The sequence below is a fragment of the Paramisgurnus dabryanus genome, chromosome 16 (assembly GCF_030506205.2).
Source record: "Paramisgurnus dabryanus chromosome 16, PD_genome_1.1, whole genome shotgun sequence".
Lineage (NCBI taxonomy): Eukaryota > Metazoa > Chordata > Actinopteri > Cypriniformes > Cobitidae > Paramisgurnus > Paramisgurnus dabryanus.
Window position 1 is genome coordinate 31950442 of NC_133352.1, and position 72089 is coordinate 32022530.

At 36.6% G+C, this 72089-nt stretch overlaps 1 protein-coding gene across 2 annotated transcripts; it reads left to right on the plus strand.

Annotated features, from left to right (window-relative positions):
* The first annotated feature begins 2790 nt into the window (after positions 1–2790).
* kctd8 (potassium channel tetramerization domain containing 8) lies at positions 2791–35995 on the plus strand. Of its 2 annotated transcripts, XR_012335174.1 has the most exons (3): positions 2791–4035; positions 30815–35312; positions 35362–35995. XR_012335174.1 is itself a non-coding variant. In XM_065275224.2 (2 exons), exons 1-2 carry the CDS (start codon positions 3201–3203, stop codon positions 31339–31341), a joined length of 1362 nt encoding a protein of 453 aa, XP_065131296.1. In that variant the 5' UTR covers positions 2791–3200; the 3' UTR covers positions 31342–35995. The 2 variants fall into 2 exon arrangements, 1 of the variants encoding a protein (XP_065131296.1); XM_065275224.2 differs by having other exon boundaries at positions 30815–35995.
* The last annotated feature ends 36094 nt before the right edge of the window (positions 35996–72089 follow it).

The window sequence follows — 72089 nt, forward strand, 5'->3', positions numbered from 1 at the left end:
GCTAGGCGACATTGTTCGCGAGAACACAGAACACACTTGTGAGAATTGACATGTCTCCGATCTTCCTGTTGGCACCTGACCTCCACCATTGTTTTGCTGCAATGACTTCTGGTGTGTAAAGCGATTTCAGTGTGCAAGTTTGCAATCGATGCATCCTCAATATCAAGAACACATCCAGGTATTTTCATGCGTCCTCTGTACTTGCGTTCTTGAGAATTGGAATTGAACTTTGACGGTTAATGATGACGTAGAGCGAGAACACGAGGACGCAAAGGTTGCTGAAGAACGCATATTGAGAAACAGTCTTAGAAAGACAATGTTCCACTTTGATGACCTTTTCACTTACCATCCTGTCCGCAGTAGCAGAAACGACTTCGAAAAAGGTGTTTTAAGTGCAATTTGAGCTTAAAGAGTAACTAAACCCTTAACAAACTTTTTTTGGTTAATGATCTGTAAGATTGATGCTTTATTAGTGCTGTTCATTGATTTTAGTAAGTTTTTTGACATTTGGATATAAAGTGTTTCAATACTATAATATATGGTGTAAAAACATCTGAGTGCTGCCCTCTTCAGGTTGAACGGTGGCTACTGCAGTTGAATTTTCCTATTGGATGTTGGGTCCAAAAAAGAACTCGTGACGTAAGCAGGTTCAAGCTCACCACGTCCTTGTTACGATCTCACCACACACTTGGTACGAGCTTAGTTCGTCCCCTCTATCTCCGTTGGGATCTGCCCACTTTTCTTGCATTTTTCAAATATTGCCAGTGGGTGGAGTCAGGCTCTGAACAGGGGTTTAGTTACGCTTTAAAGATGCTGTCTGTAGATTTTAGCGATATCTAGTGGTACGATTGCAAATTGCAATGGCTCAGTCCACAGCTCACCACTTCCTTTTGAAACGCATAAAGAAGCTACGGTAGCCGCTAGTGTTGTCACGATACTGGAATTTCTAAATTAGGTCCTATACCTGAAAAAATTATAGCGGTAATTCGATAACATTTTCCAATACCAACAATTTCCTGGAAATCCCTTAGTACTATTACCACCTTTTGTTCATCAGCTGCTATATTTTTATCCTTTTGATAAATTTGCTATAAAATATAGTAAAATAAAATATAGCGCATATTAGTACAGACAGCAGAGACATTTGGAAAATTAGTCTTTTTTGCAATTGCAATTTTTGTCATAAGATGTACATCATGACAACAAAAAATGTTGTCTGCTCTCTTTCCAGTATGTCTTAGGATGTTTTACCAAAACATGTATTTTCCTTTAGAGCATTTTAAAAGACAATGTCCCACTTTGATGACCTTTTCACTTCCATCCTGTGCTCAGTAGCAGAAACGACTTCGAAAAAGGTGTTTTAGTGGAATTTGAACTTAAAGATGCTGTGTGTAGATTTTAGCGATATTTAGCGATAAGATTGCGAATTGCAACCAATGGCTGCTGCGTTCAGACCAGCCCCACAGAGGCGTCAAGCGCGAGTGATTTCAATGTTAAGTCAATGTGAAGATGCGTTGACCCGCGTCTGGAGGTCTCGCGGCGCGAATGAGGCATCTAGTTCACGTGAATGCCGCGAATTGAGCATTGCTTCGGGAAACACTTTGAACTTTGGCGGAAAAACACGCCGCGTTAACCAATCAGGAGCTTGCTGTAGTAGCGAGTAAACTCAAAATTTTCAAATGGCAAACTGGACGCGAATTTGACGCCTCAAACGCGCTGGTTTGAAACCACAGTTAGTCCACAGCTTTAAAACACATAAAGAAACTACAGTAGCCGCTAGTGTTGTCGCGATACTGGGATTTCTAACTTCGGTACTATACGTGGGAAAAATGCGGTAATTCGGTACCTTTTTCCGGGTAACAACATTTTCCTGGAAAACCCTCAGTAGTATTACCACCTTTTATTCTTCATCTGGAGATATTTAATCCTTTTGATAAATCTGCTGTAAAATATAGTAAAATTAAATATAGCGCATATTAGTACAGACAGCAGAGACATTTGGAAAACATTTTTTTTGCAATTGCAATTTTGGTCATAAGATGTACATTATGACAAAGAAAGTAGTTGTTTGCTCTTCATCCAGTATGTCTTTTGTATGCTTTACTAAAACATGTATTTCCATTAGAGCATTTTGATAATTTAGAAAGACAGTATCCCACGTTGATTACCTTTTCTTGTTAATCCATAAATCAAAAATATTTTAAATGTTCAAAAATTTAAGAAAATGTTTTTGTTCTGAATGATTTGGAGCTTATGGCATGGCCTCTAGGTGGAGCTAGACTCTACTGGATTATTAATGTAGAGTCTCTCTCTCTCTCTCTCTCTCTCTCTCTCTCTCTCTCTCTCTCTCTCTCTCTCTCTCTCTCTCTCTCTCTCTCTCTCTCTCTCGCTCTCTCGCTCTCTCTCTCTCTCTATCCGCTCTGCCCTCTCCCTCCGATGTAATGGTTTGGCAGAGATAATGTGAGAATTCAAGCTAATCTGTGTTTATTCCCATGAGACAATTACATTTGTGTGGCTGTTCATTTTGCGGTATGCCACAACGTGCAGACAGAGTCCAAGTCAATTACACCAGATAGTCATTTAGAGAGACGTTTATTATGCACAACAACCTGCATGGACAAAACAGCAAACAAGTAAAAAGTGTATTAGGTGTCTCATCTTATGCATTTATAAACATCCTTGTCAACATTGCATTGCATATTACAGCCCAGTCATCCTTACACTGAGTTAAGCTTATGTAAATGAGCAGATCCTGTAATGAGGGCGCAACTGTCTTTTTAAGAGGCAGTGACATGTAGCGACACCTCCACCCCTTTTTCATTCGGCAGATGATGTCACTGTGGCTTTCCTTAGACCTTGGACAAATGATGTGAGCCTCTGTGTGGAGTTCCTCCTCTTTACCTCTCTCTCTCTCTCCCTCGCTCTCCCTCTGTGTCTCCATTCTCCATATCATACTCCACTGCTCTCTTCGTGAACAGAGGGGCTGCCGGTGAGGAAACTTGACTCTGTCCCCTCTTTCCTTTCTTTTTTTCTCTCTATGCCTCTTTTGTCCTCCAGCAGCGATGTAGTCCTCTCTCTAACTTTAACATCTCTTTGGCAATGAAGCCTTGACGGACATCTGTCACTCCACCTTTCTGGACATCTGTGGATTCTTTCCTTTCTTCTTTTTCAAAGTCGCCTCGTATCTGTGTGCCTGGACCATGGCCATGAAGGATATCGTGCTCCCCATCAGTGAGGTGTCCAGTCCGTACCCAGAGGTCGTAGAACTCAACGTCGGTGGCCAGGTGTACGTCACCAAGCGGTCCACGTTGGTCAGCGTACCTGACACCACCCTCCACACCATGTTCACCCGTTACGCCCCGCAGGAACTTCCTCACGATAGCCGAGGGCGCTTCTTCATCGACCGCGACGGCTTCTTGTTTCGATACGTCCTGGACTTCCTAAGGGACCGGCAGCTGGTGCTTCCCGAACACTTTCCGGAGCGAGAGCGTCTGCAGCGCGAAGCCGAACACTTTCAGTTGGGAGAACTGCTGAGGCTCCTGGGGCCACGCGTGGCCAAGCAGGGATCTCTAAATGATGAGGGCTGTCAAAGTGACATCGAGGAAAGTTCTCAAAGTAGCGAGCTGGTGACTCGAACCGGAAACATCACAACGCACCATGCGACTTTCTCCTCCGGCCTCGACAAGAGGTCAGGGTTCATTACGATCGGTTACCGTGGATCGTACACGATGGTGAGGGATAACCAAGCCGACGCTAAGTTTCGACGTGTGGCGAGGATCATGGTGTGCGGGCGTATTGCTCTGGCCAAGGAGGTGTTTGGGGACACACTGAACGAGAGTCGGGATCCAGACCGTCCGCCGGAAAAATACACCTCACGCTTCTACCTGAAGTTTACCTACCTGGAGCAAGCGTTCGACAGGTTGAGCGAAGCCGGGTTCCAGATGGTGGCCTGCAACTCCACCGGATCTGCTGCTTTTGTTAACCAGTACAGAGATGACAAGATCTGGAGCAGCTACACAGAGTACATCTTCTTCAGTAAGTGACGATGGCCGTCGCACTCGTATCTGCTCTGTTTTCTTATTTTCTTTTAAACCTATTCCAGTGGTTTCCAACATTTACATATAAACAGTGTTATAGGTTTCAAATGTAGTATGCAGTTCATTTTATAAATTAGAGGTTGTTTGCAGCATGAATTTGAGGTTTATACTGCACAGAAATACAGAAACAAAGACATGTGAATAATTTTGAATGACAAAATTATGTGTGCATGGTTGAGCATTTTACATTTTAATGCCAACTGAACTTAAATGGGAAGCTGGGGTTTTTTTTTAGGAGTAAATTTACTGATAGGACAACAAAAGCAGTCGTAGGTCACATGGGTATATTTGTAGCCAAAGCTGAAAATACATTGTATGTGTCAAAATTGGCGATTTTTTATGCCAAAAATCATTAGGATATTAAGTAAAGATATTTTGAACATTTTCTACTGTAAATTTATCATAAATGTATTTATCATTAGTTAATTTATCATTAGTATCAATGTTTACTAAGGACTTTATTTGGACAACTTTAAGGCGATTTTCTCTCTTTTTTTTTTGCACCCTCAGATTTTCAAATATATCTGCCAAATATTGTCCAATCCTAACAAACAATACATCAATGTAAGGCTTATTTATTCAGCTTTCAGAAAAGTAAATTACAAAAATAAAAAATTTTGTGGTCCAGTGTCATATGAATATCATGAATTATTTTGTAGTGTGACTTCGTACAATCAAACAGTTTAATGATTTAGGGCTGGGCAAAAAAAAAAATAGATTTTTCGATTAATCGTTTTTTTTTTTTTACATGGTCGATTCAAAATTGATTCTCAAAGGCCATGAATCGATTTTTTTTTTCAAATGAAATAACCTGATCCTGTTTGATTAAGGAAAGGATTTTTTTCCGCATACATTTTTTATCTTTCATCAAAATTGTATTGCATTTAACATAATTTGTTGCATTTGAAAATTAAAGATAAATTAAATTTTAAAATAAATTTTAATATACAGGTTTGTGGCTCTTAATTTCTTTTTATTAATTACCAACTTGTAAACTTATGTTCACTGTTCTTTTTTATAAATATAGTATTTGTATTAAATCTATATTCATTGAGTCAAATCGAGAATCGAGCATAAAAATCGATCCGAGAATCTGAATACAAAGGAGAATCGATTTGATAGCTTGTGAATCGAATTTCGAATCGATCTGGAACATGTGAATCGATACCCAGCCCTAATGATTTCTAAATATAATGACAATTTTTTTTACTGTTAAGTTTTATTCAACCTGGCATGTAACCCAGGACTTTTCTTTCAGCTCACAAAAGTAATTTTTTCCATGCAGACTCCCTGCGTTTTTATTGCGGTTTAGTTGATAGCATCTGCAATTGAAATCAAGTATGCATGGCGACCCCCTGCCTGGGAAACTCGAATCTATTCTGCTTTCCATCTTTCACTTTCCATCTTTCAGTTCCTTAGTGATTCATTCGCACAACCGCAACGTCCCAGTAGTGTATTCACTCTTTTTTAAACCCGATCACCTTTATGTGTGCAAGACTTGGATGCTGTAATTGACTGCAGTACATGTAAATGTGTGTCATAACTAGGACAGTGTTGTGCCCCAGGCCTGACATACTCAATTGAGAAAGGATAGTACATAGTACAATCCCACTCACAATCCCGGCCAATCCAATAGATCAAAGCTTCCTCATTAGCCAATGAAAATAAATTTGCTATCAGTTGATTCTTATTTATCATTCCTAATTAGTACTGACAAGCGGTAATCCACTGCTCGATGGCACTAAAACTCCTCCGCTGACAGCACTGGCTGTAGGTTCAATTGTCACCCATGATGCATTGCAGTTTGCTGTCTCCTATGGTATTGTTGTCTTTATAAAACCGCAAGCTAATTTGATTGACTTGTGATAGTTTTTAAAATGTAAAGATTTGTGCCTCTCACAGTGTTTTTAAAAATTTCACAGCTTAAGTGGGGTTTTGTATGTGCACTCGTGTGTTTAAGCTGAGATAAGACGTAGCTTTGCGCACAGGTAGTGAAGTGTGGAAACATGTTGATAAGAAGTAGCTGAAAGAAAAGCTAGCATACTCAGGGTAATAAAGCTTCAGAAGCTAATCCAACCACTGCATGTTGCAGATAGTGTGTGTTTGTGTGTATATGTGTGCACGTGTCTGTCTGTGTGTGTGTGTGTGTGTGTGTCTACCGTAGCTTAATTGGTAGAGCAGTGCAAATGGTTTGATCCCCATGAACATACATTAGGGCTGCTCGATTATGGGCAAAATCATAATCGTGATTATTTTGGTAAAAATCATAATTTAAATTATTTTATAATTACTCTGTGACTTTAAAACCGTTCATTTATTTAAACTTTTTATTAAGTAAGTGTTACTTACATAAGGCTACACGTGTCAAAGCAGTGGTGCCTTCGAAGTGCCTTATAAATTGTGTGCTGCTGGACAGATCAATTGCACAATATTTGTTTTACCCCGATGATCCTGTTTTTGTAATTGTTTAAATTAAACGATATATGCGCTTTTATAAAATATTCTCATACAAATAATCTCATATATAATCATATAAAAAAGTAATTTTTTGCATAATATATGAGTTTGTAATGTGTGTAAGTATTATTTATATTTAAACACACACACACACACACACATATAGGGCTCTATTTTAACGATCTGAAACGCAAGTGCGAAGCGCAACGCGCAAGTGAGTTTGTGGGCGGATCTTGGGCGCTGTTGCTATTTTCCCGGCGTGAGAAATAACTCTTGCGCCGGGCGCAAATCAATAAGGGGTTGGTCTGAAGTAGGTTCATTATTCATAGGTGTGGTTTGGGCGTAACGTCAAATAAACCAATCAGAACGCTAGCCAACATTCCCTTTAAACGCAAGGGCGCAAGTTTCATGGCGGGTTGCTATTATTATGACGGATTTACCAGGCGCACGCCAGGAGCGGTTCACAGCCGAGGAGACCGACGTCCTTGTACGGGGGAATCCCACGCTTGCCAGCATAAATCGGGCACGCCGTGTAACGGGAGGTGGATCTGCTTCAGGACTTGACGCCAGCAGAGGACATCGCTGCGTCCACCCTCACCGCTGAAAGGGTTTGGGGGCTTTGAAATCGGACCCAAGAAACGCAAGCAAGGTCCAACCCCAAAGTACTCTTACAAATCAAGTTCATATACATTAAGGTTTCTTATGAAAACATTTTAATTATTATTTACATAAAATAAACGTAATACAGCCACACAACAAAGTTATGAAAATATTTTAATCGTTATTTGCATGAGAATAAATAAAAACTATCACCACAATGCTCACCACTATGATTCCCCTTATCTCGTGTATTAATATTTTTAAGTGTAACAATTTATGATTTGCAAAAATAACTGTTGCATCTGTGTAGATTAGATAAGCAAAGTGTATGCGCGTTGTGCACGCTATACATTATGGTCAAGCATGCGCCCTTAAAATAGCATAATGAACCACGCGCAACGCGCCACTGACTTTAGACTAGTTTTTTTTGGTTAGTAGTGCAATTGTTTTTTGAAACTGCAAAATAGCATAAGAGATGGTTTGCGCCGCAACACGCCTCCTTTTTGCGCTGAACCGCCCAGGGAGCGCAAGTTCATTCCCTAGTTTGCTGACGTGCATCTGTGGAGGGAAAAACCCCGCTGTGCGTCGGCGCAAAATACGAATGATACATGCGTCACTGGCAAAGTCAATTGCGCTGGGTGCAAGATAGGGCCCATAATGTATATATACATTTAAGATTTTTTTTATTTAAATATCGCTTTTTTATTTAGAATATATAAAAAAAATATATATATATATTGTATATACACACACATGTAAATGTTTCTTAAATACATACACGAATGTGTGTGTATTTATATATACACTCTAAAAAATATTGGGTTTTTAACCCAGGGCTGCATGGGTAACTATTGGACAGAACACATTTCTGGGTTAAAATGACCAAAATAATGGGTTGTTTTTACCCAACTGCTGCTGGGTTATTGTCAATCAACCATTTTGAAACAACCCAGCAGTTGGTTTAAAACAAAAGACTATATTTATGCTATATTTTAGCTGCTATGGAAACTCGAAGGTCCGATATGGAAATAAACTGACATGTTTGTTTTATTTTCCTGAACGGGCACATGCCTGTGACGAGTGCAATCGTAAACAGACTTTTTGTGTTTTTACCCTTTAGACGTGAATGCAACGGTAGATAGTTTTTAAGATTTCCACTCTGGAGGATGGATTCACTTTTTTGTGTTTTTAAGCCCCAAAAATGCTGTCGCCGTGTAAACGAAAGGCACATCAAATAAAATATTTTTAAGTTTTCACCCACATTCATTCTCATGTAAACAGGATCTTACTGTATGTACAGTAAATGAAGGCGTGGGAGCCCACATTTTCTCCCTGATTGGGTGTTTTGGATTATTATATGCGCAAGAGGCAAGCTATGGAGCAATTGTCTCTTTTACACTTATCTGTTCTGCTGTGCACGCGTGTGCATGCTCTGTTCTGATTGAGTTCAGCTGAAGGCGGGAGGCGCTTGCTGTTTTTTTTTTTTGTTTCCCATGTAAAGAGCAGCTCACGTGGTGTCTCGTGGCTGTAGCTAGCGAGGTTGACTCGCAGCACTCAACACGTGTTTTTTCCAGCTTGGCAAGCTGACTGGACATGACATGGGGGCGTGGCACTATCAAGGATTACATTTTTTAATTCAAAGTTCGAGGTTGTGATTGTGACTTAATTTCGAAATCGTGACACCCTTAGTGTAAATGTAGTTTAAGATACATCCTCTGAAAACAAGTCCAATACAATTAATAGGTATTCGGTATGTGTTAAAAAACAAATTGAAAGCTTTTTAAAGGGGCCATGTCACAAGACTTTTTTAAGATGTAAAATAAATCTTTGGTGTCCCCAGAGTACACATGTGAAGTTTTAGCTCAAAATATCATATAGATAACTTTTTATAACATGTTAAAATTGCCACTTTGTAGGTGCGAACAAAAATTTGTGTTTCCTTTAAAATGCAAATGAGCTGATGAAATTCAAACATTGATCGCAATGATGGTGGTTTGTTGCAATTGAAACTCAATTGTGCTGTGAATTATTTTCTCTCTCTCTTTCTCTCTGCACTAAATGGCTGTGCCATGGTTGGATAGTGCAGATTAAGGGGAGGTATTATTATAATAAGATCTCCTTATGACATCATAAGGAGAGCCAAATTTCAATTACCTACTTTTTCACATGCTAAGTTACTGGGTTGATCTTTTTCACATTTTCTAGGTTGATAGAAGCACTGGGAACCCAAGTATAGCACTTAAACATGGAAAAGTCAGATTTTCATGCCATGGCCCCTTTAAGATTTTTTTGCAGTTCTCTCTCTCTCTCTCTTCATGAATCCTCCATTTTATGGGTGAAGTACAATAAATCATCCTGTAGCAGGGCTGTTGACAGGTTTGTCATTCAGTTTCATGTGTGTCTGCCCTGCAGATGAATCCACGCTGTTTCCTCATCTAATTTGAGTAAAGCTATAGACACGCCTTAACACGCCAGAAGGGTTTACAGTAAAATATTAGCTTGTTAACAATAGAAGCCCCCCACAACCACCCTAAAGGGGCATCAAACTCATTGATTTGAAGTGATAAAGAGACTGGAAGTCGATCCTGTTAATGAGAGCTTGAACGACAGTGTCCGCTGGCGATGTAATGATGGCGCGTTTTAAAGTCCCCCTGTGGTGAAAATCAAGTTTTATTGGGTGTTTTTAATATGCTTTGTGCAAATTCATAATTCAACACCATTGCTGAGTATTTTCTCCATAAAATTTGAGTTTTCCCAAAGACAGACTCCTCTTAAATTTAATCTCAAATTGCTGGGTTGTTTCAACTCATGAACATTTTCGACCAAATATTCAGTTCACATTTTTACCCAACCCAACCTTTTTAAACTATTTTACCCAACCATAGGTTGAAACAACCCATTATGTGTTTAAACAACAATTGAAAGACATTTAAATTTAAATGGTTTGATGTTGAAGATCTTTATGGTTTAATATAGGTCACATTAGCAGAGGTCTGAATCTAAGCATGCATCCATGTTTGTGTGTTAGTGTTGTGAACGTGTTTACCTTGAATACACTTGTGTTGTTTTAACTGCAGTTTTATGTGAATGCATCTGAAGGTTCTGGACAAGTCAAACCTCTGATTGCCAGGCCACGATGGCCTTCACACCCCCAGAAGACTCGAATAAATCTGTCACACCTGACGTCGATCTTTCCTTGTCCTCCAAACGTCTGGTTGACGGATGTATCAGTCAGTCATGAACTCTGCCGAGCACTGCTGCTCTCGAGCAATACAAATAGGATGATGGGAAAATAGCTTTGCCTCGTTACCTTTTCCTCTTTGATGGATCTTTTTTAGGTAAATGGTGAAAAACGGTGTAATTTATATTGTGTTTAAAATGCTGAGCTACTTGTTAAAGTTAACCCAGCTTACACAGGGGCTTGGTTATACGGATATAACTCAAAATACATGATGAGGTCATTAGATCAATGTCAGTGTTACTGTGGTAAATGCAGGAGACAGCAGATCAAGGACAGATTTATGGATCTGCCCCGCATGAATATTTATATAAATCGATTCACATATTCAGCAGATATTAACAAGAGTTGTAAGCAGTTGATAGACACATATACGGTGAAACTGGAGATGGGGGAGTTTCATTACAGTCTGTCTCTCAACTGCACTCCTATAATGGTCTGATCTGAAAACAGTACACACACAAATTTTTTGTATAACGCTTTTACTGTGTAGACTAATAACCTGTTTTGTACGATTCCTCGCTTTTAATTTGTCTTGCATGAAAGCGTCTCTTACAGACATGTCATTTTGAGATCAGGAAAGCCAAGCGTATCTCCATTATAGTTGATCATTTGTCACCGTCAGAGCTCAGGGTGGTTGTGGTGTGTAAACACTGATGATATTCTGTCATTGTGTTTGAACGGTTTTGTCACGTAAACAAACGGCCGCTGAGAATGAGAGATTACAGTCACTAAATTACATGAGAGGGAATTCATACTGTGAAAATAACTGAGGACAACAAACCCAAAGCCCCATAGCAAAGAGATTAATAGCTTTGTAAATTCATAATCAGAATCATATTATTCACATATAGTGCTGTTCTTATTGTTTGCTCGGTTTTTGCACTATTTTTGGCTGAAACAAACTTACAGTAAAGTTTTTAATACTTGGCTTTAAAAAGAAAGGCTGTCTCTTAGTTGTGCATAGGAACTTGAATCGTGAAGGATTTGGTAATAAGGCTTCATTAAGTTAACTATATAACTGACATTTATATAATGTTGTATTTGCTGATACTATTTGCACCTCAGTATTTCTATAGATAAACAGGACGCAAAAATTAATGATTATATTTATATTCATTAATGGAAGAATAAAGCCATCCCTACACCGTCCTCTACCTAACCCTTTTAAACATTTAATTTATTTTTATTGAATTCAAAACACAGACATTGCATCAAAAGCCAGTCCCACAAGCCATACGCTCTACAACCTGCACCTCTTGAGCCCTTGATTTCCACACATCGATTATAAACTTTACTAGTACTATCTGGGGTAGCGTTCAGTCGCTGCTGTTTCATACTGAATGACTTTACTGAAGAATCGCGACAACTTTTTCCCAGTCCGCAAACTACGTCTCACAACCAAACTCACGCGAGAAGTGACGAGAAGGAAACAACGTGAGTTCTCTCGTGAGACTGGGATTATAAAAAATAGCTTACCATACAAATTGCATGTGCGCTCATTTGCAGCAGAAAGAAGAAATAAAGATTATGAAGGAGGAAATGGTTGGGGAGACTCCTCCCCGAACTTCCAGTTGTTCTCTATGGTGCTCTCTCATTGGCTGTAGGTCATCGCCAACGGTGTTGGGGAAAGTTACTTTTAAAAGTAATGCATTACAATATTAAGTTACTCCCAAAAAAAGTAACTAATTGCGTTACTTATTTACTTTTCATGGAAAGTAATGCTTACTTTACTTTTTAGTTACTTTTGCGTTACTTTTTTGAAAAAGTTACTCAAATATTAATGTGTACATTTAAAAAGTAATGCGATACTTTACTCGTTACTTCAGAAAAGTAATATTATTACGTAATGCACGTTACTTGTAATGCATTACCCCCAGCTCTGATCACCGCTTTTATTTTCAGTCAAAACACATTTCACACGGCATGATTTTGAATCGCCAACCGGTCCAGATATTTAGCATGCCAGATATCTCAAGGGTGTCGGCGACTCGTTGGCAATTCTCTCAAATCACGTCTTTGATAATTCACACTGTGTGTTTGTCACTCGCATGTACGAGCATCGATTTGCCTGTGATTTCGGGCATTTGTCGGGGATTTCTCAAAACCTGTCGGCAAGTCAAAATCTGTCTGAACTCGGCATTAGTGCACTGTAAAAAAAATGCAGCATTTTTGTCAAATCAACATATATTTTTATGTTACTTTTTAACTAATAAAAACAAGTCGAAATTGTTTTACTTAATTTGTTATGTCAACTTTTTAAAGTCAAAACTTAAAATAGTAGGTTGAAAATCCAAGTTGTTTTAACTTCAAGCTGCATTTTTTACAGTGCCAATATAGATAGCATAATTACTATTTACAGACACTGCAGATTTTATAATTTTATTAATTAAATAAAACTTTACCTACTGTAAATAATATAATGACGTTAAGAAAATGCTGATATTGTCACATCTATCGCTGTTTGCACTAAGTGTTAAAATAAGATAAACTAACAGTGAACAAAACTGATTTTATTATTCTTAATGTAAATTTCTAGATTCAGTAAATTGTTGTTTATTTTTGTAGATTTCGTGCAAATGGTAACCAAAACATTTTCATCAAAAGATTAATCTGTTAACATCAAAGCACAATAATCTAACATGAACGAAGAGACAAAAAATATTAACTCATTCCCCGCCAGCTTTTTTTTTTAAAGGTGCCCGCCAGCTTAAAAAAAAAATAATTCACAAAAGTTTCACAAAATGCCTTCCAGAAAAATGTTCTTCTATAAATATATAAACATACAAATATACTAGTCAACATTTGAAGTGGATCAAAAAAGTTTATCAAAGTTGTCCTAAGACAAGAATGGGTATTAGGGATTGGTTTTATGTAAACATTTATTAAAGGTTTTGATCCACTTCGAATGTTGACTAGTGTATATCAAATGACAGAACAGACCTTCTGCTTTCAAACAAACAAACCAAACGGGGGAAAACATTTTTCATCCTATCTTCATTTGTTCTCTTTTATTTATAACCTATAAAAAATACCAAATTTTTAGCAAAAAGCTCAAATAATTGCATTTTTGTAAAGGAATTCTGTTAGAGATCAGATTCAGAACGATGATCAAAACATACACGGAGTTTAAAATAAATTAAATTCGTTTTTGCTTCAGCTTTTCATAAATTCCAACTCATCAATGGTGGGGAAAGAGTTAATATAACTAACATTAACAATGATTATTACACAGCTCTTTGAAATGCTTGATTCTGCTTGGCAAGTCGCTACATTTGCAGGTTTGTTATTCCGAGATAACAACCACCTGAAACGAATAACAAACATCTGCAAACCATTCAGACAGGTAAAGTTTAATATTACACAAATTAAATATAAATATGTCTTTAAATAACATATATGATATTATATTTAAAAACGATTGAATCAAACCGCATGTTTGTGACATTTGAACATCTTATCCTAAACCGAAAGTAAACGGGTTTTCCTTGCAGAAGGTCTGCATTCGTTAAAGGGCAAGTTCGGTATTTTACACTTAAAGCCCTGTTTTCAGATTGTTTATGATAAAATAGTTTATGCATCCTAAAATGCATTAAACTTTCGTTTACAAAGACGTGAAACTCACCGAGTGGTCAGGGGTGTTCACTGATATGCTCACACAAAAATCGCTGCAAAAGATGCTTTCCAACAGGTGTTTTACCATTCGTTGTAAACTTGTGGACCTATTTTTCCAAACGCCTCACACCCGTATATTCTTCCGCTTAGAGCTTGAATAATAGACACTCCAGCCCAGTTGGTGGCGATAATCCGCCTTTGAAAAATTGCAAGAACACAAACAACGTTCCCGGCGCGGAGTAATACCGTACCTCATGGAGTTGGACAAAAACTATGATAAAACCTGTTGAAAAGCATTTTTTGCAGCGATTTTTGGGTGAGCATACCAGTGAACACCCCTGACCACTCGGTGAGTTTCACGTCTTTGTAAACAAAAGTTTAATGCATTTTAGGAAGGATTGTTCCAGTGCACCTATGCAGCCATTACAGAGGTGGGAGGTGATACAAGAAACACCCGAAAATTCTCGGGGCAGCCGCATATTTCGAAATTTCAGCCAAAACCGTTATATTTTATCATAAACAATCTGAAAACAGGGCTTTAAGTGTAAAATACCGAACTTGTCCTTCAAAAATGAGCTAATAAAAACATTTCAAATCAATATTTAATTTTCCTTACCTTACTTATGAGGTAAATAGCTGTTTAGTTAGCGGGAATATGTATAGACAGCTGGTTATTATTGTGTAATAAACCCTTTTAGTGTCATCTGCTCCCTGATCATAAGCACCTTTCACTTTAAAACCCAAGATTTCCTCTATGTAAGTTTTTTTCAAACTGATGCTAAAATAATGAGATACTGAACTGTCAAATATTTTATCTGATTCTGAGAAAAGCCACTTAAGAAAAGAATTTCATCCATCCTCTGTGTACTTTTGAAAGCTTTTTAGATTATCCTTTGGGTTAAAAAACAGGAGGAAATATATCTGTGACAGAAGAGCAAATGATAAGCTAATGTTTCCCTGCATGTGCTGCTTACTCTATAGTCTTGTATGTTTCTAACAATTCTTTTGGTTCACTTCAGAATTGGGTTATGATATATCTGCAACATTATGCATGCTGTTTAGGGATTTGGTTTTTTTCGTACTTTGGCATGCATACAGAAAAATAAAACAATCCAGTTTGCATATTTAAATTTAAGTCCCTGCGCATCTTCTCAAGTGGATTGACATCATCTCATGCCTTATACTGTTTGCTGTAGCAGGTTGTGCTTAAATTATAGATGCTTTTATCCCAAGCGACTTGCAGTTAATATCAAGGTACACATAATTTTTCAGCATGTGTGTTTCTTTAGTTCGATCTTATGAACTTTTTTCACTGCTAATGCAATGCTACACAGGTTTGAATCTGTGTCATTTCCCACACACACACACATACAATCTCTCTCTACTGTTATTCCAATAAAAGCAAAAGCCTACTGAAGAGACAGATGAGCTTCCCCCAATTTTAATTAACAGAAGAGTGATAAGAAAGACTGTTTGGATTTCTGCCCACTGGCTTAAACGTAAAAAACTAGGCAGAAATAAATGTGTTCAATGGAAGTGTTTCGGGAATGAAAGGAACTCAGTCTTCTGTGAATCCCATGCAGGATAAAAGGATGCGCTTGGTCTTCACCTGCCGATTATCGCTAATCTGCGTCCACTCCATCACACAATCACAATTATTCCACTGTTCTGAAAACAAATTACTGCTGTAAACTTCACAGAAGAATTGTTTCTCCTATAGGAAAGGTTTAAACACAACAGTAACATTACTTATTTATCCTGCTGCTGCAGGCTGGAGTCTCTCCACGTGAAGTAAAAGCAGGTAGTGTACATGTACTGTATACAGCAGCACTATTGTATCTTTGTCATTGAATTTTTGTAGCATATGTTCATTTCAAGAGCAAGAATAAAAATCTGTGTATAGCTGGATTTCCATTACAGATTTGTGCAAAACTTTAGCGTTATTTTTCAAAATGTCAACAAGACTATTGCAAAATGATGGCGTTTCCATTAACCGATGATATACGATTGAAACATAGTTTTCCTCTCGCGATAAGTCTGTGTTGGTCAGTTTACTAACATCATGTCCACCGCACTAGGCATTATTTTAATCGAATGATACGTAAGAGTATTATCAAAACATTAATGCCAATAAAAGCCTCTTATACATAGGAGTGTCAACGTGTATCATGGAAGTAATAGTACATTATTCTAAATCTAAAGAGATGTAGGAGTGTTATCCAAACATTATTACCAAGGAAAGCCTCTTATACTTGCATGTATGACTTATTTGCATCAAGTGACTTGGAAATGTGAATAACCCGTCTTTATTGCAGTTTTGCGAAATACACTTTTTCTGAATTTCATGGAAAAACACTGCATGCAAGTGTAAACAATTTTTGTGATACATGGGAGTTTTCAATTCGCCAGCATTTTTTTGTGATTTTCAGGAAAATGTTCTTCTATAAATATATAAACATAGAATATATTTAAAATGAAAGAACAGACCCTCTGCTTTTAAACAAACAAAACCAAAAAAAGTTTAATTCTATCTTCATTTGTTCTCTTTTTATTAAGTTTCTATAAAACTACAAAATTTTGAGCAAAAAGCTGAAATAATTGCATTTTTGTAAAGGACTTTTGTTAGAGATCAGATTCACAACGATGATCCAAACATACACTAAGTTTACAATATTGTTAAATTAGCTGATGCTTCAGTTTTTTATAAATTGGGTAAGAGCGCCACCTAGTGGACAATAGCGGAATTATAGATTACTGTAAAAACTCATCAGGGAAGCGTCATTGGCAGGGAAATGTTTTCTCTTAATTGACAAGATAACTCATCAGTGGCGGAGAAAGAGTTAACTCTTTCCCCGCCATTGACGAGCTAATTTGTCAATTAAGAGAAAACGCGTCCCCGCCAATGATGAGTATTTCCGGTTTTCCGCAGTATCGCTATTATCCATCAGGTGGTGCTCTTCCGCAATTTATAATTAATAATTAGTTACATTTATATAGCGCTTTTCCAGTGCTCAAAGCGCTTTACATATGAATGGGGGAATCTCCTCAACCACCACCAATGTGCAGCATCCACCTGGATGATGCGACGGCAGCCATATTGCGCCAGAACGCCCACCACACACCAGCTTATTAGTGGAGAGGAGACCGAGTGATATAGCCAATTAGTATGAGGGATGATTAGTAGGCCAATGGGCAAGTTTTGGCCAGGATGCCGGGGCACACCCCTACTCTTTTTCGAAGGACATCCTGGGATTTTTAATGACCACAGAGAGTCAGGACCTCGGTTTAACGTCTCATCCGAAGGACGGTGCTTTTTTGACAGTATAGTGTCCCCGTCACTATACTGGGGCATTAGGACCCACACAGACCACAGGGTGAGCACCCCCTGCTGGTCTCACTAACACCTCTACCAGCAGCAACCTGTTTTCCCAGGTGGTCTCCCATCCAAGTACTAACCAGGCTCAGCCCTGCTTAGCTTCAGTGGGCAAGCTGTCTTGGGCTACAGGGTGATATGGATATGTTATATGATAAAACCCGGATATATCGCCTATGGCAAACAGCTGTATGTCTGTGTATGTTTTGAGGATCGTTCTGTATATGATCTCTACCAAAAGTCCAAAAGTTCCACTTCACAAAAATGGAATTATCTAAAATGAAACCTATCACACAAATGAACAATATAACATATATCAGCGTGATACAACTACCTTAAAGGACAAAACCATCTTTCGGAATTTTTTTTTGGAAGTGTTATTTTTTATTTAAAGCCGAGTCCCGTTTGTTTGAAAGGGCGGGGTTTATGACTTGTACTGCAGCCAGCAGGGGGCGGTCAAAGAGCCAGCGGCTTCACTTTTCAAGATGTATGAGGCACACCAGTTTACATGCACAGTCTTACACCGATTATGCTTAATAAACAGATGACATGTGGGGGCATGTAAACGTGTAAAATGTTTTCCTTTTATCGGGGAAAGCTCAAAAACGGCATAAGCACAAACTTCACTGGCATTTCGCTGGCCATGTAAATACCTTAACATGCTTTCTTGCAGTTTTGTTCATGTGCGCATGTCTCCAAGCACTTGACTAAATAAATAAAATAAAAGCTCATGTTACATTTACAGACATGAAAAGAGATTTTTTTGAACAACTATTATGTAATATAGGCGGTGATGTCACAACCTGCAAGAAACCTGACAAATCTCCTAATCACATGTAATTGTAGTTTTCTGCATAGCTGGTTTATTGATTTGCATGTAAACGCATGAAAACAGTTCTCTATAATCAGCAAATTTTTGATAGTTAACTGCTTATTCTGTGCATATAAATGCACTCTATGGCTCGAACTAGAGGTCTTCTCGGGTCCAAAGAAATGTACCCGACCCGAAATGACCCGAATCACTTCATACCCGAACCCGACGTGCATAAATAAAAAAAAATTAAAGAAAGACCCGACCCGAGACAAACCCGAGAAAATAAGACCCGAGTCCGACCCGAACTAGTGAAAAAAATTTTTTTTAACCTGACTGGAACCAAATGTAAACGGCACTGACGTGTGTGCATTCTGCAGACCCACGCGCAGCAGTCAGACAGAAAGAAACTCCGGTGGCCTTGCAACCAATTTGGCGAGCTGCTCCATTCGTTTTACTTTGTTATCTGACAACGACACCAACGTAACCGCTAAAATGTACATTTATAATTGACTGACATGTTTGTGTCAACGAAAATGAACCTTCCGACAACCACACAATGTCGCAAGCGCTCTTGGCAAACAGATGAGAGGTTTGAAAAGGACATTGACGCACACAGGCGAGAGAGTTCGGGTCTTCTCGGGTCCGTTCAGAAAAAACACATTCATTTTTAAATTACCCGAGACCCGATGCCGCTATTATTGTACCCGACCCGTGTCCGAGGCACATGTGAAACTTTTAGACCCGAACCCGATCGGGTCTCGGGTCGGACCTCGGGTTTTCGGATCTAAGTGGACCCGTGAAGACCTCTAGCTCGAACTACTGATCCACTCGATCAGCTGTGTGATGATGTGATTGATTATATATTTGTGATGTTGGAAACAAAGGCGTTTTAAACCGTGGGAATGAGACTCCAATTTTACAGAGAAAATACTCAGCAATGGTGTTGAATGATGAATATGCACATGGTTTGTCTTAAAGGAATAGTCTACTCATTTTCAATATTAAAATATGTTATTACCTTAACTAAGAAGAGTTGATACATACCTCTATCCTCTTAGTGCGTGCACGTAAGCGCTGGGGCGCGCTGCGACACTTCGATAGCATTTAGCTTAGCCCCATTCATTCAATAATATCAAACAGAGATAAAGTTAGAAGTGACCAAACACATCAACATTTTTCCTATTTAAGACGAGTAGTTATACGAGCAAGTTTGGTGATACAAAATAAAACGTAGCGCTTTTCTAAGCGGATTTAAAAGAGGAACTATATTGTATGGCGGAACAGCACTTTTGGGAGTACTTCGACTCGGCGCAGTAACACCCTCCCTCTCCCATTATGAGAGGGAGAAGGGGAGCGGATTTTTCAGGCGAGTTGAAGTACTCCCAAAAGTGCTGTTCCGCCATACAATATAGTTCCTCTTTTAAATCCGCTTAGAAAAGCGCTACGTTTTATTTTGTACCACCAAACTTGCTGGTATAACTACTCGTCTTAAATAGGAAAAATGTTGATGTGTTTGGTCACTTCTAACTTTATCTCTGTTTGATATTATTGAATGAATGGGGCTAAGCTAAATGCTATCAAAGTGTCGCAGCGCGCTCCAGTGCTTACGTGCACGCACACAGATGATAGAGGGATGTATCAACTCTTCTTAGTTAAGGTAATAACATATTTTAATATTGAAAATGAGTAGACTATTCCTTTAAAGTATAAACATAAACATATAAACAACACAAATTGATAACAAAAAATTGCATACACTCTCAGAAATAAAAGTACAAAAGTTGTCACTGGGACAGTACCCTTTCAAAAAGGTACACTTTTGTACCCAAAAAGTGAATATTAGTACTTCAAAGGTACATATTGGCAGTTACCTAAATGGTACATATTAGGACCTTTTTTAAAGGGAACTGCCCCAGCTTTGTACCTTTATTTTTGACAGTGTACTCTCTTGTTATTTTCATTAATAGATTCATGAATATAATATGTTATGTAAAGTGAAACTGTGTTGTTGTATCATTTTCATTTAACTCCAGTACGGGCCATGAGAGAGAAAAGTGTTAATTACGGGCATCTGTATCACCCAAATATCTCATCAGAAATAAACGCTTCTCTCCTCAGAGGCTCGGACGAAAACGAGAGTTTGAGTGGAGAGAGGATGGAGATTTCTATGGGTGTGATTATGGTGAAACACAATATGTTTACACCGTTTTGATGCTAATTATTTCAAGAACATGGCGTTGTCCCCCAGAGAAACTGATGCACACGGGCACATCTGCTGTTTCTCTGCACAGGTTACACAACTGTGGCTAATAATCATTTATATTTCTAAAGCAAATTCACCATTTACAAAGGCATATTGACCAACTTGGTAGTGTGTGTATTTGTGAAATGGTACATTGTAGCTTTATTTCATGAACATAAATAGCAGTAAATTTGATGTAGGGGTTCGGCTGTTTGTTTATCTAATTATGTGTTGGAACAAAATAGTAATGATACTTGCTTTAGGTAAGAAAATGATTGTTTCATATATGTATTTGGTCTTGGTTCCTGGTAGTGTCAGTTTCACAATGACAGTCCTTGTCTGGAGTGGCATCGCATCTGGGTATACAGGGTCCCAGACAGATCCATAGTTATGAAGTAATTTGCTTCATTGTTTGTTTAATTCAGCTCGCATCTTACATTAATAGATTTTAATGCACTCAGACTACGTCCCGTGCACTCGCAAAACATCAGTGCTCGAGCTCTCTATGATAAATAACCATTACGTTGCGCTGAATGCAGGGAGTGCCCATAAGAGTTGTCGTTTTATAGTGTCGCATTGAGCATTGTTAATTATTTACATGACTTTTAAGAAAACTACAATAAACAAAAGGGCTCCGCACATACAGCCCTAAGTATATTCAACCCTCCAAAGTGGCTAGTGTGAGTGGGTGTTGGCAGGTATTAATGTCAAGCACTGTTTGGTACCAATATGTACATTTCAGGTAGTATTATGCACTTTTTTAGTACCGATATGTACCTAATATGTAGGGGAGAGCGGGGCACAACCTAACGCTTTTTGGTTTTGGCTCAATCATTCCAAAACGATTTGAGTTTGAATAATTATATTTTCACACAAGCAACACACACATCTCTGCTACAAATGAACATTTGAAGTTTGTTTCTAGTACTTACCATTCTTGGACAATTACACCAAACGTGACAGAAGTGCAAACGTTACAACTTACCCCATAGGTGGGGTTCATTGTAACAGGCAGGGGGTTAGTTGTAACACTACAACTAAGTTTGCAGGCAAATATTTCAATATTATTTTTTCTATATACTTGAAGTGGATATCGTTTATATATCTGTCTATAATAGACAGTTATCCACACTGTATTCATTCATCCAGCCCTTTTCTAACAAAAGTTCAATTATGAATGGATACAAAAAAGTAGCACAATTATGACATTTTTTTATATGTGACTCAGTCTGTATAACCATACTACAGTTTCAAAATAAAATTTTGAGATGATGAGCATCAAAGTCTGATTTTAGCCATTCATTTCATTATGATTTCAATCTTTGACGTGATCTTATTCAATCAATATTAAAGATATTAACAAAAATAAATTTGACACACGATTGTTGATAAGACAGGCACATTTATTTTGTTGACAGCCAGCAATCATTCGTGTGTAGCCTATTTAAAACAACGCCAAGAATTACACTAAAGTTAGCTGTTTTCATTGTAAGTGCTGAGGGGTTAGTTGTAACACAGCTAAATATTTTCAAACCCACCAAAAAAGTTGCTAAGAGCTGCAGACATATTTCAAAACGATGCTATGTTTTAGTCAACAAGACACTGATTAATATGACATAGCATTGGATTTGGTATCTTACACACCCAACTTAGAAACCGGAAAAAAAACATATGATGAAGAAAAAATTTACTAACATGCCACCCAAACACTCGTTCATCAATAACTCTCTGGAAAAACATTATACATTTACAATTATTTGCGGGAGACCGTCTTTTGGCAGCGTGAAAAAATACCGGAAAACAAAACGCTTAACCTTGTGCAATGTAAACAATCCGTGTTACAACTAACCCCGCATTAGTTTTTGCCCCACGCATATTACTAATATGAACAGTTGTACTTTTTCAAAGGATATCGCCCCAATTACAACTAGGGCATTTTTTTGACCATTTCTTCTTACATAAAATGTAAATATGTACAGAAAGTGTATGCAAATATATTAAATATAAAAATTGTAAAGATTCAATCAACTACATTCCTACTACCTCCACGTTTTTCCATCCCTTGAGTTTTCTTCTAAAGGTCATTTGTTGTACTGTAGTTCTCATGCCCTGCTGTTTGGCCCACAGCTGATGCCCAGACTCCTGTAATCATGTGTTACTCCTGTGGGATTATGGATGGACTGAAATCCTTTTCTTTCCTCCCGCAGAAATGCTCCCTGCATGGCAATTTTATATCTGCATTGTATTGAACTTCTTCCCTTGCTCCAATAATCCATTTCTCTCCAGGCAAAGGTCAGGGTGCATTCAATTGTGGCAGCTTGGCACTGGAGATAAATTCTAAGCAGATACACACGGGATGGGTTGAATTTCATTCCTGCACTCCTGCAATCTTCACCAAGAAATTCGAAAACTTTGCGTGCCATCCTTGGAATCAAATCAAAGCATAAAATCAAAACAGACCTCACTTCTATTTTGAGTTTCTACGGCACAGTTTTTCTAAGTAAGAGCGGCATGATTCAGCATATTGATGTGTCCATTGTAAGAGCTGAATAAGTTCCTTATATTTTGCACAAAATGTATACCGTGCTTTACAAGGTATACATTTTTATCAATATACATGTATGTGTTTCCTGGGTACAAACCCATGACCTTTGCAAAACGCTAACACAATGCTCTGCTTCTATGCTTGATTTTGTATACAGAAAGTCTTCAAGCAGAACCCTGAAACCCGGTTCGTGTTGCCAAAATGAACCAATCTTTAATTCACAGAGCAGAATGAAGGATAATCCTGTGCCCGTCTGCCAACAGTGTTCTGACAGCTGGGAGGATAATTAACATTTTCAAAAGTCATTATCAAATCTCAATGTGTGTTTCAATCTCAAACATTCGAAAAACTAGCATTTGGTCTATTCATTGGGTTTTTAAATATATTTTTTTATGAAATATGAGTGTATTTTTATGTAACTTGAAGATTTAGTTTGCTACAATAGTAGGCATATAGACATGGCAACAGGCTCCCACATGTGGCATAACACATTAAACATAACACATAACACAGGCATAACACATTAAAATTGTGTTCAATTCATTTAAAATACCTCATTAAGAGCAATAAGTATATTTAATTAGTATAACACAAAATAAATATGTACTATAATTTATTGATTTCTTTTTAATCGCATTAACACAATTAGTTTGAGTTTGGGTTCTGGAAAAATAATTTCCCAGCATGCTTTGCAGGCAACTGCTTTTGGAGAGTAATTTTTTAATTAAGTGTTATTTTATGCATTTTTAGGTAAAGAGAAAGACTTAATAGTGTTTAATGTCCGTTTATCTTATTGATTTGATTTTGTGTTATATTTTTTCAATTTGTTTGGTTACCATCGTGCAGAAGAGTGGCGCTTGTGGTTAGGTTGTGGATGTGACGTTTTTCTCTCAATGAGCACTAACTGTGTTAATGCCTGTTTGGAGATCAGTCTCTTCTCACATGCTCATCCAAAGTATCATATGTTATCATTATTAGCATGCTAACATGTGCTTATGCTAATTAGTATGATATAAAAATGTTTTATATAAAATAACAGAATTGAGTTATTCAAACTACACTAAATTGAGTTATTCAGACTACACTAATTTGAGTTGAGGCATCTAATTGAGTATTGCCATTTACTTTAAATTGAGTTGGACTAGCTCGATATATTTTTATTGTGTAAAGCAGTTTTTTATGAGTTAGGGGTACACATTCATATTGGATGGAAATCCTGCCCACATTTTTATTGAGTTAATCCAATGAATCATTTTTTTTGAGTGGCAGTGACTTGAGTTAGGGGCAACAACTGTTTGTCCGACCAATGGAAGATGAGTAATCAGGATATCTGTTTGAAAACAATCATTACAGTACATTTATGCATTTGGCAGATGCATTTATCTTAAGCAACTTATGCATTTTATCAATGTGTTGCCTGGAATCGAACCCATGACCATTTGTGCTGCTTGAGCAAAGCTTTACCAGTTGAGCTACAGGAACAGATTGTAACTCAATCCTGTGAGAAATTTTGTTTTATCATTGTTAACAATTGCAATTTGTTGTAAGTGTAAATTTATAACCGGATAGCATTAACACCTGGATCTCATTGGCTGCATTAACACTGCGTATTTGAAGTGACTCAATCCAGATTTTTCCAGATCAGATTTGACCCATGGAAGTGTAAGCGGGAAAAAAATGCATAGATTCCGATATTCTCTGATTGGTTTCAGGTCTCATTTATAGGTGGAAATAAATCGTATAAATCGTCAGATACATAAATTCGCATCTGCAATGTAAGCAGACATATCGGATATTTAAGTCAAGACGTTTCATTGAAACTGCGACGCTGACAAATGATGCCAACTCAGGTGGACACAACCTGTGATCACATGACTCTTTATAGCTGGTTTGCAAACCACAAAAGAAGAAGAAGACACTTCTTAGCAGCGCAATAGAGGACAGGGGTCCGCTTGGTAAAGTAATGTTGAAGTTTTATGTCTTGTTACAGAAATAAATCTCCATAATCTTGTATAATCATTTTGTCTGTGTCCATTGCATATCGCAACATTTGACTTCCTCTGAGGTTTAAGCTGTTCAGGGTCAGTATGTCTACCTTGAATTGTTTTACCAAGTGTAAATGCTGATATCGGATAGGAGTCGCTTTTAAAAGATGATGTAAGCAGGGCTTCAAAAAAATGGACACGTAATGTCCACCAAATCTGATCCAGCTAGCAATCCTAAAACAACTTCTTTATAAATGTTTATAACATACAGTTAATATATTTTATACAAACTTGAAATTATATATATGAAAATGTATGATTTTATACTTAGAGGCAAGAACTATAAATTCAATAGAGATTTTAGCATTTTATCTTGGCTTCCTGATTTATCAGTCTGACCTCCATATGTCACCGTTCACCATCTGGTATAGAGATGTTTTATGGTGAGATTTTTTTTGCTGGTTGAGCCGGCACAGGCCACGATTTATGTGTTCTTTTGGATTCATTGAAGTTAGTTTGTTATGCATTTACTCCAAGGAAAGAAATCCATTGGTGCTTTACTGCAAATGGACGAAGCCCAGGAGTAAAAACTAATCCACAGGTGTGCATGTATTGTTTCTCTAGCATGCGTGTTTTAAAGTTTTTATTAGCCCGACGGGTGCATCTGCTAGAGGCGCTGATAGTTATTACTGTTGTAGAGATTATAAAGCAACAGGAACGAGTATATGAGAAACCGACTGTAATTCTCCATATGCTGCTTAATGACCAAATATTCATTTTATTAGCACCCATTTACAGCAGACCGTTTAACCTGGAATTGCCAAAAACGAAGGACGTTCCTGATGATTTCAAGCTTTTAAATGGCACTAATTCTTATTCAGAACGGCAGGGGGTGTAGAGAAAACATCAGTTCGGTTTAACAAGGTCACTAAGCTCTCTACAGCTGCATCTGAGATGTCTTGACCTCAGATAATGAATAAACTGCTGTGCAATTTACTGACTATCAGTTAGGGTGCAAATTGTGACTTTGTTCATTTATATGATCTATTTGGCAGACACTTTTTTCCAAGTTACCATTGAGAATCAAACCCATGATCTTTTGCACGGCTTGCGCAATACTATTTGATTGACAGGTACACTATATTGTTGTATGATAGTTAGGTTTGGAGACAGGGTGGAGGGACAGCGGTCGGATGCTAAAGGATCTGCTCAAATAATCTGTGTCCTGAAGTGAAAGAGCGCAATGTTTCCCTTTACGCCTGCGTATCCACATTTAATCACCAATTAGCAGCTCCTCTGGATCACATTAAGAGACCTGCTGAAGCGAGAAATTACAGCTGCTTCCCGTTTTTCTGCCAAACTGTATTCTTTATCAGCTAACAGAGAGATAACAAATAAGAGTTTAGATCGTTGTGTTGACATTGTTAACTTGTTCATGAAACTTTTTTTGGCATTTTAGAGAGTGTTTGCCCAAGAGTTTTGAAGTGTGCATTTTAATGAATCATTCTTAATTATATTCACACAGCATTCACTTTGTTATACTGTACAGCAATGCATTAGCATTTTTGCATGCTATGGATTTAGCATAAATGTGACCCTAGAACACAAAACCAGTCATGAGTGTAATTTTTTTTTAATAAACAAGCTTTCCATTGATGTATGGTTTGTCAGGATATAACAATATTTGGCCGAGATACAACTATTTGAAAACCTGGCATCAAAAATGTTGAGAAATCGCCTTTTAAAGTTGTCCAAATAAAGTCCTTAGCAACAGATAATATGAATGATAAATAAATTTTTGATATATTTACACTAGGAAATTAACTAATTATCTTTACTTAATATCCTAACAATTTTTGGCATAAAAAGCGGGTCTTCTATGGCATTGTGTAGCACCTTTAATCTCAGATTTGTGTAAGTCATTCAATACTGAAAAGCTTTGATAAATTAATTAATTGCCTTTTTTCTCAAAAAAATTCAAATTACTTTATATGAAGCGCTATCATGTAGGTTGAGACAATCTGTCACTTATGAAGGTCCATTTTAGTAAGGATGCTTCCTCAGGATTCACCTAAAAAATGCTGGGTTGTTTCTAGTCATAGTTACTGTTGGGTTAAAATAACCTAAAAAAGTTAATATTTGACTTTTGTGTTGATACAAGAAGGCTAGATTTTGGAGCAGTGCCATACGTTAATCTATGGCTTAAACTATTTCTTACATTTTTATTTACACACTTAAAATGCTGGGTTATTTTCAGCGCAGTGTTGGGTCAAAAAAAAAAGGACAAACCCAGTCTTTGGGATAAATTAACTAACTTTAAACGAATAAAGGATAAATCACAATCCAAAAGGTTGGGTTCATCCCTTTTAGACCGTGTTGAAAATAACCCAGCTTTTTAAAAGTGTAAACTCAAAGAAGTCTGAGTCAAAAAGACGTTAAAATTTTTATATTTGACCCAACAATGGGTTAAAACTAGGGATGTCAAAATATTAATCGCATACAAAATAAAAGTTTGTGTTTACATATTATATTTCTGTGTCTATTGTGTGTAAATATAAATACACACATGTGTGATTCTCACAAAATCCAGATTTAGAAGGTGTCCAGCATCAGATTTTTGCACATATAAGATTAAGGTCTGAATTAAGCAATATCTCTCGAATAGGAGTGTGATATAGCTCTATATCATCACGGCTGTGATGAGGCACGAGGCCGTAGGCCTCCGAGAGCGATATTGCTTTTATACAACAGTTCGACGGCACACGTTTGAAAAAAGAAAACTAGAAAAAAAACAACAGAGTTATTTTAAAAGCCTCTTTGTTTGGGAACTACTTTCTTCCGCCACGGATTTGAGGGCGGCCAGAATGACAGGTAACACATTTTCGGCTGCTTTGAATCTCATAATAACTCAATGGACGGAAAAGCTGTTTCTTTATATTACTGTTTCTTGGTCACAAAGTGTAGTTTTAAGATTAGTTCAGTTCGAGAATATATATGTATTATATTTAAATCTGCAGTCAATTAGTAAAGATAGCGCCTGTTTGAACGTTTGCTTAGTAAGATTCGGTACGTATGAGAACCAGAGCATGAGCGGACGTCAGTGTTCACTCGCCCCGCTGACCACCGCCCTCTCTGGGCTACATCTCTGACAGGGATTCCCTGGCTCTGATGTTGGCCCTGTCTGTGTTTGATGGTCAAAAATGAGATCAAATCAGCAGTATTTGGTGTCATGATCAAACTATTACTTGTTTTCTTATTCATATTTAGTGTCTTTTGTGTTGTTATTGTTTTGGCGCGAGGTAAAAGTTAATAAAACTATACTTGTATAATGTAACTATTGCTTTACCATTTAATCTTAACGCGATAAGAGCACTCGCTTGTTATTAGACTTTGTTCTTGTCAGTACTATATAAAACTGTTTTTTATAAGTGTCAGAGAGATGTTTTTGCATGCTGCTTATAAATATATCAGTGGTGATATCTCATAAGGTGTTTTAATAGTCCCGTCACAATAAAATAAATGATCAGTGTCCACATTTAAAAGCTGCGGGGCTTACCTGCAGTTCCACTGTGTTTTCGCGTTCTGAGAAGAGATATCGCTACAGAAAAAAAAAGATTGTTTACATTCCTCTTTCCAAGTGTTAATCGTCCACACGATGTGACAAGACATTACTCCCATTAAGTTTAACGTAACATCCAAGAACGCTGATCTTTGATGGAATAATCAGTTCCGATTGTGATTCACACTGATTCACGAGCTAGTGAACTAATGAGACACACGGAGAGTTTTTAAATACAGCGTGTCTGTGTGTGTCCGTGTGTGCAGTTTTTCCAGTCAGAGACGAGCCTGTTTAATAATACTAAAATGACCAGCAGGTGGCGCGGAATGATTCAAAATGGTGAACCGGTTACTGGGCCGTTATCAGTAAAATAACGCACGCCCCTTACTGTTGTATAAGTAAGGGATAATGTAGAGTCAGCCGGTAGTTATCGGGAAATAAGCCCCGACAGTGTGATCAGGACCCGACGCGAAGCGGAGGGTCTTGTATCACACTGAAGGGGCTTATTTCCCGATAACTACCGGCTGACTCTACATTATCCCGCTTATTACACGGCTACTTGTCACATAAGAAAAAAAACTGGACATGAATATGAATTTGAAACATTTTATTGGCATATTTGTTTTAAATTAACATTATTTATCCTTCCGCGAAACTTTGCACAGATGCATAAAATGATCGTAATACCTTATTAAGATCCTCTGCTTCATACTTGTCTGTCTCCATTTTTTTCTCTTTTAGCCAGTCTTTGAGAAGTTTTAATGCCCATTCTGTATTTTTGTGTGTGTTGGCTTCGTAGTCATGCTCTATTTTGTCAAGTTCAGTCTCAGTAAGCTCTCTGTGTCTTGTCGTGGTTGTCCAGTGTTTGTCACAAGATGGCGCCAAACAAACAGTAATCTTTATTGGCGCGGAGCGATCTTTCTCGTAAAAGTAGTACCGGCTATGCGTTATTATTTTGGAGCGGTTATTATTTGAAAAGAACGAACCTGCAAATGTCTCAACTGACCAATCAGAATCAAGCATTCCAGAGAGCCGTGTAATAATTTACTATAATCATTATTTTTAGGGATTTAAAAAAATATTTCCTAAAGAATTTTTTTTTTTTTTTTAGATTATCATTATCAAAAATGATCATTACCGCAACATGATATTACATTAAATATATGCATTTACAAACTCATGTTTCGGTAATGAGAACTAAAAAGTTGTCTAGGTACTATGACAAACAAAATTTCAACTTTTATCTGGAGAGAAAAAATAAGAACTGCTTACCTGGTAGCCATCTTGAGTGTCACAGTCAATTATGTCCCTTCCAACCATTTTTTTTTTTTTTTGAAAATGTTAGTTCCTTGAGGGTTTAAACAATGATTGAAAATTCTTGCGGAGGATGAGAAAATTGGTCTTGGACACATTTATATTTCTTATTATTGTCTCTACATTTACCAATGATCACCAAATACCACATGTTTCTTTACTGTAAATGTTTATAGTATAACATGCACTGAAGCTTTTTTTTTTTTGATTTTTTAAATTATAAATATTTCAATGTCAAAGAACCCAAATCCAGTCATGGACATGTTGCGGTAATGACAATCTTCCTCTTAAATGTGGAAAAAACAACAAAATTGGTTTGTATGATGTCATTTGAAATCATGTGCAAAATAGTACATGAAGAGATGTTTGTATGCTTCTTATTTTGATAGCATTTACTTTTTTAATCAAAATGTTTCATGACACCTCATAAGTCTAATTTCGCGAGAATCATCCACATATGTGTATACATTTAAGAAAAAGACTGTATTTATGTTTTATATATATATATATATATATATATATATATATATATATATATATATATATATATATATATATATATATATAAAATATATCAAAATATAAATAAATAAATACATGCAAATGTTTCTTAAATACATACATGCATGTGTAAATTTATATATACAAAATAATTACACACAGTGGACATGCATATATTATGCAAAAATGAACTTTTTAATTTGTATGCGATTAATCTTTTGACAGCCGTAGAACAACCCAGCATTTGGGGTTAAAACTACTCCACATAGCTTTGTGAAAATAGCCCAGGTTTTTTAAGTCTAAGGAATTACAGCAAACAAGATGAGAAAGAGAAGGAACTGCAGTATTGTGATTTATTGCATGACACAAACACGGTAGCCTAGCATTTCATCAGTTGAGTCTGTGGGATTTTGAGAATTGCCCTCTGGAAGTTTCTATTGTTGTATCAGCTAACTTTAGTTTTCTGTTCTCCAGGGCCTGCCTGCAAGTCAGTATCCCCTAAGCTTGAATGTGATGAGCCCAAGTGTGGGAAACTGCTAGATAAGGCCAGTGAGAGCGGAGCGTCACTTAATGAGCTCTCCACCTCCAGCTCTGAGACTCACTCTGAAGCCACTTCACCCCAGGACGGAGGACCGATCCTGGTGTCACGCGGTGAGGTGGTCGGGGAAACCAGGGCCCCTTGCGGAGCGCTGCGTTCCGTCTCCCGGCCTCCGAGCACTCTCACTCTGGGTCGACCACCCAAGAAAGGTTCCTCTGTGCAGTGGATGGAATTACCGGAAAAGAGGAGGAACAGCGAGCTGTTCCAGTCCCTTACCAGCGGTGTGGGTTCGAGGGAAGGTACGGGGTGCGGTCTGACCCGAAGGAAAACCTTGGAGAGGCCCAGTGCAGAGGAAGAAATGAAACAGTGTATCCGAGAGTTCCGAAAGATCAGGATCCCGCCGGCATTCCCGGAGCGCAAGCGACAGTGGCAGTCGGAACTGCTTCAGAAGTACGGTCTATAAAGAAACCTCAGGGGGGATGTTTTACATGTCATGTTTGTTCAATAAGTTTGGAAATGCTTAAAGGCCTTGATGCACATTGATAAACAAAACTGTAAAAAAAAATGTAAAGTGGGAATTCGGAAATCGGACTTTCACTTTGTTTGCAAAAACGGTTGACAGCACAATTCATTTACTATTCATTTCTTTGAAATCTGAATAAAAACAACTACCAAAAAAGTGAAGAAAATTGATTTGAAGACGTTGTTAAAGAGATTCATGAACTGAAAGCCATTTCATTAATGTCACTTATTGTAAATACTAACTCCAGAGATCTTGTACTGTATAAACTATTGAATTGATTCTGTTGTCTTTGGTGTCATGTGCCAAAGTGAAAGCAGAACTGAATCCTTGTGTTGTCTTGCTGGACAAACGCAATTTACTTGAACTGAAACATAACATTATTTCATCATAAGTCCTTCCAAAGTCATTAGTAGGTTTACATATATCACAGCCACCGCACTAGCCATCAGGTGGGTTCGACTTGATGTGGCACCACGCACAGTCAGACCAAGAGCAAGATCAAAGTATCCTGAAAACGATTCGCAAAATCAAAATCAAAAATGAACAATTGAACAAATATCAGCATGATAACAACTACCTTAAAGGACCAAAACCATCTATCGGAATATTTTATTGGAAGTGTAAATATTTTTTTATTAAGAGCCGAGTCCCGTTCGTTTGCATGGAGAGGGCGGGGTTTATGACTTGTACTGCAGCCAGCCACCAGGGGGCGATCAAAGAGCCACCAGCTTCACTTTTCAAGATGCATGAGGCACACCTGATATGGACTCATTGGCCCTGTCCCAAATGGCACACTCCGGACTTGTGGACCTCCTCAAAGTCCACACTTTGATGACATCATGTAGTACAGACCCTTGACGCGAGTCCAAAAGGGCGCACCGGAGTCGTATTTTGGGAAAGACTCCAGAGTCACACCGGAAATAGGAAGAGAAGTGTGAACTTCTCCCTTCCATCATCTGATTGGTCTGATTCCTCTTTCGCAAGGACTTCTGGGTTGGTAAAGTGCGGAAGCCTGCTGCAGTGAAGACCGCATCAAGGGTGCAAAGGGGGCGCTGATGAGCACACTAGTGTAAAAATGACAGATGGGACAACCTACGGACTCGTAGACTAAGCGAGCACGTGCAATTTAAGGCCATCAGACTGAAAGTCCACATGAAGTGCGCCATTTGGGACAAGGCCAATAAAGTGAGTAGGTTCAATATCACTGGTCTTAAAGGGATAGTTCGGCCAAAAATGATAATAAACCCATGATTTACTCACCCCCAAGCTGTCCGAGTTGCATATGTCCATCGTTTTTCAGACAAACACATTTTCGGATATTTTAAAAAATGTTTTAGATCTTTCAGTTGATTAAATGTAATGTTACGGGGTCCACCCATAGTCCACGACCTTCAAGTCCAAAAAAAGTGTGTCCATCCTTCACAAATTAAATCCAAAAGGCTCCAGGATGATAAAGAAAGGTCTTCTGAGGGTAATCCGCACGGTGTTGTTGTAGAAATATCCATATTTAAAACTTGATTAACGAAAATAAATACCTTTCGGTAGCGTAAAAAGTGGGTGGGTCTTGTGCCACCCACATGGTTCCTACACCCATGCTTTGATGTCATCCGCCTGTCAGTCTACGTGGTGCCACATAAAATCGAACACAAATTTCTAACGAAGAAGACACAGGCTGTTATCCAAACATTTATAGCAAGGAAAGCCCTTATACTTGGAAGCGGCCAAATATGAGGTGCTTCTGGGAGGTTTTTGCATCTTTAAAAATGATCATGTGACTTACGCACGCCATGTGACCTGTATATGTGATAAAACTGTTTCCATTGCATTTTTGCGATAAATAGTTTTTTCGCATATAAAACGTTTTTGTAAGTGTTTCCATTGGGCCTATTTTCACGCAATTTGAAGGGTAATAGAAACAGAACTAGTGTTGTGGTCGCTGGGACTCGGGTCATGTGCCAATCATATCTAAATAAAAACAAAAATTCGGTAGAAGATGAGAGAAGTATTTCCAGGATTTACTAATAAGCCATTGACAGAAGCTACACTGTAAAACCTAAAAGTTAACTCAACACAAACCATTTAAGTGAACCGGTTGCATTAGTTTTAAAACACATACATTTTAGTACTGTGAACTAAACAAATTGAGTCATATGCAGTTATGTACTTATGTTTAAGTTTACACTACTTAAATATAAGTGCATAATTGCACATGACTCAAGTTCACAGTACTTAAAGGTATAGCGGAGGATTTTCTCGAATTTTAGAAAAGAACCGCCTTCTCCACGTTTTTAAAAAATGCAATTGCACAACACTCCTGATTGACAACTAGGAGGACCAATAGTGTTGATGATCCACCCGGAAATAGAAAATCCTCCGCAATACCTTTAAATTTATGTGTTTTAAAACTTAAATGGTCTAATGCAACCGGTTTACTTAAATGGTGTGAGTTAAGTTAACTGTTAGGTTTTACAGTGATACAATACACACACTATGTTTTGTTTATGCTTGTAAAGTCACGGCTTTAAACAGGACAGTAACATAACATACAGTATGAGTTTCCCCAAAATACAATACACTGTAGTTCTGACCTGTTGAGTTTGCACAAAGTGAGGATTTTGTCCTGTACATAACTAAAGTCTTTGTGTACAGAAGAGGATTAAATTCAGAAATAATCTATCTGTATGTATACTAGAGCGAGATAAAACACTCAAAAGAGGAGTGAAAGCCTTATTTCACTGCAGTTTGTACCTGGCCTGTATGATGTAATTGAAATTCTAGTCTTACCTATATCTGTGAATTGTATATTCGGACGATATAAATATATAAAAGTGAAGTATATATTTGCTGAGATATATTTAGAATGAGCTTGCAGTGTTGATCAGATCCAATGGGGATGTGGGAATTTTATATCAGCTACAGTATGTAGATAAAGTATATAATATGACTTTTTCCTCATTACAACACTGTAGAAATTACAGTATTTTTGGCAGCTGTTTGCCAGTAACTTACTGTAGATTTAAATGCAGGCTTTTTACTGGCAACAGTTAGTTCATAGTTAAATAAACTTTAATCATTAACAAGTCTTTATCTTTACAGAATAAAACTAAAATGACAGCCTCATGCAAAGCATTCTGGGAACCAAAATCTAAAGAAAAAAACATTGATGAGGATTTCTGGTTTCCAGAATGCTGTGCATGAGGCTGTTATTTTAGTTTTATAAAGATAAAGACTTGTTAATGTTTAATGTTCATTTAACTTTGAACTGTTGCCAGTAAATAACATAAATGTAAATTTACAGTAAGTGCTAAACAGCTCATAACTACAGCAAATGTTTTACAGTGAACCCTTTGTTAGAAAGATTAAATGTTTACATTTTATATATTTGACCGGCCATCATAAAAACTTGATCTCTTGTATTTGAACGCTGTTTTCTCTGTTGTCTCGGGGTGGTACCTAAAAACTGCACGTTGCCTGGACTGCTTAGATATTATATGTGACCCTGAACCACAAAACCAGTCATATAATTGAGATTTATGCATCATCTGAAAGCTGAATAAAGCTTTCCAGTGATGTATGGTATGGATAGGATAGGAAATCTGGAATTTGAGGGTGCAAAAAAATCAAAATACTGAAAAATATTGCCTTTAAAGTTGTTTGAATAAAGTCGGTGGCTACACATATTATTAATGATAAATATATTTTTGAAATATTTACAAAAATATATAATTTACAAAATATCTAAAATGAACATAATCTTTACTTAAAGTCCTAATAATTTTTTGGCATCATTTTGACCCATACAATGTATTGTTGGCTATTGCTACAAATAAACCCGTGCTACTTATGACTGGTTTTCTGGTCCAGGGTCACATGTTATGTGCACTTCATTTTGTAAAGTGGTTTGTGTGTCTGTGTGTTTGCTTCTGTCCACAAGCAGTCATTTATGTGAATTTTATGAAGGACTTTTTTATATTACGAGGTGATTTTGGAACCTCAAAGAAATGAAACCAGAAAATGTGTTACTGCAGACCATAAGCTTGTCTTTTTCCAGGATGGGTAGGGACCTCATAGGGGTCTTACATGGGTGGCCCAGGTTGCTTTCCCTAATGTTTAATTTTTGGTGTGCTTAACATAAATTAAAGTTTAGCGTAAAACTGAGCCAAGAAAGATTTATTCCGATATAAAAATGGAAATAACCACTGGCATTGAGCCAGTACCTCAATCCACATCTCGATAAATATTCTGCGTTGTCATCTCTAGAATGATCTTTCCATCTGCCATAGGCTGAATTTCCATCGACGTTTCCATCTTAATTAAAACATGAATTTGAAAAATGAGTTGGCAGTCGTTCAGATTGATGTGTAAGGTGTTTTGCGCACATTTAAAGCACATAATTCTGTAAATGCTGGTTTGAGACGTGCCGTCTCGATCCAGGACACAGGTTTGAAAAGCACAAGGCTCAATTGACTCTGTTTGAAGTATGTTTTATGGGTTTCAATCAGACTTTGTCTATTGTTAAAGAATTTGTAAAGACGTTAATTGTTCTCTTTTAATTTTCCTCAATGTCCTCTAATAAAAGTTATGTTACGATGGACTAGTGTGTGTTTTCATTTAATAAATACATTTACTTAAACAGAAATGATCACTAAAACGTTAATGACAAAAATGTAACATATTTTAAAGAAAAGTTAAATGTAACTTTAAAGGAAACATCTGAATGAGATTTACATATGTCACTAACTTTTGTTAACATCAACAGATCTTTATTTAATTTTTTTTTTAAATCAGGCAATATCAAAGTCAGCCTTTTTGAAGGACCTCTCTTCTCAACCTACAGTATGAGCTTCACAGAGTCAGGTGAGTTTTTAATGTTTTATATATGTAATTTAAGATAATTGCACTTAATATTTCTTTTGTCACAACCAAACGATCATCAGACCTCTGTCCTTCACCTTTATTTTAATATTAACTTTAGTAAAGAATAAACAAAATGGCTACTGCATTTAAAACAAGTTCAGTGTTTAATGGTTCAAAATATAAAGTTAACATTCAGTTTGAAATCATTCTATAATCTTATTTATATTCATAATTCCATAAACAAAATGTTAGGTTTGCCAATAAGAAGATTTAACATATTTTAAAAGATCCTTAGTGCAAAAACTTTTTTGCCACTGTTGTGTTGTTGAAACCCGTTACAAAGACTGTGAACTACTATGCAATACTAAATTGTTATGCTAGGGCCACACCGAAATATTTTTTTAATCTTATCTGATTCTCATAATGTGAGAGACCATAAACATGATGAAAAAAATTGACGATTTAACACGTTTGTTCCTATAGTGTGTGGAGTGCCGCTATGTGGTCATGACCATAGACATTACATACGTAGATGCCTCATAGACTGACGCTGCTTATTGGAGCTGTTGTATCAGCACGGCCGCCATCTTGGATGGGTCTTCAATGCATTTATTTCTACTGAGGAAGGTGTTTTCCCAACTACAATAATCATAACATCCAGAATTTTTACTTGATTTTCACACAATTTGGTAAGTAACGTTTGTTACGATGAATATTGTAAATTGTAAAATAACAAAAATTATTGTTCAGTCTTACTATGAAAGCTATCCAGTGTGTTCTGGTATCAATACTGCGCTGGTTATTGTAACCGTAAACTGCACAAAACACAGGCATAGTTGCACGATCTCCGTCGACTTCAACTGACTCTGGTGCTAGGATATGGTGAGGAGACCCAACCAATATGGCGGCGACGCTGGATTGCTTTGTGAGCACGTCATGAGGCATCTACATATATAATGTCTATGATCATGACAGCATACCACGCACCATCAGATTAGCTTTACAAACAATGCAAGTCTCAACTGAGAACATAGGAAAACTCATGGAGATCTTGCAATGTTTCTCGTGGCCAAACGTGACTTTGCAGTAAACAAACATGGCGAACAATGGGCATAAAGAACGACATTAATACAATGGTATGCTTTTTTACATCTCTGATGTCCATCTCATTTTGGGCTGTGCCTGCTGCGCTATACAGTTGACCAGATTTAGACGCTCTTAATGCACCACAGGAAAATCTGATAAGATAATTGGTTCAACCACAAGGACTATCGGGACTTTACCTAGGATTGTTGTGAGGGGGAAGATCAGCCCAAATTCAGCCTAAATATCGTGTGGTGTATATCCAGTTTTAAACTGTTTTTACACACTTCTGGGTTCAAGATGGTTTGGGCGGGGCTAAAACGAGCACTGAGCATAGCTCCGCCCCTAACACAATCACGAGCATCCATTCAGGTTGTAGATGGCAGCTTTCTCGCAAGTGGGCGTGGTTTTAGCGCAGACAGTGGACACGCCCCCAGCATTTGACAGTAGAGGATCCTGCCTGTTTTTTTGTTCAAAATTTTGATAGCTTATTTATTTGGCACTTTTTAATCATTCAGATTATTCAGGTCATTAAGAAACACATTTTACTGTGGTTTCACAAACTGAGAACAAATTTAATATCTGACTTTACACGGACTTTATAGACCGTTATTGAAATGGTTGTATATTTCTTAACCAAAACGTCTGCCAGGTGAGCCAAATCTCCAAGAGCTGCTAAAATGACTAATCCAGCTTGGAGCAGCTGTCAAAGCCACCATTTGATCAGGAATGTTCCAGCAGAGCTTTCTTTCTGTCTCAGATGGCTGGTAAGTCTTCAGGAATATTATTACTGTGAGTCAGAAGATCATCGTCTTATTCTTAGGAGCTGAGACTTCATCTCCGGTAAGTCTTTGTCAGGATTTATTTGTGTGTATCAGATGTCTGAAAGAAGCTTATAATAAAGAAGTTCCTATTTTGGTGTTCATATCAGTGAAGCAAATCTAATGTGGTTTATTCATTCTGTACCATTCAAATAGATGTTCGCCTCATATGTGAAATGTAATCAGAGATTCAAGGAATCAAGGTCTTAACTTGATGTCATTTTATAGTTCGGTTTGAGTGTTACATCATTAATTCTGGTAAAAGCACAAAAAAAAATAATCTGTTGATGGGTAGATGGGAAGTTTCAAGCAGCTTCATCAGTGTCCTGCTGTACCACAGGCTACATCTTCAACTGTTTCTCAAACACAATGATTGCATCCTCTGAAGGCTCCATATCTCGGCTGCCACATCATCACGCATCATATCTCATATCTCAATCCGAAACATGTTTTGTGCCTTTCATTCGGCCATTTTTGAAAGATGCATGAACTGTATCCTCCATGCCTTCAAATTACTCACAGTCCTTTGCACACATTCAAAAAACATTGCGAGAATCAAATTGGCACTTTCGGCACCCAATTTCATTTTAAAATATAAGCCAAACATTGGTAGGAAATGAGTGGGCACAGCTCACCCAATTTCAGTATGAAATGCAAGACAAAAACATGTTTTACGCACAAAGACATTTATGTTTTCTTTGATTTTTTTTGTGCATTTATCACAATTTTAAAGGGGACATATCATAAAAAGACGTTTTCCATGTTCCACTCCCCTTGTGATGTCAGAAGGGGATAATACTGTCTCTTAATAGCTCCACGCCCCCCAGTTTGGGAACCAATCACTGCCTTAAACAAGAGGGTTTTTTTGTCTGGTTGTTTTTTTTCTATGTATCTCACGCAAGGCATGCAATTGCATGGGGCCCCACGTGCTTGGGGGCCCCCAGATGGCCACAAGCGGTTAGCTTATTTAATGTTTTTTTTTTTTATTACCATCTGGGGGCCCCCAAGCACGTGGGGCCCCATGCAATTGCGTGCCTTGCGTGATGGGTAAACACACCACTGATTGTCAGAAGGACTGTACTAGGAAACAAACACCCTTCCTAGGCCACATCCTCGCGTTTGAGAAACACCTAATGTCTACAGTTCTTAAATAATGTATTATACGTTATACTTTATTTTATGACCTATAATAATGTTAGTTTATAAGCTAACTCAAATGAATGGAATACATGGAATATTAGTATTTTTTAATTATATCTGACATTAAAGACCCCATTGCTGCAGTTTTCTGTATTCATACAGTATGTCTCCTATTTAAAGAAAGTCTATTTTTTAAATGCCTGATCTTAATTTACATCACCTGTGTGCTATGATTTACTGCTTGGTGTGGTTGCAAATAAGAAGGTTGTACATTTATATTCTAGAGAGCATTTTATTGGACGTGACTTGGATCTGGATATATTCATGAGTGCTTATAGTTATATAACCTTGATTAAAGATGAGTTTTATATTTCTGTTCAGTTTTTTAGGAAGAAAAAAGACTTCCTGCAAATTTGAACTGCATGTATTTCCACAAAATATGAATCAAATAAAAATGAAATGAATAAGTGAAAGCAAAAAATTAATGAAAATGTATATACAGTTTCCCAAATACAATTTGTTTTTATATTTAAACCTTCTGGTTGATGTGACAAAGATATAGGCTGCAACTAACGATTATTTTCATAATCGATGAATCGATTTAATATTTTTCGATTAATCGACTAATCGGATTAAAACCTCCTATTAAGTACTCAATTAGATTTGTTACTTATACTGAGGCACTTAATGATGGTATTTACATGTAGAAGTGTACTTTTAAAACTGCAAAATCCACACACTTAATAATAATAAAATCAACCTTTTTTGATTTTGATATTTTAAGCCTTAAATAAAAATGTTTGTGCAGCCTTTAAGTAGTAAAACATCTTTAAATGTCAAAATAATAATAAACAAAACATATTAAGTCTACACGGATGTGCTGGTGAATAAATTTAGCCACAGATTAATAAACTTATTTTTTAATCTTCAACTTGATGAGTAGACCTTAACATTATTCGTTATTAACAAAATAAATAAGTCATTATTGTATGAAAGTGAACTAACTAATAAAAATTGAAAAACATAATGAAATTAGAAATAAATCACTGTAAAAAATTTGCTGTAATTATGCAGCTGGTTGCCAGTAACTTACTGTAGAAGATAAAGACTTTTTAATGTGTAATGTTCATTTAACTTTGAACAAATTGTTGCCAGTAAATAACAATAATTTAAAATTAATAATTTAAAATCTACAGTAAGTAACTGGCAACCAGCTGCCAGTAATACTGTAATTTTTACAGTGTATTAATCAATTGTTATCAATTTTATCGCTAAGTTATTGCAGCCCTACAAATGTCTGTGATAACCCATGCAGCTAAAGTCAGTAAAGTTTTTGTTATTTACTGTTTTCTACATAAAATCATCCTATATTATGTAATATAATTATATCTTTAATATTTACTGCAGTAAGATCATGTCAAAGATTGAAGTTAAAATAAAATCAACGATTGAAATAAAAAACTTAATTTTTCTCCAAATCTGACACTTTAGACTGGATTTTACAGACAGAGTCACAAATCATTAATTTAAATCTTCTTTTTATATTATTTGTAAGATTCAGATGTAGTATTTTACAGTTTAGTTACATTTTTAAGCGTAATAATATGCATTGACTATTTCCCCTTGAAAGTTTACATGTCGGAAAAACAATGGAATTAAATTAAAAATAAAACAGTGATTCAAAGCTTAAAATATTCTGACATTTGACTAATAGGACTGTTTTATGGAGAAAAAGGCTTGTCCAAATCGCATTTAAATTAGAAATTTAAAAGACAAGTTAATGTGAACAGTGGAGAGATTAATCTTGGAAGGGCTGAGCTGAGTATCTCTGCTTCCATTAATACAGAGTGGGTGAATGTGATGTTCAGCATGTGAATTAAAGCTGTCACATCAGTACAACCCGTGTCGTGAAAATTACACGTATGCATTTGGCACACATAACGTAAATGCAAACATGCGCCGTGAGATGGTTGGATGTGCTCTGAAAAAAAGACAAGAAACCGTTCTCATCTCTTCTTTTCCTCACAAAAGAAAACACTTGTTATATATGCATGATGCATAAATGACAGGGAACATTTAAATATATTTGAATAGAGAACAAAAGATGGAAAATTTTGCTGCATTGTTCTCGTGATCTCCATGGCAACTTTGGAGCAAGTGGCTTTCCTCACCTGCTTTAGAAAGCCGTGGTCCAAGCGATGGGAGGGGAATCGTTCGCAAAAAGCTCGCTGCGTGTCACGCTTGGCTGTGGTATACAGAGAAAAATGACAACTGCAATTACGAGGCACTCAGAACCCCATCAATCTCAGCGCTCGACAGCAAACGTTGTACATGTAAACCATCAAACAACCTTTAGCACTATTCCCTACTGTACTTTGGTGGCCTTTTCAAAATTGTATATGGTAAGAAAGTCAACCCTGCTGAAAAAAAACAATACAACATCGAATGGCTTTCGTTACAAATACCTCTATGATCAGTTGCTTACCATTAGACCCTACTGAAGACCAGCTAAAACCAATCTAAGCTTGCTGGTTGGGTCAAGCTGGTGTAGCATGCTGGTTTTTGGATGCTTTTTAGCTGATCTTAGCTGGTCCCACCAATTTAAACCAGCTTGACCAGTGGGCGGTTGCAAAAACATCTAAGACTAGTCTTAAAAGGTAGTCATGTATTTTTTCTTCAAGACTGATCACATTTGTTTTAAGCATGTTACATTAACATGTAGATTGTTTTAATTTAATCCAAATAGTAAGACTGATTAGCCAACTAATTGCTAGTTGGTCAGACTAGTTCTTAAGACTTTGGTCAGACAGTCTTAACTTCATAACTATGTTTATGAAACCGGCAACAGGCTGGAAGCTTGGCGTAGCTGGTTAAGCTGGTCCTGCCAGCCTGGAAAAGCTGATCTTCCAGTCTGTTTAACCTGGTGGGTCAGCTGGTTTAGGCTGGTGGGCAAGTTGGTCCCCCAGCCTGACCAGGTAAATAAAGGTGTCAAAACCCCTCTAAACCCTGCTGAAAAAACGGCATACCAGCAAGCCCAGCATATATTGTGTTTTGGTGCTGGTTCGCTAGTGAACACCAGCTAAACCAGCATCAGCATTAGCACCAGCTAAACCAGCACCAAACCAACATTAGCACCAGCATCCCATGCTGGTCATACCAGCAAGCCCAGCATATGTTGTGTTTTGGTGCTGGTTTGCTAGTGAACACCAGCTAAACCAGCATCAGCACCAGCATTAGCACCAGCTAAACCAGCACCAAACCAGGATTAGCACCAGCATCCCATGCTGGTCATACCAGCAAGCCCAGCATATGTTGTGTTTTGGTGCTGGTTTGCTAGTGAACACCAGCTAAACCAGCATCAGCACCAGCTAAACCAGCACCAAACCAGCATTAGCACCAGCATCCCATGCTGGTCATACCAGCAAGCCCAGCATATGTTGTGTTTTGGTGCTGGTTTGCTAGTGAACACCAGCTAAACCAGCATCAGCACCAGCATTAGCACCAGCTAAACCAGCACCAAACCAGCATTAGCACCAGCATCCCATGCTGGTCATACCAGCAAGCCCAGCATATGTTGTGTTTTGGTGCTGGTATGCTGGTGAACACCAGCTAAACCAGCATCAGCACCAGCAATGGCACCAGCTAAACAGCACCAAACCAGCATTAGCACCAGCATCCCATGCTGGTCATACCAGCAAGACCAGCATATGTTGTGTTTTGGTGCTGGTATGCTGGTGACCTCCAGCTAAACCAGCATAGACCAGCATAATTCCCATGCTGGTTTGATGCTGTTTTTTTCAGCAGTCTGTTACTCCATCTTAACCAGCTACAACCAGGCTCAGAGACCAGATTTATTCCATTAGGAGTCCAACACATTCCCAGTATAAACAGTACATACTTACTTCCTATTAAAGCCAATACAATTCCTATTACAACATTAATATCCATTAGATTTCCTGTGAAGATGTTTTGTTTAGGGAAAAACTGAAATGCATTAATATTATCAATTAATACTAATAAATCAATAAATACCTTTTTAGGAGCTGTGGTTTCAGGATTTGCATTTTCCAGAAAAGGCCATGAGGACGTTAACTAAATTTAACATGGACGATTTGATCGTCAGGCAGCTTTGAGCACCGTTCAGAAAACATAAGTGTTTGTGGATCTGCGTATTCCTCCATGTAATGATTGTTCTGTGCAGTTTATTAATCGCTGTGTTTGTTATGCTCAAGGACAGAAATGTCACTGTTTAACACCGAGCCTGGGAATTCGCAACCGACGTGAGCTTTTCAATCAAGAAATTAATTGGCAGATTTTAAGCACACGGCACAGTCAGGGATTTGTCTCTGTCGAGGGATGAGAATAGCTTCCGGAAGATTGTCATCTGCGTTTGGTGGAAGGGATGTTGCTGATAAAACTCTGATTGGAATGACAATGGAGATGCTGAGAAATCATCAATAGCCTCCATTTTGTGTGATTGGCTGCCGTTCTGAGTCCTAAAGCAATGCAGAGGGGAGTACACATCTGTCCTCAAAGTAAATTAAAGCTCATTTGATTGCACCTGCAGGAACGCATTAAAGTGAGTATATGCATCTGTTAGTGAATTGGCCTTGCTGATTGGTGCATTTGCTATCTCATAGCCACATTTGTACTTTTTTTTACGATTTGCTTTTGCCCCAGTGATGTTGAGTTTGTTTTCATATGAATTAGCCAACTCATTAAATATGTCGAAATTTTCATGAGATATATATGGTACGATATATCGTACCGTACGACTGAATAATGGCCATTTATTTCATTCATAAATCATGAATCATTTGATACAAAGTTGAAAACATGGTAAAGACGGTGTATTCTAAGAGACGATCCTCTTGTAAAAGGCAGTTCAGAATTAAAACTGACTCAGCGCTTTTCAATATTCTGCATCAGTAAGCAATAAATCACTGGCAGGAAAAAATCCTGCTGAATTGATATCCTAGCGTTTCAAACTTTAAAGAGTTTCGTTAAGTGTAAAGAATGAGGCAGCACTTTTATGTTTACTGTGTTAACACCTGGCATTAAGAGTTTTGTAGATTTTAGACTAGGATTGTTGAATATACGACCCACTGTATTGTTTGTTAGTGTATTTCTAAGAAAATAAATTTTAGATTTTGGGAAATTGTTCTAATGAAAGAAATTAACTCTCAGGATTTTTACATTTATTTTGCCAGGGAAGAAAATACCATTATGGTTCATAGAAGGTCCTTATAAATCTACAGTAACTGTTTCTCAGATAAGTGGTTAACACAGACTGTATAACCCATATATGGTGTATTACAGACATGAATCTTTACAGTTAGACACTGTGGGGCAGTTTCCCGGACAGGGATTTTCTTAAACCAAGACTAAGCCTTAGTTTAATTAGGAAATATAACAAGTTCTAACAAACATGCCTTACTAAAAACATTAGCTGTGTGCATTTTGAGGCAAAACAAAAGGGGACTGATGTATTTTAAGACATGTCAGTTCAAGTTGTTTTTTGTTTGGACAGCTCTTAAATTTATTTTAAAGGACAAGTTCGGTATTTTAGACTTAAAGCCCTGTTTTCAGATTGTTTATGGTGAAATAGAATGGTTTTGACTGAAATTTCGACATTTGCGGCGGTCCTGAGAATTTTCGCGTGTTTGTGTTTCATCTCAGACCTCTACAATGGGTTTATAGGTGCACTGGAACAATCCTTCCTAAAATGCATTAAACTTTCATTTACAAAGACGTGAAACTCACCGAGTGGTCAGGGGTGTTCACTGATATGCTCACACAAAAATCGCTGCAAAAGATGCTTTCCAACAGCTGTTTTAGCATTCGTTGTTAACTTGTGGACCTATTTCCCCAAACGCCTCACACCCGTACATTCTTCCGCTTAGAGCTTGAATAATAAACACTCCAGCCCAGGTGGTGGCGCTAATCCGCCATTGCCAATTGCAAGAATAGAAACAAAGTTCCCGGCGCGGAGTAATACCGTACCTCACAGCACATCTAATACATGTCAATGGAGTTGGTAAAAACTACGATAAAACCTGTTGGAATGCGTCTTTTGGAGCGATTTTTGTGTGAGCATACCAGTGAACACCCCTGACCACTCGGTGAGTTTCACGTCTTTGTAAACGAAAGTTTAATGCATTTTAGGAAGGATTGTTCCAGTGCACCTATAAACCCATTGTAGAGGTCTGAGATGAAACACAAACACGCGAAAATTCTCAGGACAGCCGCAAATGTCGAAATTTCAGTCAAAACCATTCTATTTCACCATAAACAATCTGAAAACAGGGCTTTAAGTCTAAAATACCGAACTTGTCCTTTAAGTCTAATCATTTTCTGGGAAACCGCCCCTGTATGATTTTAAGTTGTTAAGGTATATTTGTAGCAATAGCCAACAATACATTGTATGAGTCAAAATAATATATGGCAAACATTTTTTGCAACCTCAGATTTCAGATTTTCAAATAGTTGAATCTCGGCCAAGTATTGGCTTATCCTAACAAACAATATGATCAGTGGCGTAGCGTCTGGGCATGCAGGGTATGCACGTGCAAATGGGCCCGGGCCAATAGGGGGCCCAGCCCTGGGCCCGCCCCAGCTTTTAATAAAAAAAATTCAATTAAATTTTTATTTGTTTCCGCAATAAATATATTTTGTATGCATATCATGTGTAGTGATTTCTTATTTCTCCATAATGTCTAATTTCTCCGTCAAATTATTTTTTTCACACTCCGGGGCTGCCGTAAACTATTACGCCATAATTTTTTTTACATGACGCATCACAGCGCCAAAAAAAAAGAAAACACAGTGTAAGAGGTTACTATAGAAAGATATCAAATAAATGTGTGTTTTTTATGTGTAATAAGTGGGGTAATGTACAGCCAAGCGGGTCGCAAATATATCCCTTCAGTGATATCAACCTGTCTGGAACGGCTCCCTTACCTCCCTTACCACCCCTAACTGTGATCATTACTTACTAAATTATGAATCATTCTCAACTATATTATTAATCAAACGTAGACGTAAACTGATAAGAGCAAACGTTGGTGACCACAGCAACTAATTGCGGGCTGCATCAACGCAAATATACTGGGTCATTTGGCGGAACAAATGTAGGAGGAGTTGGATCTAGATCCAACCCCACCCCCCTTCTGCAGTGAGGACCACTTCTGAAATTTTTACTTTTTCCATGTTTAAGTGCTATAATTGGGTCCCCATTGCTTCTATCAACCTGGAAAATGTGAAAAATATCAACCCAGTAACTTAGTTTTGGTAAACCATTCTCTGCAAGCATGTGAAAAAACAGCTAATTGAAATATGGCTTCCCTTGTGATGTCAGAAGGGGATAATGCCACCCCCAATCACAGCACTGCAATTAAGTGCAGAAATCAAGCTAATTTGCATTTTAAAGGACACACCCAAAAACGACACATTTTTGCTCACACCTACAAAGTGGCAATTTTAAAATGTTATAATGAATTATCTATATGATATTTTGAGCTAAAACTTCACATATGTACTCTGGAGACACCAAAGATTTATTTGACATCTTAAAAAGTCTTTTAAAATGTCCCCTTTAATGCAAGTAAATATAACCACAAAACTATCAGTATTGGCAGAGTCTGAATAATCGTATACTGTGTGTGTAATATTTCATTATCTCCATTTCTAAAAATTGACCCTTATGATTGGTTTTGTGGTCAAGGGTCACAATTACAAGTAAACTTAGAAGAGCCCCTGTACTTTGTTGTATGTTTCGTGCTGATCAATACTTGGCATGGAAAAATCAAGGTTTCTTTGTCTTTCTAAATTGGGAAAATGGATCAAACTATATCACTGAAATCATCTCCAACATAAAGGCGTATACAAACAATCGTCCAATAAAATGCTTTCCAGAAAGAAAATGCACGTCTTGCTGGGTCAAAATACTGCTTTGTTAGCAGTTAGCAATTGTAATTCTTTACATACATCAGAATGTAGTTACCGTGGTAACATGACATATTGGTACTTGTATTTAGGTTATTCAGTTGTGATTACCAGCAACAGATGTTGAATTCAGGTGTTAATGGGGTCGTTCACATTTTATGGCCAATGTGTCAGAATGGCAGAGTGAAGAAGGTTTTCATATATGGACTTTCATTTTAAACACTTTTGTGATTTTTCTATACTTTGAGAAACGTTTCAGCTGGTGAGGGTGTATATAATATATTTTTCGATTGCTGGAGACATTTTACTGAGCTGTGAGAACTAAATTGAGAAGTTATCCCTCGATGTGTGTGTGTTTTAGTAAGTGTCAAGTGTTGAATGTTCAATAGTCGGTGTGTGTAAAGCTTTTCATTAGTGAATCAACTGTGATTTACTAACCGTTTGAGTTTGAGCCCTGGAGAGCTGAACACGTTTCTGAAAGACAGAAAAACAGCGGGAGATTTTTGAAAGAGAGAAATTGAAAAATGTTCCCTGTGCTCGAGTATGACATCACAGACACATAAATGAAATCCACTGCTGGATTCCATCAGTCATCCAGTTCATGGACCGCTGAGTGTTTGCCGGTATTTAGCCCAACGTTTACTCGTAGTCAGTAATCGTGCTTATGTAACTCATTACTGCCTGGATGTTTCTGCCCCGGAGGGTTTTTTCTTTCAACTGATTGTTCATGGAAAATGAAGAGACAGCTGATTAGCTTCACTATATGCTGCTTCAAAGTTAAAATCAATTTCCCTTCCGTGATAGCCCGTTGATGTGTCAGGAATGGAGGCCAATCATCACGATATTCATAAAACCATCATCTGTAATATCACAGTGAATATATGTTTTTCTTTTTCATGAATATTATGGTGATGTAGAAGCAGACACGTAATGCGCTCACACCTGCGCTGTTGCATCCATTTGGTTAGTGGTCCTGATGCTGAGGCTGGTGTGAAAAGAATCATTGTGTCATCTTGAACCGATGTGTGAAAATACGCCTCTATCAATGTGAACATTGTGTTATTACAATTTTCCCACATCATGTAGAATCATTTCACCCCTTGAAAAGATGAAACATGTTGGGTTTTAAAGACCAACTGTGCAGAAATAAGCATCTCTAGTCTGGTTTATTGGTTAGTGCTAGTTTGATTTCCTGCAAGATCTTTCTGTTAAAGGATTACTTTGCTTTCATTAACAAATTCTGATAATTTTCTCACCCCCATGTCATCCAGGATGTTTATGTCTTTCTTTGTTTAGTCGAAAAGAAATTGAGTTGTTTTGAGGAAAACATTCCAGGATTTTTCAGGGTTCCCACGGGTCCTTTAAATACTTGAAAGTTTGTGAATCTGGGTGGAAAATGTATGGCCCTTGGAAGTTTTTGAAAATAGATATAGGGCATTGAAAGTGCTTGAATCTATGTTATGCAAGAAGTTTTCTGGTAAAAATCCATATTATTCCTTGTGTAGTTTAGGATAATATCATACAAATTCTAGACTTTTTAAGCACATGTGCTAAACTGTTTGCTTTAAATGCTTATATCTTCTGTATGCGAATGTTGATTCATAACAAAATGCTTTTTTGCAAAGTTGTTTTTGACACATGAAAATGTCTTTGGTTACGTATGTAACTGTTGTTCCCTGAAAAGGGAACGGGACGCTGCGTCTCCCTTGCCATACTTCCTGCATCCCTGTAACACCGTCTTTAGCAATATTTCAGATAGCGATATACTTCCTGGCTCCCGCGTCACCCTGTCTTTGTCGTTAAGCCTCACTATTGGTTGAATTTGATATACACATTCACACGCACTTACCCCTGGAGGCGTCCCCAATGTGTCACAGCAGTGACACAGCGCGAGTTCCCTCGAAAGGGAACTGTTACAATGTATCTTAAAAGGTAACACGATGTAACCTTGCTCTCACTTCAAATGTTTCCCCACATTTAGTCCTTGAATTTAAGGGAAAAGTCTTTGAAAGGTCTTTGAATTTGAAGTTAACTAAGGTGTGTGAACCCTGATTTTTCTTCATATAGTGGACTTTAGTGGAGCTCAATAGTTTGCAGTTTCATTGCAGCTTCAAACAGCAATGCAGGACAATCATTATCGCTACACAAGATATCTTTGTACTTTTACAGGAATTAAAAGGATTTTGTATGATAGAAGGTAAGGAAGGAGGTTGAACAATCTGGTAAGTTTACTCAATTTGAGGTATATAAGCCTCTCCCATTATGTGAATTTATGCGTGAATGTCTTGAATGAGTAGAATTTCATGCATGTGTGAAGCGAGTAAACTCAAAATGCTCAAGCGTTCAACTTCACACAAATAGCGTGTTTTTGCCGCCTCTTACACGTCTGGTGTGAACGCACAGTTATATAGCGAAACGATCTTAATTTTCGCAAAAATAAATAAATAAATCATGTGTACTTTTAAATCACAACTTCTCATCTTGCACTAGCCTTGTGATGTGCCAGCCTGACCTTACATATTACGCAATGGCGTCAAAGGTTACGCATGACGTATGCGAAACTACCGCTCCAGTGTTTACAAATGTGGAGAAAGAGGACCGTTCCGACGTTGTTGTATGTGGAAAAATACAAATTAATTTTTTCGTGTCGGTTTATTGTTTAAAATGATCCACAAGTGTGTGTTTCACATATTTAACATGTGACCTTTTGACTTCATTACATAATACGCAAAAATATGGTCATTTCACTACTGTAGATAAGACCCTTATGCAAATATTGGGATCATTTAGAGCCCTTCAAAGCTGCATTGAAACTGTTGAGGTCCACTTAAGTCCACTATATGGAGAAAAATCCTGGAATGTTTTCCTCAAAAAACTGAATGAGGTTTTGATGGTTTAGTTAAACAATGACAGAGTGAAGACAACTGTAGCATGAAAATTAAATATGTTGTTTACAGTAGAGTTTTCTCATATTTAACACGTTGCTAAGCTACCATAACACTTAAAGTAGGCACATTTGCACCTCACCAAAACTTGGACTGTGCATTTGAACACTTAAAATCCTGTCAAGGTATACTCTCAGGCTCACACAACACAGTCTCAAGGCAAGTCGTGTTATAGTTACGAAAAATTTGATTCATTTATTCGTGTTTGATGACACAAACACTTTTTCGTATCTCTGGAAACGAATGTCTTTTTCGTCCTTTTTTTATACAAAATATAAAATGACACGATAAAGAAAGTCGTGCCACAGACATGAATAGCCATTGATAGAAATTTGTGCTGCAGGACGAAAAAGACATTTTTCTCCAGAGACACGAAAAACAGCAGAAATCCGTGTCATCACACAGTAATAAATTAATTAAAATTTTCGTTATTATAACACGACTTGCCCTGACAGTGGGTTGGCTCACAAGGTGTTGTACACTATAAAAAATGCTTAATTGTTTTTAACCCAGCGTAGAATAAAAAAAGAGACGAACAGCAATTAATTAGGTTGTAATTAAGCATATGATGGGTTGACCGATTGTTTCAAATATAAAAAAATTTTGTGCAAATTTAACCCAACGGTTGGGTTTTTGACCCAACACTGGCTCGAAAATAACCCAGCATTTTTATTGCTGGCTTAATACCAATCTGGTTATTTTGCTGGGTTTATAAGAGTGGACAATTTAGCAGTTTAGATGCAAAACCCAAAACAGCAGTGACTGGCTGACGGAAAGCAAGAAATTACTATGATAAACTATTGTCAAAAATCACAATATGTGTTCTTTCAACAGTAAATTAGTAAATGATTAAAGAGTTATGGTAAAATCAGACTGATCTCATGGAAAGTTGTGTTATAGTCACACAAAGTTTTATTTATTTATTTGTGTCCATGGCACTTTCTTTTTCTTTTCTTTTCTTTTCTTTTCATTTTATGTATTGTTTTCTTATTGATTCCTTATTTTTTCTATTTTTTTACCATTGTCGCTTGGGGTTAGAATCACTTTAGGAATCACGCTAGGTTAGAATCATTAGTGTAAAGTGAGTGTCTTGTGAGTATTTTGTAAACGTGAGCATCTTTTTTTTTAATCATAAACCCTTTTGATGCACATGCAGCAGGCACGTATTTTGACATGACGCACATAGGTTCACATGACGCACCAAACACATATTTTGAATTTGCGCCCCTCAGAAAGGGATCGTAATTGAGTTTAAATGTGATCCACGATGGTTTTATGCGCTGTCGTTCATCCAATTCACCTTTCGTGCCCTTAAAGGACTTTGCAGTAAAATCAGAAAAATGGCATTTAGAGGATTCTGCCAACAAACTAGCATTTCTGAATGCCCTGAGGCTGGGAATAAACGTATTTAAAGTGATGAATATATTATACATGCTGAAAGCATTCAGTCAATATCATTCCTGTTTTTGATGTAGGGTGGCGTATAGCGTCTTTTGCACCTCAATTCATCAACAACACCTTACAAGACTATTATGGTAGTAACGTATCACAGACCCATCATCAAGGCAACATGAAACAACATGAAAGCACAGATGAAAAATCATAAATCATGAGATGTGAATATATTTTGCAGTAAATATTTTCAATGAACTGACTTCAGAACAGTGTGTCGTGATAAATGCGTTTCTGTTACAGCCTGAAGCTTACATGAGTATACAAACCCCCACATACTGCTTTTCATTTCTTCCCCATTTCCTTCCTCTGATCAGGCGACATTATTTCTTTACGCTTCACGCCCCGAGAAAATCCCTTGCCTGCGATCCGCAGGACATCCAGCATGTGTATTAGCATTTGGAGACACATGGAGATTTGAACATCTGCTGTAGCGTTCAACTGCTCTCTGCGTGTGCATGTGGCGTCTTGAGTAATGACTGTATTGCTATCGTTCTCTGACGGCACCACGCACACCCTCGAACCATTTGCAAACTCCTGCCAGGGCGTACAAAAACATGCAACATGCATTTTTTCCAAATAATCGGTATGATTTACGGATCTACGTGGGTGAAGAGCCCTCTGTGTGTGTGTGTGTTTAATGTTCAGTCATTGATCCATCCAGTTATCACTCCATCCATACATCCTCTCTGGTTTATCTGAACATCAGTCCATTCAAGTGGAACCCATAATCTCTACCGAGCACATTTACTGCCTCCCACTTTCTGTTTTTCTCTTTACTCATCACCTTGTCTTCTCCACTCATCTACCATTAATTTATCTATCCATATGCTGGTGACTATTATCATTTATCTACCCCCTCACATTACCGCCTGTTATTTATAACAGTAGATAGAGAGACACACACACAAGCACACAATATCCTATATTTATATCTACACACGTGTGCTAGTATCTTTATTGTCTACTTCAAGGGAGATCTGACAACAAGCTACATATTTCACTCCCTCTAAAAGACACAACCCAACAAGCATCATTTATGAGACAAATCCATTTAGGAAAAATTTGAAAAAAGTATTCTTCTTTACCCTCCTAAGACCTGGGCTGTGGTTTGTCTTTTTTTCTGATTTCTTTTTGGGGTTAGGAAGAACCAATAAATATAATAACCAAATATTTTTCTTTGAACATGAAGCAGTGTAATTGTCCATGTTTGTGTACAGTACAACAGGTTCCAGTAACACAGAAGTAAGTATTATGTCGCAAACAACAAAAAATGTGCACACACCAGGTCTTAGGAGGTTAAATAGTCATAGGGTATATGACAGTAAAGGGATACTTCTCCCAAAAATGAAAATTCTGTCATTATTTACGCACCCTCAACTTGTTTCTTTGTTCGGTTGAAAAAGATCAAGATATTTCGAACAAAGAAAATGTAATATCCAAACAGATCTGGGGCACCATTCACTTCCATACTTTTTCTACTATGACATTCAGTTGTGCCCCAGATCTGCTTGTTTAAAGCATTCTTCAAAATATCTTTCTTTGTATTCAGCAGAACAAAGACATTTGTACAGGTTTGAAACCACTTGAGGGCAGGGCCGGTGCAAGAGCAGGCAATTGCCTAGGGCCTCAGCCTGGGACGTCCCACGTGATGCAGGTTTTATGATGTGATTGTAATGTTCAAACATAAATCTGGCTTTGTTTGTGGATCAGCATAATTTCAGAATAAGTTGTTTTTATTTTTTATTTTACCTTTATTTTACCAGGAAGTCTCATTGAGATCAAAAATCTCTTTTACAAGAGAGACCTAGCCAAGGTAGCAGCCATACATAAACAACATAGGCCTACATACAATCATGCAAAAATCATTTAAATACAAGGACTTCTCAAGAAAAACAACGATGTCTCCTGTACCACATGTTTATGATGGTCTTAAATCTATTTATTGATGTACAGTACACGTTTCCAGTTTAAGATCTTTTTGCAAGTTATTCCATGCCCATATAGTATGAAAGTGAAGTTTTCCCTGGGTACATTAAAGGATTAGTCCATTAAAAAAAAACTCTCTCACCACCATGTCATCCTAAATGTTGATGTCTATCTTTGTTCAGTCGAGAAGAAATTATGTTTTTTGAGGAAAACATTCCAGGATTTTTCTCATTTTAATGGACTTAAATGAACCCCAACACTTAACAGTTTTAATGCAGTTTAAAATTGCAGTTTTAAAGGACTCTAAACGATCCCAAATGAGGCATAAGGGACTTTTCTAGCAAAACGATTGTCATTTTATATAATAAAAATATGCACTTTTAAACCACAACTTCTCGTCCTCCTCCGGTCTTGTGAAGCGCCAGCGCGACCTCACGTAATACGTCATCACATCAAGAGGTCACGGAGGACGTATGCAAAACTACGCCCCAGTGTTTACAAGTGTGGAGAAAGAGGACCGTTCAGACGTTGTTGTATGTGGACTGATACTAATTAATGTCTTTGTGTCAGTTTATTGTTTAAAATGTTCTGCAAATGTGCGTTTCGTATATGTAACACGGGACCTTTCAAAATCATTACGCAATTACGTGAGGTCGCACTGACAAGTCACACAACCGGAGGAAGACAATAAATTGTGGTTTAAAAGCACATATTTTTTATTTTTCTTGCCAAAAATGACAATCGTTTGGCTAGATAAGACCCTTATACCTCGTTTGGGATCATTTAGAATCCTTTGAAACTGCAATTTTAAACTGCATTAAAACTGTTAAGTGTTGGGGTCCATTAAAGTCCATTAAAATGAGAAAAATCCTGGAATGTTTTCCTCAAAAAACATAATTTCTTCTCGACTGAACAAAGAGAGACATCAACATTTTGGATGACATGGTGGTGAGTAAATTATCTGGATTTTTTAAAGAAAATTGACTAATCCTTTAAAAAGCAACCACTTGGATAAGCGTAGCTTACTAACAGAATTTTGTTTGCTGGTTCATGTCGAGTTAAAAAAAGCATGACCCTTTTAAACAAGCATAGATGATGGCATCGCAACGGCAGCTGACTATCAGAATAGAAAGGTTTAAAAAGTTTCTATTCAAAGTCAAAGAGCAATAAAAAAGAAGTTTTATTAAAAGTAAGTAGTGTCTGTATCTTCTAAGTTCTGCATTAATTTTGTTTTAGTTTTTAAATAATAAATACTGTTATATATATTTACAGAAAAATATTTACACAGTTTTTTTAACAAAGGATGTATTTTCTCTTCTTAGCTGTTAGTCTGTTAAACAAATCAGAACTAGCTGATTTGTGTATATTTTGCATATGTAAGGTATTGCAATACATAATATGAATCTATCCATAGCCTATAGTAGTAGCAGTAATGTTATTTTGTAAGATATGTTTGTAAAACAACTTGTCCTAATATAAAGAAATTGCTTCAAATGCAATACTACTACTAATAATAATGATAATGATATCATGTCTGCTTTAAAATGTTTAATCTGTGTGGTATTGCAACATTTCTATTTACATTTGAAACTACTAGCATTTAATCTGTTTGTGAACTTAATAAAAAGTTCATTTTAGTGTTTACATTTTTTTTTTAATGTGTAAGTAAAACACTTTTTAATTATTCTGAAAATTAGAGGGGTGCAGGGGGTCTCCAACTTTGGCCTCCAAATGTCTAAAACTGGCCCTGATTGAGGATGAGTAAATGATGACAGAATTTTTATTTTTGGGGGGGTGAACTTTCCCTTTAACAACAATATCCAAAAACAAAAACATCTCTCCTTTGTGGTTTTGACAAGTTACAGATGACATTGTCAAAATGATTACCATTTACACTAATCTGTGAGAATAACTAAATGCTGAATGCAAAATGATAACAGTATTGTTTCCAAAATAAAAGTTTTCAAAGGTTTGCACTTAAATCTATATTGAGGTAACTGAACGGCGAAAACTTGTTGTCCGCTATATTTCTGTCAACGTTTCTGACTACATTCCTTGTGATAAATGAAAATATACACAAATCAGTCAATTGTTGATATACCATAAGAGTGTGGAGATTAAAAACAAGCTAAAATAATTTGGTCATGGGAGAACTCTAGCTGTTTGAAATATCAAACTCTGTATTGAATATAAACACAGAGTTTGATATTAAAATAGTAGTATTTACCAAAATAACACTCAAACTGGGTTTGCTTTAGTGGGACAGTATTGTTTACATCATTTTAGAAAATAATAACTGCCTGAAAGGGTTACCAAGATGGCCAAGTGAACTGACTCACCTTAAAGACTTTGAATGCATGCTAATCATGTCACCCTGCTAGCACGCTAGCATTTCAAGTATGCTGGATTATCCCAAAGCAGACGTTGAGCAGGAGCTATTCATTTTGGATTCAGTATGTCTGCAGTCCTGACGCAGCACTTAGGTTTTTGTACCGGGGCTTTGGGTCTTAGTCAAGATACTGACTCTATTACTCATGAACATTATCGATTGGCATTATTAACTGAAGCTAAGACTTTGCTTACAGCGTGATGTGTTTTAAAGAGCTATGCGAAGGTGCCAAAGGTTTGCAGGCAATGCCTTGTTGAAGTCTAAAGAGTTGGTATAGATCTGTTGTTCTTGACATCTGGGAGTTTGAAGTCTTTGACAATAATTGGTTAATGATCTCTTAAATAAGGCAAGCATGAGGAATTTTAATTATTTTTAGGCAATTGAAGCTTAAATGATCTATCGATCCAGACTGTGTCAATACTGAGAGAAAACAAACAAAAGGGCTGGCAGGCCTGTTTAGAGTCTGTCTCTAAAGTTCGCATGAGTGTACATACACTAAAAAGGTTCCTAAAACTCCTAACTTGTTCTTTGTCAGGCTGTGTGGTTCCATAAAGAACCTTAAACATCCACAAAAGCTTTAATATAGCTGATTAGGTAAAAGAACCAATCATCAATCATTAAAGACACTCTGGAGGTGGGGCTTACAGTGAGGCGTTTGTCAACCTGTGCGCATGCGCAGTAGCTGAAACAACCTAAAAAAAAGGGGTTTTTTGAGCTTAAAAAAACAAAAGTTATGGTTCTGTTGATGTCACACTTAATTGTTGGTCAGAGGTATGTTGTGTACTTGTGATTTAAAGGATTAGTCCATTTTCTTAAAAAAAATCCAGATAATTTACTCACCACCATGTCATCCAAAATGTTGTTGTCTTTCTTTGTTCAGTCGAGAAGAAATTATGTTTTTTGAGGAAAACATTCCAGGATTTTTCTAATTTTAATGGACTTTAATGGACCCCAACACTTAACAGTTTTAATGCAGTTTAAAATTGCAGTTTCAAAGGACTCTAAATGATCCCAAACAAGGCATAAGGGTCTTTGCATAAGGGATTGTCATTTTGGCAAGAAAAATATTCACTTTAAAACCACATCTTCTTCCTCTGACTGTGTGACGAGCCAGCGAGACCTCACGTAATTGCGTAATGACATCGAAAGGTCCCGTGTTACATATATGAAATGCACATTTGCAGACCATTTTAAACAATAAACTCACACAAAGACATTAATTAGTATTAATCAACACACAACAACGTCAGAACGGTCCTCTTTCTCCACACTTGTAAACACTGGGGGTAGTTTTGCATAAGTCATCCGTGACCACTTGACGTGATGACGTATTACGTGAGGTCGCACTGGCGCGTCACAGGACCGGAAATAGACGAGAAGTTGTGGTTTAAAAGGGCATATTTTTTATTGCTAGGTAAGACCTTTATGCCTTGTTTGGGATCGTTTAGAGTCCTTTGAAACTGCATTAAAACTGTTAAGTGTTGGGGTCCATTAAAGTCCATTAAATCCTGGAATGTTTTCCTCAAAAACATAATTTCTTCTCAGCTGAACAAAACAAGACATCAACATTTTTGGATGACATGGTGGTGAGAAAATTATCTGGATTTTTCTAGAAAATGGACTAATCCTTTCAGCACATGATTTTAGAGATATCTGTCTCTACCCATTCAAGTAAATGCAACTTCCATGACTGAAATAACTGCCTGGATGCGTTGCAAACATGGCTGCCTAGTGGTTGTACGTTATTGTACTCTATGTTTTAAAAATCGTTCTGAATCTGATCTCTAACAAAATTCCTTCACAAAATGCAATTAATTCAGCTTTTTGCTGATTTTTTTTTATTAAAAAAAGGAATGAAGCAGAGAAAAAATATAGATAGGATGAAACGTGTTTTTTTTTAAGCAGAGGGTCTGTTCCTTCACTTGATATATTTGTATGTTTATATATTGTAATAAGAAAATTTTCTTGGAAGGCATTTTGTGAAACTATTGTGAAAATCACAAAAAAATGCTGGCTGGCAATTAAAAAAAAATGCATTCAAGGAACACACAAATATATCAAATAAAAGAACAGACCCAGTGCTTTCAAACAAACAACAAACAAAACGTGAAGAAACACTTTTATCCTATCTATATTTTTTCTGCTTTTAAACTTTTAAATATGTGTGTTTTTCTTTAATATATATATATATATATATATATATATATATATATATATATATTAGGGCCGGGACTTTAACGCGTTAATTAAGATTAATTAATTACACAAAAAATAACGCGTTAAACATTTTAACGCATTTTAATCGCACTTATTAATAGAGTCATTCGTAAATGCTGCAGACCCTGTTTTAGTTCGAGAACTCCGGGGTTGTGCTGCAGTGTAAATAAAAGTAGACGGAACCTAAACAAACAGCTGATTTTAACGTGACAACGCATCAATTTCAAAGTAAAAATGATTTATTCTGGTAAATGGAGGTTTGCAACGGAGGTTTTGCCCAATAAACATCTACCAACAAACTACAGATTATTTTAACATGTATCCTAATGTCTGTTATATGTTAATGTTTGAGTATTGTTGGGTTTAAATATTGTTGTAATGTTGTTTTGTTTCAATTTAATTAGTTTATTACGAGTTTAATTTAAGTTTTGTTTGCTACTTTAAAACGAATTTCGTTTCAAATAATTTGTCTCGTAATTATAAACAATGTTTTGTTGTTAGGTTTTGTGAATATAAATTAAAAAGAACATTAAAAGCAACACCGTGCATCTCATTGATGCATATGCTACCGAATGCCAAAACATGCAGTGAGTAGCCTATATCACTTACTTTTCAAAAAATCAGCCTGGCAGTGCCCAGAAGTTAAATTTACACGCGCATTTAGAGCATACTGTAGCAGCACGTTTGATTTGCGGTGTGCTTAAGACTTTTAAAAATCAACTTCATATTAATTTTAATAGGCTACTTTGACGGAGGACACGCACAGAGAACAGCGACGGCAGGTAAAGGAAAAAAGTTAAACGAATAGAGTCAGTTTGTAAGAACATTTTTAAATTGACTATAAGATCATCAATATGAACTCTGAACAATGAACTATTATAAACATAACAGCAAGAAAATCTGAAGAGGAACTCGCAACATTAAAGCAATAAGCATTTATAGGCTAAAGCTATATATCACCTCTTTTTTTTTTTTATTTAGTTAAGTTTCAATGGTAACACTAAAGGCGCGTACATTATGCAGCGCTTTTCACATCCGAATCCCACTTAAGAAACCTATAAACGATGTGCAACTTAAAAAATATATTATGCACATTTTTACATATTTTAATTTTAATATATAGTATATTATGTTTTGTTGTTTTTATACGCGAGGTGGGGCATCCGCGCACATAGGTACCAGAACACAGACAGTCAAAACCTGAGAAGTCCCGAACCCTGCAATATTAAACAAACTACTTTAAGAAATGCGGGCCAGGAAGCGGGTCGGGTATAAAATACTTCTTAATGTTCTCAGGTCAAATATTTATGTGAGATTAAAATGCGATTAATTTAGATTAATTAATTACAAAGCCTCTAATTAATTAGATTAATTTTTTTAATCGAGTCCCGGCCCTAAAATATATATATATATATATATATATATATATATATATATATATATATATATATATATATATATATATATATATATATATATATTGCAAAAAGCTGAAATTAATTAGAGATCAGATTTAGAACAATTATCAAAACATACACAGTTTAAAATTAGTAAATAATGTTTTGGCTTCAGTTTTTTCATAAATTGGATCCATCTAGTGGAAAATCGCGGTATTGCAGATTAACATAAAAATTCATCAGGAACACATTTTTTAATGAAAATATTTTCTCTTAATTGACGAGATAACTCCTAATGGCGGGGAAGGGGTTAAACTGATATTTTTGAACCCATTTTTTTTGCGATACAGGTGTTTATGAAATAATAATAAAAAATAAGGGTGTAAATAACCCATTGATTAAGTAGATCTGACTAAATTTAAATACTGTAAATTAGAAGTTTGTTTATAGCTGCTTTTTGGGGGGTTGGATATCATTTAAATGTAATTGTGTTACTGTCTCTTCATGTACTGTACATTTAGTAACTATCAAGTTTGCAGAAAACTGGGTTCTATTTGATGGTTATTTTCAAAGAATAAACTTACCAGGGTAATGACTGTTTTTTTTTTTACCTTATAGAGCCAAAGCTTTGCTACACTGCAAAAATGTTGTGAAGTCTTCCAGCCCTCACATTAACAAAATTACCATGCGCTTTGAAAGTGTTGAAGTCAACAAGCCTCTGAATGTTCACTTTACTCTTTAAAGTCCTGCTCATACTTCATGAATCATAGGAATTAAAATGTGGAAACTCTCAGATATCCCTTAACATGACAGTGCATTCAATTCTCTTTTTTCACAGGAATCTCAGAGCTGTCCATGAGCTCGCTATAATAAATACCTCTATGTTGCACTTGTTTCTACGTCACTGTGTGGCATCTCTTGTATTCTCCAGCACCTGGACAGCATGCTGAAATCCTTGAAAGTATTAGTGTCACATCATCTGCTCGAGATGCGGAGCGTGTTTGCATAATCTGACTCCGAGTGGTCTTTCTGTCTCCGGAGACCTGAACACTCATCGGCTTTAACACTCGTACTGCAGGCTCATATCAAAGAGCAAAACAACAAAAGCTGCATCGCATTAATCACAGTCCTGTCCTAAACCACACTACTGTAGCTGTCCAAAAAACCATAGTAATACCATGCTACTTATTGTATAAAATACATGAAGAGTTTGGTTGCAAAACACGATAAACACCTTTTTTTTATTACAGTAGTTACGCCCAAAATGACAATTTTAATTAATACCATTAATGTTTAATCAGTGTATACCACTAGTCAACTAAATGAATATAACATGGCAAAGATGAATACATATTTATATATCAATTCAATAGATTTATTGCATTTTGCAAAAATGAAAAAAGAATCAGTTTTAAATTAAAAATCTTTGGAAATCAAATTTTGGATTTGAATTTTGAATGATATTATAACCTTAAGATGTTATGTGAAAGTTTGTAACAGAAAATAGTGATTTCATCTTGTGACTTTCTTGGTATAGAAAACACACTTTTACCGAAATTAGTCAAAATTAACTCTTTAAATATTATTTGCTTGTTGAGACTGCCAACTGTTAACCCCCTTTAGCACAATAACTGTGTAACTATCAGTGCATGAATTTATATTGAACTAAAAAAAATCACTTTTTGTTTATGTGCCAGGTTTTGTTGAGATGTGTTTCAGGACCCATGGTGATTCAAAGTATGACACACAGTAACCTACAGTACAGTACATACAAACCAGTGTGTGTGTGTGTCAGAGGTACTAGATTTATAAAATAATCTGATTTACTATAAAACCATCTGTTTTCTTTAAAGGAATCTGCATTTTACAGGGATACAGGGACAAATTTGTAATGTAACACATAGGGTGACGTCATTGGCCTTTTAATTGGGATGCCACCTCTGTGACGGCCCTTGGCTTTATTAATGGCAAAAACAAATCTGGTTGTAGCCACACTTTCAGAAATGCTCTGTCTGTTAATGACTTTGCAGATTGACTTGCAGTTGGAGGAAGGAATGCATTTGGTGTTTAGAGAGTAAATGAATGAAATGGCTTACCGCACCTTTAAATCAGTCTCTCTTTCATATTTTTTTCCTACCTTTCTAGTTCAACCCAGTCTCACCCCATTTCGTCAATATTTGACGACACTTGACCATTCGTCATATGTTGACGTGAAGGGTATACCTTTCGCGTCATTTTTTGACGAACTGGGGACTTCAATACTATTACGTCCGTTGCATTCTCTTTCCTATTTAATTACCATTTGCGCGTCGGTTTAGGGTTAGATTTACATAATGACATCCCTACCCAAACCTAACTCTAACCCCAACGCCAGGTGACAACTGTTTCTAACCCCAATGCCAGGTGACAACTGTTTAATTTCGCGTACACTGTTTAATTTCGCGTACACTGTTTAATTTTGCGTAATCTAACCCTAAACCGACGCGCAAATGGTAATAAAATAGGAAAGAGAATGCAACGGACGTAATAGTATTGAAATCCCCAGTTCGTCAAAAAATGACGCGAAAGGTATACCCTTCACGTCAACATATGACGAATGGTCAAGTGTCGTCAAATATTGACGAAATGGGGTGAGAAATATTGACGAAATGGGGTGAGACTGTGTTATCTAGTTACAGTTAACAATCAGCAGATGATTCATCGTTTTTATTGAACCTTCCCCAAACCCCGCCAGTATGAGTGAAAGGGAAGAAAATTAAAAGTTTATTGTCAATAGCCGGTGATTTGTCATATTTATTAGATTATGAGGTGGATACAGAGTGTATTATGGCAGTCCATCTTCCGAAACAGGACTCGGCCTGACAGCTATGAACTGTTCCAATAGATCTTGCTGAATTGGTCATTCCTTAAACACTGATGAAGGGAGATAAGACTTGAGATTTTACACATGTAGAATCAAAACATTGTCTTTTTAATTAAAAAGGCCAGCAAGATAAAAAATATATTGCTGGATTTATTTGGTGGTTCTTTGCTTATAACATATATACAATGAAGTCAAAACTTGGTGTTTTATATATAAATCCTAAAAATCATTAAAATATTGCAATTTTGTTTTAACGCATTCCCGCCATTGACGCGTTATCTTGTCAATTAAGAGAAAACATTTCTCAAATGGAGATAGGATGAAACATTTTTTCCCCATTTGTTTGTTTGATTTGTGAATGCAGAGGGTCTGTTCTTTCATTTTACATGTTTGCATATTTATAGAAGAAAATTTCCCTGGAAGGCATTTTGTGAAATTTTTGTAAAAATCACTTTTTAAATAAAGGCTGGCAGGGAATGAGTTAATATGAATGGAACCAATAACAAGAAATATTTACTTCTAGCTCACCATCTAACTGAAAGCAGATTAGTGTTTCCTGATTCCTATTAATTTGTACGAAGTGAATCCTACAAAAATAGATTTTAATCTGTGAAAAAAAATACAGTAAGTAATGAAACCCCACCCCTAAACTTAGCATCACAGGGGCAAAAGCAGATCATACAAAAACACACAAAATTAATCATACAAATTCAAAAGAATTAGCTCCCTGTAAAATAGGTGTATGACTTGCCATGAGATTGTATTGAATCTTTAGTATTATTTTCTAAATGTCAACAAAAAAGAAATACAAAATGATGGTGTTTCCGTAAACTAAGGTGACCAGATTTTTAAAATGAAAACCGGGGACATTTCCTAGTTAAATGGTTAAAATATCATTAAAATCTCATTTGTTGTTATCTATGAATTATTAAATGGGGACAAAATGTTTTTTGAAAGTTTTCTTTTTTTTATTGTTGCAGGTTTACTGCAAAAAATGACTTCTTACTTAATTGTATTTTTGTCTTATTTTCAGTACAAATATCTAAAAAATCTTAAATCAAGATGCATTTTCTTGATAAGCAAAATCCCCTAAGAAAAATCAAGCTTTAAGACAAAAAATTAATTTAAGTGAATTTGTGCTTAAAACATGCAAAAAAATATTTTTCTTGAATTAAGTAGTGGTAGATTTTTTTGCTTGTTTTAAGCACAAATTTGATGTTTTGGTCTAAAAATTAAACTTATATTCTTAGGTCATTTTGCCCATCAAGAAAATGCATCTTGACTTAAGAATTTTTTTATATTTGTACTGAAAACAAGAGAAAAATACTAATAAGAAAGTCATTTTTTGCAGTGTTTCTAATTCAATGAATTGAACAATTTCAAGTAAATTTGTTCACGTTTTTTACAAAAGAGACATACATATCCCATCAAAAATGTCTTGTAAGTTACTACTTCAGCTGATTTCATATTGTAAACGCGAAGAACAGAAGGAATAGTGCAAAATGTAAACATATTTAGCCTATACAAAACAAATGCTCCGTAACATACTGTGATCAGTTCACTTCATTGGTTTATTATTTTAATTTAACATGAGTATTTAGTACCTTAAGCCCCCATAACTGTTTTCATATCTTATTATAACTTGATTGATGATAATGACGCTTTCTCGCGTGTCTCGTAGTAAATTCTTCATCGCTAAATCAGTGGCGTGCGCAAGTAATACGTAGCTCGCGGCCCCCTCTGCTGGTGAAAATAATCATTACATGTTTGCTCCGGTCTGGTACTACAAACGCTATGTTGATCGGGTTTTTCAGTGTATTTGCTGGTTGTTTTGGACATGCTGTAAAACGGGTACATTTCCGGGGACAGCTTCAGTCGGGGACAGAATACCAAAAAACGGGACTGTCCCCGGAAAACGGGGACGTCTGGTCACCTTACCGTAAACAGATGTTATGTGACTGAAACTTAACTTTGGTGTTGACTTCATATGGTGCCGTGCAGACCGACATGTAGCTGACATCGAAATACCGAAATATTGATTTGAAAGCATAGAGACTCGAATTGTTCTCGCTGATGTTATGCGCTTGTCGGTTCTTGTGACAACTCATGAAGTCTAACACACCACTTTTGTCTTTTCCTCCAACTAAACATACTGTGCCTTTTATCAGGTAACCTGACTTTATTAGGTGACCTTTAAAGGTGCAGTGTGTAACTTTTATAACGATCTCTTGACAGAAATGCAATAAAAAATACATAACTATATTATCAGTGGTGTATAAAGACCTTTCATAATGAACTTTTTTATTACATTAGAATGAGACAGTTTTATCTACATACACAGAGGGTCCCCTTACATGGAAGTCGCCATTTTGTTTCTACAGAAGCCCTTAACGGACAAACTTTTTTTACTAAGTTGTCTCCAACGATGACATGGTTGTCCGGTGGCGGCTACCGGAGCTTCTCTATGTGTTTCGGTGAACGGTGGACTGAAACGTTGGTTGCAATTTGCAACCTTACCACTAGATGTACTAAAATTTACACACTGCACCTTTAACTCATTTCCCGCCAGCTAGCGGCAGCATTTTTTAAGATTCTCAAAAGTTAAATGCCTTCCAGAAAATGTTCTTCTTAAAATATATAAACAAACAATATATTAAATAAGAGAACAGACCCTTTGCTTTCAAACAAAAAAAAAACGTTTCATCCTACCTTCATTTGTTCTCTTTTTATCACCTTTCAGATATAGGAAGGTTTCTTAAAAAATACAAACTTTTGAGCAAAAAGCTAAAATAATAGCATTTTGTAAAGGACATTTGATAGAGATCATGTTCAGAGCGATGATCAAAACTTACACAGAGTTTGAACACAGTGTTTGTCCTATAGGGTTTGCTTCCAGGTTTTAAAAGTTGGGTAAGAGCGCAATCTAGGGCAGTGTTTCCCAATCCTGGTCCTCGGGCACCCCCTCCAAGAAAGTTTTAGATGTCTCCTTATTTAACACACCTGATTTAACTCATCAGCTTGTTAGGGAGACTTGTTTACCAGTTTGGAAGGAGGCTGATGAGTCGAATCAGGTGTTTTAAATAAGGAGACATCTAAAACTTTTTGGAAGGGGGTGCCCGAGGACCAGGGTTGGGAAACACTGATCTAGGGGATAATAGTGGCAACATGGATTGCTGTAAAAAGCGTTTTCTCTGGGAAAAAGTTAAATGCAAAAAATTATCAATTATAACCTCCTTTATAATTATTTATAGGCAGTTATTACTATTCTATAAATATATTTATTAAAGACACAACAACACCTATACCCCATTATAAGAACAGTAGGTTACATTTATTACATGTTTATTAATACTAATAAGTGATGCATTAGCATTTCAATGCGCTTGTATAATCCACTATACACTGATTTATAACTACTCAGTCGTATACTTCCATGAGGGTATTCATAAAAATGTAGCCTGCATTGCTATAATGTCATTATAATATAGTTACTACTTTCTTAATCATGCAGATTCACTTTAACAGTATTTCAAATAACTGATTTGATACATATTGTTATAACCATGTTATAAGTTACTTATTATGAGTCTATTTTAGATCTTCATGACTTCCTAACATTTGGATTAGGAAAACTGTATCCTATGCTTTCACTTTACTTAAAGCCATCAATAATGGTTTTATAGCGGTTAATAACTGGATTATGTCTCATAATAAGTAACTTATAACATGGTTATAACAATATAATCAAATCATTTATTTGAAATAAAACTAAATTTGCATGATTAATTAAGTCATAACTATAATGAAATTATAGAAATGTTAGGAAGTCATGAAGATGTTATCTAAAATAGACTCATAATAAGTAACTTATAACATGGTTATAACAATATAAATCAAATCAGTTATTTGAAATACTGTAAGAGTGAATCTGCATGATTAAGTTTATACATTATAGCATTATCTACATTATAGCAATGCACGCTACATTTTATAAATATCCTAATGGACGTATACGACCGAGTACTTATTACTTATAAATCAGTGTTTAGTGGATTATGAGCATGAGCATTGAAATGCAAATGCATCACTTATAAGTAATAATAAACATATTATAAATGTAACTGTTCTTATAATGGGGTATATGTGTTGTTGTGTCTTTATAAATATATTTATAGAATAGTAATAACTACCTATAAATAATTATAAAGGGGGTTATAATTCATTATAAGCATGGGCTTCATAGAAAGTGTTACCAGAGTAAAAATGCCATTGAAATCATTTTTGCTCTTGTATGGCACAATTGTATTTCATCTTTAGCGACAATTAACAAACTGCTTATTCGGTGGCTGTTTTACCCTCTTTTACAGGTAAGGGAAAGTACATCCAAAAATGAAAGTCTGTCATTATTTACTCACCCTTGTCATTCCAAATGGTATAAGTATCTTTATTTTGCTGAAACAAGATATTCAAACAAGCTTCAATAATAGGAAAAAATCAATGGTGCTCCAAAATTATTTGGATACAAACATTGCTCCAAAAAAAAAATATAATAATAATTATAAATAATTATAAAGGGGGTTATAATTCATTATAAGCATGGGCTTCATAGAAAGTGTTACCAGAGTAAAAATGCCATTATTGAAATCATTTTTGCTCTTGTTTGGCACAATTGTATTTCATCTTTAGCGACAATTAACAAACTGCTTATTCGGTGGCTGTTTTTTTTCCCCCTCTCAAAGGTTATAGAAATAGCAAAAATGATTTTCCTTATCAAGCTTTCGTCTGATGTAGTACAACAGATGAGAGGAACGTTTCTTTTTCTTCTTCTGCTTCCATGAAATTTATCACATAAAGCAAAATGAGTTTTTCTGTGCTTTTGGAAAGACTGGGTTTAGACGTCCCATTTTCACGCAGCCTGTATATATGTTTCTCTTTCACACAGATTGCTCCTCCTATGCATTAGGATTCCTTCTTTCTCCGCTGAATTGTAGGTTAGACTCGCACAACATTTTCTCAAAATATCTGGCTGTCAAATACAAATGTAACTTTGTAGGGAAAAGTGCACGTTAAGCGTTCTTCTGATAAACACTTGCGCATTTATTTTAAGAATACAAAAGCCATCGCAAGTAACCATGGTTACAGATGTAAGACTTCACAAATAACAATGAATTTGCAGATAACCCATTATATCAAACATTTAATACTTGGCTGAAGCAAATTAAATATCAAACAATTGAATCTTATGCTCTGACAGGCGCAGTTTTCTCCTGTATTCCCGTCCGTCAGAACGTGTCTTGAATTCTCAGAGGTTTGCTCGACGGCACACATATATAAAAGCTCTGCCCTGTGTGGTGTATGAGATTAAGGTGCCGGGATTATGAGCTGTTTCACGGTTAAAGGGAGATGGCTAATCTCTCCTCCGCAGGCTGAAGAAAATCTGTTTCAGACGAGTTCCAGTTCTTTCCTCCAGCAAAAAGCAGGTCGTCTTCTGCTTCTAGCAGAGGCCAACAGTGATGTTTCCTTTCGTTTCCCACAGGGCATTATCCTACTTTCACATTGATTATTATTCTTTACACACATACAATAATGTGATCCAACTTGAACGTTATTATGAGCCCATAGCAAAGTCTGTTGAACTGCAAATAGATCCAATTATATGCACATTGCAAATACATGCACTTATTTTTACAGGTAAGGGAAAGTTCATCCAAAAATGAAAGTCTGTCATTATTTACTCACCCTTGTCGTTCCAAATGGTATAAGTATCTTTATTTTGCTGAAAACAAGATATTCAAACAAGCTTCCCTATTAGGAAAAAATCAATGGTGCTCCAAAATTATTTGGATACAAACATTGCTCCAAAAAAAAAAAAAAAAAAAAAAAAAAAAAAAAAAAAAAAAATATATATATATATATATATATTAATTTTGAGCAATGTTTGTATCCAAATAATATATATATATATATATATATATATATATATATATATATATATATATATATATATATATATATATATATATATATATATATATATATATATATATATATATATATATATATTTATATGTATATTTGATATGATTGCCTTACAGTAATATCCGGATTCCTCATCTAGTCCAAATGGGAGCAAGATGACTCTAATTCCCATCATTGACTTCAGAAGAATTGATTCAGTCACGAAGCACCACAGTCCTTATTTATAAACCGCACACAAAATGTGCATTGAAATGTGTGTAAGCATTTTTCCAGGCAAACATCTGGGTGATTCTCACAAAATCCAGATTTAGAAGGTGTCCAGCATCAGAATTGGTAAAAAACGCATATATTTAAAAAAAAATTAGATAGAGGTCTGAACTTACTATAACCATTATTTTTAAAGGATTTAAAAATATTTCCTATAGAATTATTTACATTTTTTAGATTATCATAATCAAAAATGATCATTACCGCAACATGATATAACATTAAATATATGCATTTACAAACTCATGTTTTGGTAATGAGAACTAAAAATTTGCCTAGGTACTATGACAAACAAAATTTAAACTTTTATCTGGAGAGAAAAAATAAGAACTGCTTACCTGGTAGCCATTTTGTGTGTCACAGTCAATTCTGTCCCTTACAACAATTTTTTTTTGAAAATGTTAGTTCCTTGAGGGCTTAAACAATGATTGAAAATTGTTGCGGAGGATGAAAACAATTCTTGGACACATTTATATTCCTTATTATTGTCTCTACATTTACCAATGATCAACAAATACCACATGTTTCTTTACTGTAAATGTTTATAGTATAACATGCACTGAAGCTTTTTATTTTATTATATATTATTATAAATATTTCCATGTCAAATAAAATTGGTTTGTATGATGTCATTTGAAATCATGTGCAAAATAGTACATGAAGAGATGTTTGTAACTGTATTTGATAGCATTATTTTGATAGCATTTACTTTTTTATCAGAATGACACCTCATAAGTCTAATTTCGCGAGAATCACCCATCTGGATTTATGAAAAATAAACGATGTAAAACAGTAAATACCGTATTTACCCCTGTTTGGCTTCGATAAGTGCTTTTCTTTGTCAGAGTAAGATACTGAAACACATTGTGATAATGTAACAGTTAAAATGAACAAAACATATTTATTTCAACTGATTGGGTTAAATTAATTAAAAGAAAAATAACCGTGACTTTTTCTAAAAACACTAAAAATTGCTTTTACTTAATTGTGTTTTTTGTTTATTTTGTTTTTTATACCTGGCATGACCTCTTAATGTTCACAATCAAATGATAATTGTATGTTTTAATTGAGCTGTTCATGTGGCTTAATGGATAGAGCATTTTATTAGAAACATGCAAAAGTCAGAGGTTTGAATTTAATGCATTGTATGTTGCTTTGAATTCAAGTGTTTGCCAGATGTTTCAATATTCAGAATATTTTGATATTCAGCTTTAGGGGGTGTGTACATCAAAGCTTTTACGCCGGGGTATATTTTCGATCGTTTCCAATGAAAGCATGGTGTTTTTCAAAAAAGCCAGTAGTTGGAAATTTTTCCGCGCTCAAAGCCACAGCTCGGCAGTTTTTCTGCGCTCAACAGTGAGCGCCAAGAGTTGAAAAATATTCAACTTTTGAGTGAACGTCAGTTCTTACATGGCTGTCTAATCACAGAGGTCTTCTCGGGTCCAAAGAAATTTACCCAACCCAAAATGACCCGAATCACTTTATACCCGAACCCGATGTGCATATATATATATTTTTTTTAAAGAAAGATCCGACCTGAGACAAACCCGAGTCCGACTCGAACTAGTGGCAATTTTTTTTTTACCCAACTGGACCCAAATGTAAACGGCATCGGCAGTCTGCAGCCCTGCACGCAGCAGTCAGACAGAAAAAAAACAGCTGGCCTTGCAACCAATTTGGCGAGCTGCTTCATTTGTTTTACTTTGCTATCTGATGACGAAACCAAGTTATCCGCTAAAATGTACATTTAAAATTGACTGACATTGTCTGTCTCAACAAAAAGCCACACAGAGGCTGTTTACACTTAGCATTAACATGCGTTTTCGTCGATTGGATCACAAGTGGACGACGTTAATGCCAGGTTTAAACGCGTCCACTTTTGACCACTTTCAACCACATCCAGAGGTAGTCGAAACCACTTTCGATCGGATCGCTTTGGAGTTGCGGAACGCAAATGTGGTTGAATGTGTTCAAACAGCCACACGCGACCGCCTTCTCTCCGCCCATTCATCTAATCTGAGGTATTAAAGACAAGTTTTACGTCTTTTTTTGACTTCTGGCGTGAACATACGGTGAACAGCGCTATTTTTAGCCTTTCATTGATAAAACTACTGCGGGTGTTCTCCGTAGTTTCGCTTTGAAAGCGTGAAAGTTGTGCGATCCTATTTCATCAATTGCGCTGAAAATTCAGAGAAAGCTCCAACATATAAACGTACAAAACACTGTGCAGCATGTTTACTTGCTAAACAAGCAGCGGATTTCGACATAATATTAGTTTGCGTCCATATAAACTCATAATTACTCCCGCTCGCGTTTGAATGACAGCAGAGAGACTCCACCACCATCTAACGGACCGTCCCCTCACAGTATTCAGGACAGAAGCGGTCGAAAGTGGACAAAAGAGACAGATTTAAATACCAGGTGTAAACGTAATGTGTCTCTCTCGTCCACTTGTGATCCAATCGATGAAAACACATCTTAATACCAAGTGTAAACAGCCCCACAATGTCACAAGCGCTCTTGGCAAACTGAGTGGTTTGAAAAGGACATTGACGCACACACGCGAGAGAGTTCGGGTCTAAGGGTACATTTGAAAAAAACACATTCATTTTAATTTACCAGAGACCCGATGCTGCTATTATTATACCCAACCTGTGTCCGAGGCATACGTGAAACTTTTAGACCCGAACCCGACCGGGTCTCGGGTCGGCCCTCGGGTTTTCGGATCTAGGTGGACCCATGAAAACCTCTAGTGTGCACACCCCCTTACACAGTCAGAAGAAATAGCCAAAACATGAACACTAGGGGGCGTATTACAATTGATAACTTAGGTCTTAACTTAAAGGGGCAATAAGTAGGATTTACCCCCATCTAGTGGTGGAATTGTATTTTGCATTCAAACGAACAGTGCTTTCTAGCGCCTTCCCTTTCCAAATGCGTGTTGCAACTACGGTAGCCGTTATGTAATCGCTGATCTCCTTGTCCATTGCAGCTGGTTCACGTGTTCTGAATGAAAACACGTTGTGTAAACGCGTTGGTAGGCAAGTGCTTTTTGTCCCTCTCTGCTATTATAGTTTATCAATACGGCGAAACGACATGGAAGCCTCCTTGGACTTACCCGTTCAATGCAAGTAAAGAGGAGAAATTCTAAACTTACAAAGAAAAGTCAGATCGCTGGCAGAGGTCATTTGACACCAACGAGGACATATTATGAATAAAGACATTGATTTTGATTAATAAAACACTTAACTCTTTCCTCGCCATTGACGAGATATCTCGTCAATTAAGAGAAAACGCTTCCCCGCCAATGACGAGATTTTCCGTCTTTCCGCAATACCGCTATTATCCACCAGGTGGCGCCCGCAACTTTTTAAACCCGGAAGTATTGCCCTATGGCAAGCGGCT

Excerpts from the sequence above, each read along its gene's own strand:
- kctd8 (XM_065275224.2), top strand. The coding sequence starts at position 3,201 with ATGGCCATGAAGGATATCGTGCTCCCCATCAGTGAGGTGTCCAGTCCG. Across the intron at positions 4,036-30,814 it reads CACAGAGTACATCTTCTTCA|GGCCTGCCTGCAAGTCAGTA; the intron begins GTAAGTGACGAT and ends TCTGTTCTCCAG.